The sequence below is a fragment of the Rhea pennata genome, chromosome 7, assembly GCF_028389875.1.
Source record: "Rhea pennata isolate bPtePen1 chromosome 7, bPtePen1.pri, whole genome shotgun sequence".
In the NCBI taxonomy this organism is placed as follows: domain Eukaryota; kingdom Metazoa; phylum Chordata; class Aves; order Rheiformes; family Rheidae; genus Rhea; species Rhea pennata.
In genome coordinates this window covers 10,716,102-10,788,190 of record NC_084669.1, presented here as the reverse complement: position 1 = coordinate 10,788,190, position 72,089 = coordinate 10,716,102, and the positions used below count along the sequence as shown (strand labels likewise).

At 39.4% G+C, this 72,089-nt stretch overlaps 1 protein-coding gene across 2 annotated transcripts; it reads right to left on the bottom strand.

Annotated features, from left to right (window-relative positions):
• Positions 1-25,387: 25,387 nt before the first annotated feature.
• GPAM (glycerol-3-phosphate acyltransferase, mitochondrial) lies at positions 25,388-56,812 on the bottom strand. Of its 2 annotated transcripts, none has more exons than XM_062580264.1 (22): positions 56,703-56,812; positions 55,768-55,931; positions 55,464-55,594; positions 53,401-53,523; positions 50,789-50,862; positions 47,238-47,351; positions 46,301-46,450; positions 45,289-45,385; positions 44,013-44,149; positions 43,125-43,224; positions 42,210-42,422; positions 41,732-41,845; positions 39,541-39,626; positions 38,407-38,522; positions 37,446-37,516; positions 36,072-36,336; positions 35,243-35,385; positions 33,624-33,701; positions 31,021-31,161; positions 30,085-30,274; positions 29,916-29,974; positions 25,388-28,760 (listed from the first exon to the last, which is right to left on the bottom strand). In XM_062580264.1, the coding sequence occupies exons 3-22, from the start codon at positions 55,563-55,565 to the stop codon at positions 28,644-28,646; spliced, it is 2,490 nt and encodes an 829-aa protein (XP_062436248.1). In that variant the 5' UTR covers positions 55,566-55,594; positions 55,768-55,931; positions 56,703-56,812; the 3' UTR covers positions 25,388-28,643. The 2 variants fall into 2 exon arrangements, with proteins under 2 accessions (XP_062436248.1, XP_062436249.1); XM_062580265.1 differs by having other exon boundaries at positions 31,021-31,158.
• Positions 56,813-72,089: the final 15,277 nt, after the last annotated feature.

Here is a 72,089-nt window from a genome sequence, read left to right as displayed (position 1 = left end):
GAGCAGATATCCATCAGTGTAACCCAGGATAGCTCCACCAACATAAATATGCTCCCCAAAGCTCAGCTGAAAATGCAATATGCCAAAATATTTGATAAAATTCCACTTGGAATTGGCTTCATCAAAGCCACACTGCTGGGATCAAAGCATCTACATGCCACAGAGGGAAAACATGACCTACCTAGTCACCTGACAAGGGGCTGGTCTGGGGTGATTGCTCCACAGTGCTTTATCAGGACACCCTGGTGGACATCAACGCCAGCAGGGAGTGAGAGGGTCCCTCACCCTCCACCATATTTGCATCAGCTTTGCTTTACACATCTTGCATTTGTGGTCTTTTCCGTCACTACATTTGCTGCTACAAGCTGGCTAGAGCTGTTTAGCAACTGATTTATTTCCCCAGAGCTCTGAAACTTCAAGAATATCTCTTTCTACTGCCCACTTAAACCTGACCCACAGCAGAGACAGTTTCCCATCCAAAATGATGTCATAGCCTGTGTCAGCCTATAACCAGTTCCCAGTTTTGGTAGTGGCTTTTCGTTCCACAGCATTTAGGAGAAATTGTTCCGCAGTATTTTAGCCCATATAAGTGTATTAAAAAAGATAAAAGCAGACAACCTTCCAAAAAAGCATGGAAGGTGTAGACTAGTGGACTTTTCTTGGAGCTAGGATATGGTGATAAATGCCATTTTAGAAAGACAGTGATCCAAAAACCTTAATGTCATGGCAGGATAGTCCTGGCAAAGGTATGATAAGTCTTAATGTAAAGAATTAGTCAAAGCAATCGGGAACTTTGCACTGCAAAATTGCACATGCAATTACCATGATTAGGGTATGTCAGCCTGTCAGCAATTAGCCATTACCAGGTGCTGATTATGGGGATCACGGACAGCCCGAGCAAAGCCAAGCAATGAACCAGGGCCAGGAGCCTTCAAGGGAGTCCAGAGCAGAGCAAAAGAAGATGGGACCAGAGACAGGACTGGAGACAGGGCTACAAATGTATGTCTGAGGGGTCCATCCAGGATCCACTGACAGCATGGGTTCAAGGTCCGTCCAGGAGGACAGAGGACAGAGACAAAGCTAGAGGTTGGCACTCCTATGTGCTGAGCACCCAGAAGATGAGGCCAGGACTGAAGGCCCTAGGCTGAACTGAAATAGAGCGCTGGGGCCCATGAGCAGGGCTGCTGGTGGGGGCCTAGGTGGGCCTGGCCAGGGCCAATAAGGCCCTCAGGCCCCTGATACAGTGTAACACTTCCCTTCATTTGAAAGATGACGTTTTGAGCATGCAAATCCTAGTGGCAATTTAAAAGCTAACAATAAATTACCTTCAACTTTATGATCTCAGAAGCTCTCTGAGATCCTCCTCACATACATGAACACTTGCTGGTCTGAAATTTTCTTCATACTTTGTTTTTTCATGTATATTGGTAAAAAGCTTACCTTTAGGATCAGATTAGATGTTCTAGCTAATAACTCACAAAAGCACAGTCTTCATCTCTTATCATTAGCACTGTTCGTGAGCTGACTGGATTGTTGTTCATAAATACTTGGGTTGATTATCTCTTGCACGGTATTTTCAACTGTTTGAATCAATGCACATTAATTTGGAGATTTTAAATTGTAAGGCATCAGAGTGTTGGGCACCCAGAAATGCTTGATTCTATCATATTTTATACTCTTTGCATCATTTTTTACATGGCTATTTCTGACCCCTAGCTGGAGAGCAAAGCATATTCCAAAGTATCTGAGTCTCATTATACGGTAATTAAGGGACAATTAGATCAATGACACTTTTAAAGTGTTCTTTCAGAACCAAATTATGCTAGTTTTCTTTTCCTTTGTTTTACATTAGTTTTTTGAACCAAACATTTTAAGATTCTTTACGTTCTTTAAAATCTAATTCTTTAAGATTTGCAAAGCATTTTACCTATTCAGCTATGTCAAACAAGTCTGGGGGATATTCATTTTGATTTCCTAGTCTATGTTTGGAAATGAGAAGTCTCTAGTGTGTCAAAATGCAAAATACAGTATCTGCATTTTCAAAATGAAAACTGTGAACAAGGTAACATCCATTCTGATGTCTGGCAAGTATCAGGCATATACAAAGCTGGTGAACTTGTAAGGATCAGGAGCTATTAGCTGGGTTTTTTAACAGTGTATTGTAAAGATGTGGCAATTTTATAGAATATTTTGCAAACCTGGAATAAAATATGCAAAAGAAATATCAAATGTTATTCAATTCTAATTCTCCTATGCTGCTACAAAACACAGAAGATATCAACTGTTGGATTGATTTGTACAGTTCATCACAATGTGCTTACTTATCTCAAAGTTTCCATCATTTTTTTGATGGAGAAAAATCACATCTAATGTTATGGTATGGACACTGTAAGATTCCCAGCAGAGAGCCGTAGTTGTACTAAGTAATATGTTTCAATTCTGTTATGAGCATATACTCAGATTTTCATGAATCAACAACGCATTGTTTGAAAAAAGCCCTATTTAGGGCCTGTCAACTGTAGAGTGATCCATCCAATGCCTGTTGTATATTTCTACTCCCATTAATAATGAACTGGATTTTCTAGAAGTAGCAGAAAGAAACAATTCCATGTTTAGAATCTCAAATGACAGAAGATCAATATGAAATCTGCAGGAAAACAAGTCTCTTTCAAGAATGAGTTCAAAATACACCTTTCAGACCAGCTATTAAAACAAATGTGTTTCAGCCTGGAGATGAAAGCCCATGATTTTTGCAGGAAGTTTTCCCAAGATTTATTCTGGTAATTCTGCTGATTTCCTTGTCTTTACAATGAGTGCTTCTGAATATAATGTTTCTTTTTGCACAGACACTGCCTGCAGCAGTGGGACCCTGGACAAAACTCAGTCTACTCAGTCACATCATCAAAGCAGGCACTATAAATGAATATGCAGTACTACCACTACATGAACAAGCTAGAGTATTTAATATTAACTAGTGCTGCAGGCACTCATCAGATTTCACAAAAGCTAAAAGAAAGCCACAATAAAATACCCAAACATTCCCAGTCTCACTTCTCATTCTAAAGTCTACATGAAATATGTCCAAGGTATTTTAGCCCATAAAATTTGCCTCACTGCTTCTTATGCCAATAATGCCAACTAATGCCTGTTGCTGGGACTAGGCTTCGCAGATCAGTTACTACCACAAACACCATCTTTTTGCTATGTGTAGACACTATCTGCAGTGCAGGCAAGGTGTTCCTGAAATGAATTAGGTTTCTAAGCACTAACAAAGTCAAAAATAGGACAAATTCACTCAGCTCACAACCGAAGGGACATATGCAATTTAAGATGCATAATCTGGAGTAGATGACGGATGGGAAATTTTCTGATGAAAGATAATTATCTAACTATCTGATGTGTTTCATACACATACATGCAGGAGACTTCTTCCTTATTGCCAGCTGCTCATGTTCTCAAATCCCAGGAGGTCCTGCCTGTGCTCATGCTTGAGGCTTTGAGATGAACTTCAGCAGTTTAAATACTAGTCAAGTGGGACTTTCAGGTCCACATTTCATTAATTTTGCAAGGAGCTGAATGACCCAAAACCTGAGGGACCAACAAGTATTTTAGCATCATTTCAACGCCTAAGATTTCTTTTCAAGGAAAGCTGTGGGTGAGAAGTGCCAGGGAAAAGCACTAATTTGCTGCTATTGCTGTTGAGAGCTGATCAGTATAGGTGATGACTTTGTGGTTTCTTGTTAGTCCTGGGGTCTGTTTGTAGAGGTGCCTTTTGTACGATCTCGAGGCTCCCTGTTGTAGGTGACAGACATCCTGCACACCAGGAAAAGCTGCGGGCTTTGAAGGTCAGTGTTAGCCGGACTGGCTCTGTCACCAGAGAAAATCAGAACTGGCCTTTTTATCTTCCCTCAACCTCAGCCAGTGTTTTGATTGACCAAACGCCCGTCTAAATCTTTTGACAGACCCAGTCTTCATGTTTGTGTACGAAAGAGAAAAAATATAGGCATGTTTTCCTAACAGATTGAAGTAGGAAGTAAGGGCCCATTAAAGCACCGTAGAAAACAAAGCCAGGTTTCATTCTCCATAACCTTGTTGTTTCAGATGACATGTGGCCCAGATGCTAGAGCCCTCGCTGTGTCTCACCATTTCTCCAGCTAATACCAGCTGTTTTCTCACCATTGCTTGTGAATGCAAGTAAAGTCAAACTCACTGGCAGATATTTAAAACAAGACAAACGAAAGACGTTTTCACACAAAACAATAATTAAAGTAGGGAACTCACAGCTGCAGGATGTTGTGAATGCCAAAAGCATAGGACCAAAAAGTGATTAAATGATTCATGGAAGAAGAGTCCTTTAAGGCCTGCTAGGCACAAAGACACAGGCACAACTTGGGACCCAGGAAATCTCCAAGCCACAGAATGAGGGAGCCACCAAGCAGGGATCATTTACCCTGCTGTTATAGTCTTCAGGCAGCCAGAGGCAGATTATTATTGGCTTCTGAGTGCAGTTTCATGAACATCCTTTTCTTTCAAAGGAAATAAGTTAATCTGACTCTCAGACAAAGACTTTTTTAGATGGGAAACTGTTGACACTAATCTCCCAAGTCTCCTCTCCTCTCCCTCCTCTCCTTGGCACATAAGTCTATGCTCAGCCGTCTCCAATTTTCTGGCTTGATGGGTGAGAAATGCATCCTTCTGCTGATACAGAAAGCCCTTGATGTCCTTTTCCTTGCATGAATATAGCCCCAGTTCAAAATAGCAGGATTGGGGCTTTGGCCTGGGCAATACATGAGGGAGTCTAGACTAGAGGATCCATTGCAGAGGGTGCCTGAATTTGGAGGAGCAAAGGTTAGTTGGTTGGTTCGAAGGAGCCTGAGATAATGCCGAGTAGCAGGGACTTGGCACAGGGTACTGTTGAAGAATTTATGATTAGGGAGGGGATCTTCTGTTAATTTACAATCTTCTCATGCTTGTTTTTGTGTTGGATTTGTTCCTGAGACAGCTGAGGTGCTTAAAATGGTGTATCATCAAGTATTGTTACTGCAGCATCTGGGCTGCTCATACACTACTCTATCAACAGAAACCAGGATGTTGTAAAGGAAACATGCATGTCCAGGGAAACTGCAACCTTATTACTTTTATTCACATGAATCTCCCCGTTTCAGTAACTCCCAAACTCTTCTACTTGCTGTTTTCCAGGAAAAGAAAATAAGATGAGGATTTAATGAGCTGCATGTCCTTGGGAAATTTCATCCAAGTATAAAACTGCTCCTTGAGACAGTCTCATTAATATTGCAGTTACAGAAACCTCATGGCCACAAGAATAAAACACCTGCCTCGGTCAGAGCTATGCCATTTGCCTTCTGTGTGACTACCTAGCTTTTGTTATTGAAGATCTTACACTAGTGCTCATGGTAGCATACTACTAAATCTGATGGACTTCTAGTCATTCCCACGCAGCATGGATCTGGTCCCTGAACTCTCTGCCTTCTGTTATGCAGAAGTATTGACAATAGATTTAATAATGAAGCTGGAGCCCAGGTAGCCCAGGGAGGAATGTTTTGTTGTACAGTTTCTAGAACCGAGGCTCTGGATCAGGAATAACAGTTTCCATGCTAACGTCCTCCAGCTAACATAACAGGCTTTGGAGAATGATAAAAGATGCTCCAGGAGTAAAACCTGTGTTGAAGCAGGCACACAGAGCTCTGCAGCAAGCCACTGACTGCTGGAAAATATATTCGAACTGACCCTCTGCTTTTGCCAGCTCAGCTGATAGCTAAACCTTTATGATCTGATCCAAAGATCACTGAAGTAAACGGGATTAATAAAGAAGGCTTTTGGCTAGACCCTGCACTTTGCAGCTACTGGAGTTCATCAACACCTTTTCATCAGAAAATATCAACTCTATGGAAACTCTAAGTTTTCCTAGACAGTTACCAAGATGGCCACTTTTACAGCCCTTCTCCACCCCTACCTAGAAGCATCTTTCTCTGACCAGAAACACCATTCTAGATAGAAGTGACCCCATCTCAGGGTGGAGTGGGAAATAGTTCAATAATCCCATGTTTTTCGAACCTAGAAAGACCCAGCCCCTCCAGGATTACTGCAAATCACACTGAACTTCACTGCAGGCGCAGGAGCCTGCTTTAAGAGGATTCTTCAAGGCTAAGTCTGTAATAACCTGGATAGCCTGAGACACACGTGACAGCATTACCTTGACAAGAGTTCTCCTTATAGCAGCAAATTAAATAATAGCCATGTGTAGCAATGGTATTGTGATTCCTCTTTTCAAAACACAGCACAATTTTAATAAATCCTGGTTGCTCTTGCCATGTAGGAGGTAGTTTTAATGATAAACTACAGAGAGAAATTGAGGCATGGACCCTGAGTGATTTCTGCGCATATGCTGACCCAGCAAAACCTGGGATACAGCTTATGGTTTTGTGGTCAGCCTTAACATCAACATACTTAATTGCTTTTTATTTAAAGCCCTTCATTTGCCTTCTGTCTGAGACTCTAGAGTTTTCACTAGCCAGGTTGCCTCTCTGAGCAGATAAGTGCACTTATTCGTAGTTATAACCAATCTGTAAGTGGTCCCTTGGGCTTTCAAGTAGGAAATCCAATTTATTACATCTCAGCTAGCCCTGGCAGGAGGCTTCTTTAAAGACATCCATGAAGCGTCCTATACCTTGCGCTCCCAGGATCTGCTGGTACAAGGCTAGCTATGTCCTAGGCAATCAGGTCCTCCCTGTAGAGTGACATCCTGGTGGAATAGCTTTAAGGGGACAGAAAACTGAAATTCACTTTAATTGAATGGCTTTGTGGGAAGAGCTGTGTGTCAGAGGGTAATTCAGAGATGAAGCACTTGCCTATGACAAGTAGAATTGTGTGGCTAGGGTTCACTGGCTCACAAAAAAAGCAGTTTCAGCCATTACAGAATCACAGCATCACAGAAAGGTTGAGGTTGGAAGGGTCCTCTGGAAATCATCTGGTTCAACCCCCCCCCCCCCCCCCGCTCAAGCAGGGTCACCTGAAACGTGTTGCACAGGATCACGTCCAGGTGGGTTTTGAATATCTCCAGAGAAGAAGACTCCACAACTTCTCTGGGCAACCTGTTCTGGTGCTCTGTCACCCTCTCTACATCTGCTCGGTTTCCCAGGTAAAATAGTTCCTGAAATGAAACAAATGGCAGCAGAAGCACACACAAATGTTCTTAGTACTGGTAGACCCATGACACCACTGCTTTCAGATGTTTATCGCAATGATTCGAAGAGTGTGGGCATCCAAACTTCAGATTTCATTTCAGCATATTCTAGATGTTGCAATTAGCACAATTTTGCCATGATGCTGCCCAGTCAGTCATAAGAAGTTTTATAGGAATTAACTACAATAGTTACACTTTTTTTCAATCCCTTTAGAGATGCAGGGAGGTAATTTCTCCTCTCTTAAGCAATGCAGCTCTTTCCGAGGTGCTGTAAACCTTGCACACCAAAGGGACTCACCAGGATGGCTCCTGTGTCACAGCTCTCTGCTGATAAGCCAGACTCCCCCTACATGCTGTGACTCCCCCGCAGCTCTGTCGTCCTTCTCTGGAGTAACCTTAGTGCTGTGGTCAAGGTTATGCCACCTGGTCAGAGCCAACAATCACAACAGACTTGCCAGAGGGCATGTGCCCTTGACACAGACTTCATATGATTCAGTTAGGTGCCTTTTAATATTCTGTAGAAGCATGAACTTGAGATCTGCTTTGAAGCATTCACTGACCTTAGCAAAAAGACATTTTAAAGGCTCCACAGAAGCAACCTAACCTCCCGCCCTTTTCCTCATTCGAATGACAAGAAATCTGTTCCCACATCTTCCCTCTCACAAGGTCACCGTCTGGTGCTTTCAGATGACTCCCTAAATGAGCAATATTGCAAGAAAAAAAATCTGCTTTCTTTATAAAACTCCTTACCAGGGACTTCTGGAACAAGTAGTAATAAGAAAACTCTTCACTTCTGCAACACAAGCTCCTTATGTTGGGGAAAATTTTGTTATACCTACAATGTCCTGGCATATTTGCAGAGCTCTCCTCATGGGCAATTAGAGTCATTGAATGCATCTGCTCAAAGACCAGCTCAGGAAGGTAACTCAAGTGCATAACTCCAAGCAAGAGGGGAGAAAAAACTTTCTGAGTATTTAGGGGAGTGTTAAAATCAACAGGACAGATGCAGCAACAGTGTGCCATCTGCCAGTGCTATATACATACTGCTAAATTCAAACTTTGATTTTTGAAAGAAGTCCTAAATCCTTCCTAAATCTGGCAGTAGGTAATAATTCCGCCTCATGAAAGCAAAGGTCTTAGAGTGTATCATCACCCGCTGTTAATGGGCCATGATACAGCCTGTCAAAGCTGTCACATTCAGGGCACACCCACACTGCCCAAATCTCAACATCCCTATATGGCTTCCTGTGAGTGAGAGAGGCTCACTTCCTATCATTACATAAAACCCTCCCAATTGAAGAAATAAAGGGTAGTATTGGTGTTTACTTAAAAAACATTCCTGGAGCACACTGTCAAGCTCTATGTGATCCTGAGTCTTTACACAGACTACCAAAAAGCCTACTCCATGCTGAGATGTACGTTTCCCACATACTGATGGGCACCCAGGCATCTAATCCAAAGGACAGCTGCAGAGAAGAAATAACACTGTAGGGGCACGCAAAAGAGAAGGGAGTGAGGTGCGATAGGTAAAAATTGCCCAGTGGCATATGGAAGGGGCAATAGAGCTCTCCCACATACATCCTTATGACAGGAAGGAGAAAATCTAGTTAACATGAAATGGGACCTCCTTCCAAGCCGCTCAGAGGAAATGCACGTTGTTTGTCTGTGGGAAAAGATATTCATGCAGGCTAATCAAACTCTTTGCTTGGGCTCATTCGATGCCACTGTGCTGAAGGATACAGATCACACGCGATAAAAATTTTCCTGTGTTTCAGCCTGTGTTCTCAACTATGAACTTGCACATTTGGGAATAAATTTCCTCTTTGGGCAATGTTTTAATGGGGTTTCCTGGACTTGTGTCTTAGCACATGGTGCTGGCAGCTCTCAGAGGCAGAATGGTACAAGCCAGGTTCTCTTCCAGCAGGAAAAATCCTGCCTTTCTGTACTTCAAAGAAATTACAGAGTTGTGTTAAGAGTTGTATTTTATTAACCTTACAATATCATAGATAATTCACTTCATGTCAATACTCCTGGGCAAATAAAAATCTCAAAGGGATTTTTTCCCTTCTTCTGCAGACATTCTGCAGAGGTATTCTGCAGGCCTGAACGCAACTAAATCCCCCCCAGGGAGATTTTGTAGGTAGAGTAACGTTGCTTAAAGATCTCTGCCAACTAACTAATAGAATTTAAAATCTGTCAGGAAATATTTAAAATAAGCATGCTAGAGAGGCCAAAGTAAGGGAAATGTGAGAGTTGTGCTGGTACACAAGCAGGCACTAGGCTTTTTGAGAGCCCTAGGTTTGTGTCAATAATCTGAGTCAGGAATCAATTTCCAAAGCAACAGAAAGAAAACGGCTTTTTTTATTATTATTTGTAATAAGCATAAACAGAGCTATAAAGAAATTGTGATAAAAATATAATTTGCTTTATATGAGATACCCTAATAAAAGTGTATTAAAAACATATTTAGTAAAGTTTTGTGGTAGAGCTTCAGCTGACTTAATCCAAGAGCTGGAACAGATCCTAACATATTTTTATGAATCCATAAAATATTTTAAAAGATCTGATGTGCAATGACCCTATGTGAATTCTGAAGCAATTTTATTACAGTTCACTTATAAAAACAGAACCACAGGCTTGTAATGAAAATGCTGGCACATCTTTAACTGTGGGGAAACAGAAAAAAATAGAAAACTATTTATTTTAAAAAGAAAATGGAAAAAGAAGAGAAAAAAATCGCTAAGAAATTCTTCTGAGAAAGAATGTGAGTATACATGTTTTCTGTTTTTTTAACCAGATGTAAAGCTGTTTATTAAAACAAAGACACAAGGCTCAAATCACTGCTGAAATCCTGCTTCACGTTGCTGGAAACCGATTCTGCTTTTTGCAAAAAGTCCTTCTGAGGAGGGCCAAATTATAATCTAGCTGAGCCACTCTCATCACTGTGTTTTATTATGAGTGCCGTTTGTTTCTTTGCAACATACTCCCAGACCTCTTTCTTTCTTCCCTGCAGAGGAAAAACAAACATGTAATGTGAGATTGGTGTTTATTCGGTGCTAATTACGTAGTCTTTCTGTATAAAAATGCAACAGCTTCCCAAGACAGATAGATCTTACAGAGGAACACAGAAATCTACCTAATAATTAATTTCATTTTCACTTACTTAGACAGTCTCATTAGTTTTCCTGTATGAATATTGTGTGCAGGAAAACAATTGCTGTAAAATTAAAATACATTAAAATAATGCCAATCTTTACTTCACAGATAATTCATTGATCTGGACCATTTAAAAAATATATATACACCTTTGCCCTTTCCTTCTCCCTTGAATTTCATGTAGTTTATAAATACACACACCTTGCATGAGCTATTAACAGATTCACTTCAGCCATGTTATAGCTGATGGCTATGATTTTGCAATATTTTGTGTATGCTTATTAAGAGGTAGTACTGAGACTCTCAGGAATAACAGGTCCCTGCTTTGAAATGCCTTTCACTTTTATCCAGAGTCCATGCAATTCTTTACAAGGGCTCTTCAAAAGAAGTTCTGCAAGAAACAAAGCCAGCAAATTTGCAGTAGATTAAAACTCAGCAGGGGTGAATTCATATGTGGTGGAGAAGGGAATTAAAATAAGAAAAAACATTCCACTTTCACATTTTCAAAAAGAAAACAATCATGACCTTACAATGATCGTAATTCCTAAATGCATTTTTACAGCACAAATCTAATGCCTTGAAGTCTGTTCATGCCTATTAATTTAAGCATGGCCTACAGAACTAATGGATTCATTAAGACCGTTTCAACTTCCAGTAAGGAACTGAGAATAAACAGAATCAGAGAGTAATTTAAGTTGGAAGGTACCTCTGGGAATCACCTGGTCTGGTTGGGACCCTCATCCCAACTCAATGCAATTCAGACCAGGTTGGTCAGGGCCTTATCAGTCCAATTTCTAGTATCTCCAAGGGCTGAGATTCAACAGCCCTTCAGAGCCTCCTTTCAGTGTTTGACCATCCTCTCAGTGATGTTTCCCTAGGATCTAATTGGAATTTACCTTGTTGCAGCTTGTGTCTGTTGCCTCTCAACCTATCAGTGAACCTTCAAGAAAAGCCTCCCCCTGTCTTCTCTAGACTGTCTCCTGAGGTAGTTGAAAATAGCAACTGGCATGGGGAAGAAATGAGGAGGAACTGGATACAGTATTTCAGAATGACCTCCTAAGTGCATAGAGGGGAATTATCGCTTACATTCTTGTTAATGCAGTTTACCATGCAATTAGCCTTCATGGCCAGGGGAAGCACTGCTGGTTCATGATCCCCTTGTCGTCCAGCAGGCCACGCAGGTCCTTTTCTGTTGAGCTGTTCCCTATCAGTCTGCTCCCAGCCCATATTTCTGCAAGGGGTTATTGCATCTTAGGTGAGACCCTTACATTTGTCTTTGCTGCCAGTCCATTCCTCTAGCCTGTGGATACTGTCGGATACTTATTAGAAATGGGCAATTGTCCTACTATTCTTCAGAAAAATTTTTATCAAGAAGTGCGTCTCGTTATGAGTAACTAGTTTCTATATAAAAAACCAGTCAGTATTAGTGGAGCACAGATAACAGCTCTCCCATGTCTTCTGTACTTGCTGAAGTTTTTGAACATTGCAAGATTGCTTTAGTATATCCAGCATAGTACAAAAAACAACAAAACCCCCTGATGCATAGATGTACTTTAATTTTTTCTGGGCTGCAGTTATCTCGTTAAAAACAATTGATCCAGAGCAACTTTAAAAGACGTATCTGGAGAAGTTCACCTGGAGAGACAATTATTCCAATGTCTTTCCCAGGCTTTTGAAAGAGAAAGTGAGAACAAATTTCTGCAGGAGAGGAGAAATTTGAGTAAATAACTGATGTCTCCCTACACTTACTAAATGCCAGCTCCCACTTTGATTAAACTTTCTTCACCTGGGTGTGGTATGTAGTTTATCTAGCATATAGATGTAGACAGATATCGGTATATAATTGGCATGCACATTGTTCTTAGCTTGTTTCTTTGAGTGAGACTGAGTGACCATAATGTTAGGAATGGTCTTGAAAATCCCTCGGAAACAAACAGCATCCTCGATGCACTGATAAACCGTTGATGGCCCCTAAAATCACTCCGCTCTATTGTCTAATGAGGTGTCTGTTTTGTGCTTGTTTTACAGTCCTGCTTCCAGCTCCAAGCTGCTACATGGAGCTGATTTAGCCAATGCTCTCCTCCGACCCCCCACCCCACCCCTGGGACCTCTGTCCTTTCAGTCCAACCCATCTCTTCCAGCAGTTCTTGGTTTCAGCATGCAGCAGTCTGCTGGCACATGGCCATCCTTCAAAAATGTCTTAGGACATTTTAGGTAGAGGGAGAAGATTTCATTAGCATTTTATCCTTTAGGTTGCTTACTTTTATGAAACCCTAACCCTAATAAAATTTACCCCAGTAGGCAATGTTTTCCCACAGAGTGAACAGAGAGAGAGAGAGAAGGAGAGTGTGGGAGGGGAGGCCCTCGTGATCCTTCATGATCCAGTTTTACTTTTTTGTAAGGGTGGAAAAGTGAGTGCAGGCACTCACTTTTTTTTCCTGCCCAGAAGTTGCACGTGGGTGTTATGTTCTTATTCACTGAGCTGGTGTCATTTGATGCTGTTTCGCATTGCTAAGCAGCTTCTGGATCCTCTCCTCTGATGGATGAGGCAATTCTGTCTTTACGTAATTCAGAAGAGCCACATGAGATTTAATTAATATTTATAAAGCATTTAGGATGCTCAGTTAAAAAGGGTGATGATATACAGGCTCTACAAAAACACTCACAATTTTTCAAGCTCTCTGATATTGCAGGTTGAGCTAAGGATTCATTTTCCCCCTTCGTTTTCCTATAGCGATTCTGTCCCCTATGGGTTGTACAGAAATATTCAAAGCCCAGAAGCCAACAGTATAGGGAATGTAAAGATGAGAGGAGAAACAGTTCACACTGGTAAAGGAAGGCATTCCATGAACAGCAAAACCAACAAAACATCATCTCCTGTGTCCTGAATCTGTGTCCTGTGACCTCTAACCACCACCTCATTGAACCTACATCCCTCACATCGGTGGTGGGCATAGGGCAGTGCAAGTGGCAGCTGATTTGACGCTACGACACGCTGAGGAGCAAGCCAGCCCATGCATGCTGCTTGGCCACCTGACTGCTGCTCTTTGAAGAAGTAAATGGGTTGAATTGTATGGTAATGCTGTTATAACTCTATCTGTGACTATTTTGACTTGTGCCAATTGGTTGAAATAGTCTGGACAAGAAAACAGACATCTCACTTGTCTGAAGAATCCCATTTCTTAAAATTTCCAAGCAAACCCCGGTGCAGAGCAGAGTAGATCAAACTGAGGTTCTCAAGGCCTTTTAATGACATCTGGCTTTTGTATACGTCGCATTATTGCAACATATAGCTGTTGGTGCCAGCGAAGAAAAAAACTGCTTAGCTGACCGTGTAGCAGACTGGCAATCTTCCCACCCTGATGCAGGGAAATAGCAAACAAATGCAACAGGGATCACCTTGACAATGGTGAAGGCACTGGACAGCCAGGGATCTGTTATAGCTGGCAAACAACAGCACTAGTTACAGGAACAGCATAGCCCATAGGAAAACATGCGTACTTGCAAGCTTGTTTATTTTTCAGGTTTCATCTACCATACAGAGCGAAGTTACAGAGAAAGACAGTGTTTGTGTGTGTTTGTATCTCCACTCAACCATGCCAGCAAAGGGAAATCGTCCAGAGCACAGATTTGTCTAATGTGGAAAGATTTAATGGCATATGGTATAACTCAGTGAATAACCCAAGGCAATCTCCTAGCACAGAAGCACAGCAGTGCTTTTTTGTCATCCTTCCTTCCCATTCCCCCAGGCAAGGGTTGGCAAGGATGAGACCTGGCTTTCCCAAGCAGCTGACCTCCTGGTGCTTGATTCAATGGCAGCTTTTGCTCCTGATGGGGAACCAAGGGTGATGAAGCAGCTGTTCATAAGATTGAAACTTAGAAATTGTTTTATTTTGTGAAGTGCAATGCCTAAAAACACTTCCAGAAGACAATTAAAAACGATTGTGGCTTTGTTCTGTATCAAACTGAGGAATGGCAGAGGCGGAACTCCTGAACTATAGTGCCAGGGCACCATGGACTGATCTAACTGCTGGCAGTTGTGGCTCCATCTTTCCTTCCCTTTCTTCTCGCTTATGACAGCTCGAGCACATTTTCGATCTGATGTTGAGCCATTTCTATACTCTGAGCTCACAGAGCAGTATTCGGTGTTTTGTTCTGCCAAGTTTGTTTTCAAATACCATCAAGCTTGTCCTATCGTTTCCCATATGCCTCCCTGAAATATTCCTCTTCCACAACATCTACAAAAACCTTGACAGTGTCTGGGCTGTCTGCAAGCTGAGATCTCTGCCTGCCTTCAGCCAGTATCATCCTACTGTCTCCCAGAATGCTGGATGGAACCAAGGAGAACCTGGTACCAAGGGCAATGCTCTTCCACCTCTTCCCAGGCGTGTATTTGCTCTTCTCCTGCGTACTTATCTCCTACACTTTTTATTTTCAGGAATGAGCTCATAGTCACTCATGGATTCTCCTAAGCATTGAGGAAAGTATAACTAAGTGATAAGGTGATGGACATTTCTTCAAACAAGAACGTACTCTAGCCGATAAAAATTGCAGTCTGCTACATGGGAGGGAGAATTTTATTTTGCCTTCAAACAGGGTGATGCCAGAGCTCTTCCTTGTTCTCTACAATAAGTTATAGTATAGCCCCATCTCACTCTGCCCTCGTCCTAGCTCGTGGGGCACAGCTGAGCTCTGGTGGAACTGCAGCTACAAATCTCCAACTCCCTAACCCTGCCTTGCTTCCTAAGGCCAGTACCCCATACCTACAGCATCTCTGAAGATGTAAGGTCAAGCAGCGTCACTGAGGCTTGCAGCGAGACCTGGACAGGCAGAAGCTACCTGCAGGGCTGGACTCTAGCGCAGTCTGCAACAGAGAATACACAGAACGAGCTTGTATGCCTCATCTGCCCAGCTGGCAGGGCTGGCACTCCCTCAGCCAAAGGTAAGAGCCAGGGGAGCTAGCTACAGATCCTATCGAATTACCTGTGTGGCATGAAAACAGGTGGCAACGCAGTACAGCAGCATCAGTCCTGCCATCAGTAGCTGGTTTGGCTCTGCAAAAGGCTTTTCATCCTGAATACACATATTGCCTGCTGGGCTTAATGCCCTGTTTGGGTTTCAGAGCAAGCACCTGAAGCAGGAGTGGCAGGAAGGCAGCCACCAGCCACGCTGGACTTGGGGCACAAATGAGCAGGTAGATGCTTGCAAACAGGGAATATGATTCATTTGTCAGAGCTGATTGTAAGAGTAATATTAACTGCATTGCTGCTGGCTGGCAGAGGAGCACAGGCGAGAGAGCTGTAGTCCTGGATGCTCCAAAAGCTTCTGGATCTGAGAATAATGGAGTGAGAAGAAAAAAGGAATGTAGGAAATCAAAAGAGAAATGTTTGCTGCAACAATATAAGCCCAAAGAAGTGAATCATCCAGGTAGAAATTAGCTGATATAAGGGCAGTTGCGAATTTTAAAGGTGGCTGCATTCGTACTTATAAATCTCCCCCAGGCTTAATTAGCTAATATTTCAGATATGGGAGGAATCCTTTCAGAGTCCAGCTTGCATCAGAGTGACCATTTCTTCTCCCACAATCAGTACAATGTCAAAGGAATTGATTCTTTGTCATTTCTACTGAAGGAACCAAATTCTGATCCCAAACTGTTTAGCAGCAGAATGAGAAAAACAGTAATAACATGAAAATCATCATTGTGTCAGGTAGCAGCAAACAGGCACAGGAAGTTAAATGCAACTTTTTTCAGTTCAGAGCATACCTGTGCATTAATGATTTCTATGCTGGCAGCCAGTGCCATGAGCTTTTTCATTTTAAAACATCTCTCAGGCAACTCTTGCTCTTTTCTCAGGAGAAGGTCCAGGTGTGAGCTCTGCCCTGCACATGATCTAAGTGGGACTGAGGGGTCCTATGGCTCCTATCGCTGGTGCTTTGCTCTCCACACCTTTTTTTGTGCTAGATGGAAATTGCTTGAATCATCGCAGAAACCTGAAGCCGTATGGTTAAGGGTTCCTTCAAAATACTGGTGTTAAGTTATTCCTGCCCTCCTTTCAACCTTCCTCCATCATTTGGTCCTGTCACCGGCTTGGCTGTCCACCACTGTGCTCACAGAGGGTGGTCACACTGCACAACAAACCAGACTGGGACTTGGATCCAGCTGAAAAATAATCCAGAAAGAAAGGGGGGGGGGGGGGAGAGAAAGCTGAAGAATTTCACTCGGATGAATTCCCAGCAAAGCCTTAAACCAGCTGTCTAGGAACAAGTGGGACACTGAATTGAGCAGGGATGGGAAAGGTCAGGATTTGTCAGCACCAATATTGTTGTCTATGCATGCAATCCACATTTCCCAGGGTCCACAAGGCCATCTGGACCCTGAGATGTTTACCAGAGGCACTCAGCAGGGTGCTGGCTGTGTCCACATGTGCCTCCATAAATGCTGAGCGGTAAACTGAGATAACTCCTCCACCCTGAAGGATTTCTTAATCCTTCAAATCTGCTTTCCACTGATGCATCTGTAGGTTTCCAAGTTAATATCACTATAGGCTGATGAATTAGGACTGTTCACTTGTCTTCCAAAGACTCTTCTTCCCGAGACACTGGAGCTGAGAATGCTATCTTCACATAGAAAGGACTTAAGAACATTTTAAGAGTAAATGAATGCTTTCAGTGTTTTGCAGAATATTTATGAGATGCAGTGGTGCTGTGAGGATACCTCGTACGCCTATTCAGCTACAGTCTTGGTGGTGGTCCTTTCCAGCATCAGAGCAAGGTGTCAGATCCAAAGGGATCAGCTGAGCTGGCAGCCTTGCCAGGCTTTCTGAAACACCTCATGGGTACAGCCTCTCCTCTCCCCCACCTGCAAAAACCACTACCCTCTGCCTTCTGCAGCTGTGAAGCACATCTTGTGAGACCAGAAGGGACTGGGTTTGGGTCAGGAAGACCCCAGGAAGACCTGATATGATTTAGCACCCCAGGAGGCAGATCTTAAACCTCCAACATTTCAGCACTGAGGTGTGCTCGGGCACAGACTTTAAGTGACGGCTTAGTTTCTTTCATGCACCCTGCTCTGAATCTAAGGCTACCAGAAGAAGTCAAGGTGAAGCGCTGATCAGCTCCTCTCTTTCTCTCTCTCTTTGCTCCTAATGCCAATTTTCTGCCTCATGGAGCAGCACGAATACCACCGTGTGCCCACAGGCATTAAAGATGGTGCTTCAAGGTGGTGGTGTTAGTGTCAGGTGCCAAACCCAGCCCAACTCCTGCAACTGTAAAAATCAATCAGTAACAGATAAAATCAGCCCCAAACGAAGTGCTTTCCATGTTAAGCAAATATTGCATCTGGCTGCCAAGGAAACGATGTTTTGTTTCAAATGGACAGCCTGAGGGTTGAGGGATAGGAATGGAGGTGCCTAGTCCTTCAACAGCAATTGCAGCCATAGATGAAACTTCACCACCACCTGCTGGATGCACTGAAGATGGAGCTGGCCTCATCTGTGTTTGTTTACTAACAGCGTGGCAAAATCCTTCAAGAAAAAAGGCAGATTAAAAATTCTGAGGCCAAACTCCTCATGCTGCTATTTTCTAGTCATGGGAAATTCAGCTACCAATGGACTTAAGTGGCTGCTACATATCTCCTGTAAAAGACCATTTTTAACTTCATTTCATTGTAGCTCTGAAACATCTGAGAGGCTGTTCATCTCTCACCAAGTACTATCTGAATGCAAACAGCAGGCAAACAGTGAGGAAAGAGCGCTTTCTCAGGGAAGTTAGACAAACAAATAAGCTTGTAGGGAGCAGTCAGACTTAAGGTTAACTCCCTGTATGAGAACGAGATGGGATGAAGAAAATAGAGCCCAGACAGACAGTGGAAATTGTTAGAGTCGCATAGTGGTAACAGATAGAACTGAATTTTTAAAATTAAGAAATGGAAATTATGTGGGCCTCATTGGCTTGAGAGTCTGCGAGTCTCTCCTCCCCTTTGCGTGCTCACATTGCACATGGCATGGCGCACAGCTGGGCGGTGGGTCCTGCTCAGGCTGGAGGCCCCCAGTGCGTGCTGCACCCAGTCTCGCTGGGTGGCCGTACAGGTGCCGCTCGCCTGGCTTGGGAGCAGGGTCAGGGCAGCGCGGCTCAGGGTGGAGGGGCTTGGGCCATGCTAAGGACCACGGGGCTGCTGGCGTGGCGCGGGACTGGGGCACTCCTGCGCTGTTGGTCCGCCGCCAGCACTACTCCCAGCACCAGGGTACAGCAGGCAAGAGCCACGTTCTCCTGGGAACCAAAGGCTTGCTAAAGGACATGAAGAATTGATTGTCCCTAGGTCTCAAGTGGGTCTGTTACTCAGCCAGGAGCCAGGGCTGGTATCTCCATTTATCAGCGTGCCAGTCACCCCCCGCCCCTGAGCACAGACCTGCCGTCAGCCATCTGGGCTCTTGCTTGCCTCTCTGCTGAACCTAGCACCAGGCACAAACTCTTGCACTCACAGTGTGCAAGAAGCCCACAGCCACTGCACCCTCACTTTTCTAGTAGGCCTGTGACAGTAGCAACCCTGGCCTCGAGGCAGAGATTTACCTCTGTCTTTGCTGAGCACCACATTTTTTCATGCTGTGTGCAATAATAACCATCACATAGGTAACCATTTGGGCAGCTGTCCACTTAACGTGGATTTAAACCCCAGACCAGTCTGTAAAAGCTCCTTTGCTCTGGTGTCAGATGCCCGGGCTATCTCCAGGCAGAGCAGCATATGCAAAATGTTCTGCACCAAACCCACCTCCCAGCTTAACCCAGCTGGTGGTAGGGCACCACGCACCTGGTTACTGGAACAGCAGTGTCTGCATCACTGAGACCTGATCCTTTAATAAATGAAGAGGTGAGGCTTCAGTAAGAGATAAGGGAGCCTCGGACTGCCTTGCTCAGACTAATCTTTTAATGGCTGGAAATGATAGACAAGCTGCTTTAATTTCTTATCTAGTGTTTTGCTCTGAATTATTAATAACCAATTTGCACTTAATTCAGTTTGTTCAGAAAATTAATAATGTGTCATTGGTTCCAGCATTTCTACTGCCTTTGCACCAGCAAAGGGCTAACTGGGATAACTTCATATGCACCTACCAAAAGACAAAACAAACAACCCCCTCCCCGACCCGCATCCTCCCTCCTCAGTCTCCGGAGTATATCCAGAAATACCAGCTTCTAGCACTTCTGTGCTGCTTCACTTCCATTACCTTTAAATTGTAACTTGAGTTAACAATTGCAGCTAGTTAAGGGGTAAAATTCTTCTAATATCTAAACCAGTTTTCCCGGGCTCCGGGACAAGAGAAACAATATTGGGCAACGGGAAACAGCAAGCAGCGATGAGGGGAGCGGGAAGTGGGGGTTGTGTCCAGGGCTGGCAAGGGGGCTCACGGCCCAGTGCTTTGGGAAACACCCGTTCAGAGTGGAGCGAGTAAAAATTACAGCTCCTGTTCTGACAGGAATGCTGATCCCTCTCCATCGTCTTCATTTCAGCCCAGCATTAAAAGGTATTTCCTAGAATTAGAAAACTCCGAAAAAAAAAAAAAAAAGTTAGTCTTTTACAAAATGAAATGTTTCCTTTCGTTATGCCAGAAACTAATACACAGTCCAGGTGAAACAAAACCTAGAACTAGAATTAGTTCGTAGTATAGCTAAATATTACACAAATGACGCAAATGTCTTACCCAAAACATATCTAAGTTTTCTCATCTCTAAGAGACAGGAAACATTCAATTTATTACATTTAATGATTTCTTTATTCAAGAAATATGTGCTGTAGTATAACTAACTCTTGCAAAACAAAATTTCTTTGTATAGAACACGTTTTCCTGAGAACAGCAGCATAATATTAAAATTCATCTTATTTAGTCATTTTGAGCATTTTTGAAAATAACATTAATTCAGGAAAACAAGTTTTCCTGGATTAATCACTCCAGCCTCCAAAAAGAAGAGGAGATGAAAGCCACGTCAATGATAACTGAATGAAACATCAAGAACGTTTCAGATGGAATTGTTTTGTTGAAAGTCTTCATGGCAAACCAGTTTTGCAGTTTTTTTTTTTTTTTTTTTCCTGTCTTATACCAAAGTTTTAGTTTGCAAAAAACAAAACGGACATTTCAGTCTCTCATGACAAACAGAAAGCTTTTTCTGCCTCCACTCTCAAAACCCCAGACAATAAAACTGTGTTCAATACAAAGCCTCTCTTCAAATTTAATTCTCTCACAAATGCCTTGCTGAAATTAGGAAACACAGGCAAAAATACACCCGCATTAATTTTGAAGAAAACAGTATTTTCTGACAGGAAGGAAAAAAAATAGGTCAAAATACTCATTAATTTTAATTAGCTTTTCTGGATTTTAAAGTGACCTTATATTTTGGGGGCTCTGTTTGAATGGGAAAGCTGAGTCACTCGGCAGAAGAGCTGCTGTTAGGAAGGAAGGACGGCGAGAAGGACGAGCGGCTAAACCTGCAGTGCACAGGAAGAGGAAACTGTGGAAACCGGAGGATATAAATGGCCAGTCATCCCGAACGGGAGAGATCTGAGGGCAGAGGTGCTGAATCATGATAATCGAGTTTAATTAAGAGGAAACATCAACACTGAAAAAGGGCTTTTAAAGCTTTCCGACTGGCAGTTTAATTGGCCTTCTCCATCCTGCATAGACAAGAGGGAGTCTGATTCAAGCTAGCACCAGGCTACTAAATTTAAGCTTCAGCTAAATTTAGGGAACATACGTATTAATATAGCGATAAGGTGAGACCGTGAAATTTTCCACAGCCTTGATAACATGCAAAATGTTTAACTGGGAAATAAAACTGATCGATCAGCCCTTCCTGAGCCACATGTGAAAGAAGAGGATAGATCAAAGGTGAGACGTTGGCTTTACGGACAGAGCCCAGCCAGCTGTTAGGCCATTTTGGGTGCTGATAGTCACCACACAGCGCAGAGCCTGCACGAAGAGCTGCTCAAATAGTTATTCAACGTCCTGGGAAGCCTCCCAAAGAAAATGCATTATGCTAAAATAGTGACTCTGCTAATTCTGTGGCATTTATAAATCTTGTTGTCTTTAGGTAGATACAGTTACTGGGGCCTGAACTCTTGAGGTAAAACATTAGTCAAGGCAGGGGTAAACTAAGAAAATATTACTTGGTTTTCAGCATTTCCAGCCCAGGGCCAAAGTTGAAATTGGTTTACAGATTACGGAGTTAATTTGTTGTCTGTTCTTGCAGTCGGTCAGGACCAGGCTGGGAGGTAACGCCTGCAGCTGGATTCCTCGCCCGCAGCTCGCTCCCCCGGGGTTTGCTGCCAACGAGCGCAGGTGGCTCGGCGCCCTTCGGTGGAGGCGTTCGCACCGTGTGCGGGATGCAGCCTGTCTGGCTTGTTCTCTGTGCCTGTCCCAGTCCTTCCTGGTGGTCCATTTGCTTTTGGACCACTGCAGACACTATGCTAACATTTTTACAGATCTAACTTACTAAAGCCCTCACGTATTTTATTCTCGAATGATAATGGGAACCAGATGTATAATTTATAGTAGATTCGCCTGATCTCAGGACTCTGGGCTGAGGAACCAGTCAGACCTGTCAAAGCAGCCTGACGGAGCTGCTCTGCGCACACCCCTTTGCAGCGTGCAAAGGAAAGGGACTGGGACCTGGGAGACAGAGCTGCACCGCTCCGCTTGCCACCACGCAGCACAGCACAGGCAGGGACAGAGAGCCGGGGGCCCGAGATCCAGAACAGAGGACACATCCTCCCCCGACCATCTATTTCAGGGCGTCTCTATGCTTGCAGTTAAAAGATTTTCTGACTGCATTCTTTTCACTGCAAGTGAAGACCAAATTCACTACTTGCATCCAGCCTGGATACTCCTATATCCAGAGAATAATCCAGATTATTCTTCTCTTCTCCATACAGATAGCACTGTTATGCCACCTCCCTTTCCAAGCAACTACAATTCTTTGGGCTTTTCCTCACGAAGCAAGTTTCCTAGCCCTCCCGTCGTGGCGAGGAAAACAAAAGCTAAGAGTTTTTTCCTTCCATATTATTCTTCCTCAAATAGGGTTCCTCAGAGAGAACATGGTATCCCACCTGTTCCCAAACATGGGTTTACATACCATGTAAACCATGGTATCCCAAACCTTACCAGTTTGAGTAGACTTGGAAAGCTGTGGCCTATGTTTGTCACTCGCGCACAGGCTTACAGTATCTGCCTGACACCTGCCTTTCTCGTAACAGCACGCCACTATTGACTCATGTTCAGGTTGTGATCTGCCAGTTTTCTCTGAAGAATTGCTACACAGACAGTTTTTTTCTTCTGTGCTTGTGCAATCAAATTTTCCTCTCTTAATTGCAGTATCTTTTACTCTTCCCTGAACTCCACCCTTCTTTTTGCCTTTGGATCTTTCCAAAATTTATCACCACCAATGGGATCATGAGAACCTTTAGCGCGCTCCTTGGGTCTCCCTGATCTTGCTTTCTACGGCGTGTACCCTCTCTTCCATCCTCCAAGTCACTAATGAAAATACTGAACAGATTAGACTTAGAACAAATGCTAGTGAAACTCAGTAATTCTTCCATTCTGATGGTAAATTATTCCTTAAGGAGAGAAAAAATTTACTTAATACTTGTATACATGCACCCTTCCTTAAGTTTCCATCATTTGCTAATGAAAATACAAGATAGCATCAGAAGAAGTGATATGCAAATTAGGAGCCAAAAGACTAGGTTCGTAGGTGTTAGTGAACCCATCAATGCACGACTTCAGACACGTCATCTGATCTCCAAGTCTAAGTTTCCTTACTTGCAAAAGATTCTTGCTCTGTGAAGCATTTGAGACCTAGAGATTGGAAGTACTATCAGTTTAAGACCAATATTATTACTCTTCCAGAGAACTTCCTTTTTATGAGAATTATTTGTAGCAATTATTCCATGCATACTTACTTGAAATTTTACATTGTATAATTACATACACACATATATATGCATAGTTAACAATTATACATATAATTACATGGCTTTTGTTTCTGTGACTATCATTTCTGTTCCAGGTGCAGATGAAATCTAAGTCTTTTCTGCTCTATAATCATTCAAGTCTGACTTCTAGCATAACAGAGCAATGAACATTTCATACATGTTTCTTCATATGAGTCAGAAAGTTCCTTGTTCTAATCACAGAAACAATGAGAGTTTCTGGATAGTTACACTAATTGATAGGCCAACTTAAAGAAAAATTAAATAGGGATGATACATGCCACCTAGAAGATGCAAACTGTAACAAACATTTACAAAAGTCTGAAAAGAAGACATTCTAAGTAATAATTCAGATCAATGTTGATCTTACCTTGAAATGAGAGGGCTGCTGAAAACTTGGTGTACCAAATGAAAGAACAAGGCAGAGAGCTCAAATCAAGTGATCCTTCTAAATAAGCCTGACAAGCTTTTATTACAAGAAAACTGAATTAAGCAAAAACAGGAGATAAAGTGCTTAACCTGACATTTGGGATTTCAAAAGACTGAGAAATAGGAAGACCTTTCCACAAAGAATAACATGTAAGGTCATCACCAATAAAAATTCGGTTTTATTCAAGCTATTGACATTAATTGAATTTTAGTTTCCTACCTCAGCCTAGAGTTGTCAATTAATTCTGAGCCTCACTTGTATGTGGACATTGCTAGAGGCCTCTCAAACAATCAGTTGATTAAAACTTATCCTTTTCTTGAAGGGTAAAACAGCATCCCTCCTTCTGCATTTAAGTAACGATCACCTATGCAGGCTTTATTATATTAAAGTCCCACTTCAGTTGATTCACATTTGCCAGATGCTATAAGAATAGTTGACAAACACTTATTCCTCTCCAAGTCATCTTGAAATTGCCATGTGAAGGGACAGTCTTGAGAATCAGAGAGCAGTCTCAGACTTATGAGTCTCACCACCTCCCTCAAAAAAAAAAAAAAAAAAAAAAAAAAACTTTAAAACTTTGGAAGCCTTTAAAAGAGGAAGGCATGTACTAGAGCCTTAAGTGGATGGGAAATTAGAGAAGCCAAATAGCATCTCCGCTTTATGAAAAACATAGTGACACATACACCAGGGGAGGAGTTTTGTTCATGACCTGACTCAGCACTACCTAATCATTCCCATTACACCTTTAACATATTGTCATTTTTCCCACCTACAAAATAGGCGGGTTAATACGTTGACAATCACAAACCATAGGAAGACTCAACTATTAGAGGAAGACTTGTATGTTTTGAGGAAACAAATTATTCGTGCTCCAATCTTTACAAGCAAACAGCCTGCATTAAGCAATAAAATAAGAGAGTGCCCTTAAAAACGCGAATCTGTTTACAGATGTAAGTTAACAATTTGTTACTAGAAAATTCTTGGAAGGCACAAGATGTATACAGAATTCAGATGAAAGCATGACAATGACTGGCCTCCAAATCTTCAAACAGCAATAGTTGAAATCTGTTGTCGCCTTTATTCATATTTTATAAGATTCTGAACTTCTTAACGCAGAGGGCTTTGGCTGATTCTGTATAAAGAGTCTTTTAGTTTCTCCCACTAGGGGCATGTTCCCCGCTGTGCTTTAGTCCACACTCATTTATAGTAATAAAGCTCACGAAGTTTCCCTTAATGGTTAACAACAAGAAAAGAGTATGCCTCAATCTCCCCTTTCACTGTACTTTTTCTTAGTGTCTCATTAACTGCTTGTTCCAGTCTAAGTTATTCTCATGCCATAATAGGAATTGCTACCAGAGATCAGAGGGCAGCCTTCCTAAACCAGCTGCCAGCACCTATGCTTCAGCATATGAAACCCTATAGAACATAGACATGAGACCATCAGTCACCAATATTCACTGGACAAATTGGTACAGATATTCTTCTCAGTCTCAAACTTTCATGTGAATCTGTATCTAGAATGACAGCTTTCCATGGTTTAATTTCAGAACTATTTGGAAATGTACAGATACAGAAAGAATTATCTTAACAGGTTATTAAAAAAACTAGAACATATTAAATGTCATATTAGCAAACAGTTTATTAAAATAACTCCAGTACACTTCTGTGCTTCTACAGTAGACATAGCATTACACGTAACAAGTAAAACGTGTTAACATTCTCAGGGAAGATCAGGCTCACAAGCACAGAAACACAACAGCAATAGTATCTTACAAGACTTTCCAGCTCAACCATCTTTTAAATTGTGATTCTGTTATTTCTTTGTGGAGCAGGCAGTTAGCTAAACTCAACAGGATACGCTTCTTAAACAAAGATACACGAATAAAGCCCTATACTGTCAAACAAAAGGCAGGTATGCCACATACCTCATTGTGATTAGGAAGTAAACACATGAACAAGTTTGTTGTCTGGGGGAGTGGGCAGTTGTGGCAGCATGGGATATGGAATTCTACCCTTCAATCGCACCAGAATACAGGATCTATAGGATGCATACAGAAGATTAAGTCTCACATTCATCCTAACCTGAAAGACCCTTGCCCCAGAAGACTTGCACACCTGAGTAACACGCTCATAAGATTTACAAGACTTGTGTAAGTCTCTGTAAGAGGAGAGTCTTAAAATACATTTGTGGTATTAAATTACATTGTGGTAATTCAGAACCAGTAATTTCTTCTTTACTGGTATCAAAGTTAATTCAGCTTGGTGTTTTATCAGCAAAAGGAAACATGAGAGGTTAATAAAAATCAGAAGTCACTGAAGGTGTAAATACAGTGCAAAGTGTTGGTTTTAGTTTTTGACTGTTCCAGTCTGATAGTTTTTATTCTGTGCTTTATTTTCAGGCAAAAGCGCAGCTGTCATGTGTGTCACCATATACATGCTTGCATACATATGTATACATACATACTTGCTGCAGTAAGCAAAGGCTTCCAGAGACAGTAGATCATTCATAGTACATAATTTTTCCACATGCAATTTTTCCATGTAAAAACAACCAATTTTAGAATTGCACCCTCCTTCTGCTTATTATATGGATTAATGTTTTCACATGCATATTACCCTACCCACTTACCGATTTATATTAACCAGATTTGTTAAGGTAATCCGTAAGTTATGTTTAGTTGTAACACCTAGCCAGAACACTCTGGTAACTACGCTATTTCTAGATTTCATGATAGCTAATACGTCAGTCAGTAGAACATTATAAAATGACTCAAGTTTCAATTGCTTCATATTGCTTCATTTTAAAAATTCTTTTTATATACAATCTTCACTGTTAGTACACTTCAGATTTACTGAAGAGCAGTAAACTGTGAGACCTCATTAATAACAAGCACCTAGTCTTTTTTGACATTAAATGGAAGCCATCAGCAACAACTGCTGTATGGAGCATTCATGGGGTTAACAAAGAGCACATAGTAGCTAGAATAGGACAAAATTGCTTTGTAAATAGCTGGTAGACTTTATAAAAACAAATTATATGCAGTGTAGTCACTATCCTGCTGAGATAGCAGAAGTATGTAAAAACAGAAACAATTATATGGTCATTTTCTATCTGTATTAATGTAGCTTTGGTTCAGAAATTCTTAAGTGTTGTAGAGCACCTGGTTTAGTGACAGAACACACACATCTCACAGTGCTTAAGTGTAGAATGCTAACAAACTATACACTGCAAGTTACAAACGTTAATAGCATTTAATAAAAAAAATTTACAGAAATATTCTTGGTAACAAATGTGCAGTACAAATGCAAGCTCCTTGGCCATAAACTCAAATTGTGTGCATCAGTTTTGTGCTGGCATAGCAGTGCAAATGCTGGGATTCAAGTACGCTTTTGCATATTTAAGTTAAGCAACAGAGATTTACATGACTCTGTGATGAATTTGGGGGGGACTTTTCTGCTTGCAAGGATAAGCTGTAAGAATCAAGTGAAATATTACAGTAATTGAAATGTTTAATTTCCCTCATATAGAAGGCAATCTAAATGAGGAGAACACATTTCACAAGCAAACTAGCTTCATGTACCACCAAGTTATTGCTTAAGCTAGATCAGCCGTGCTAAAATACAGCACTACAGCTTGCAACCTAATCTCCACTTACATGGAGACAAAAATGAAATCTACTGAATTCTACACAGTGCAAGTTCTCCAAGTAAATGGATTGAATTGCAAGACTGGAGTCCTGTTTCATAGGACAGAATCATTCAATGCTTTGTTTTTACTTTTCATACATCCAGTTAGATCAGAACCAAAAGTACATTGTTTATGACTTTTTGATTATATTTCTAGAGGCTGTTATTTCATGCCAATTTACATCTGCTCAGCAACAAAATACAACATGAACACACTTTTCCAAAGAGTTGCAAAAGTTATTGCTGAAATTTTTAGGGCCAAAAATAATTTCACCAAATCAAGACTTTACTCTACCTTAAAAAAAAAAAAAAAAAGGAAAGAAAGAAAAAAGAAATCTGACATCCTATTAATTACAAAACTTAATTTTTTTTCAATTAAATAATAATCTAAGATTTTACAAGGTATTCACATTTAAGCAACCGCCTCCTGACTTTTATCTGGCTGAAGGACAGATGCCATAATAAAAACAAAACTGCTACTATCACATTCTTCATGAAAACAGTGATTAGTGCAATTTACCACTGCACTATACAGTTCTAATAGTGCAAGATGTGTCTGCTGACATCAATTCTCACAATCATCTGCTATGTGGTCGTTATCCTCTCGTTATCCTCAGATGTTTGTAACTGTTACTCTCATTAGGATTTTGGCATTTATGTTAACTTTTGTGAAAAGCTATGGCTTTATCCACAAAGTATATATCCTGCCTAAGCAAAATTTTATAAACCATTTATTTAAAACAAGAAAACTTCATTGGAATGAAAGTTGTTTATGCCATAAGCAATTTTGCCACTAAACTCAAGATGCCAGGGTTAGCTACAGAGCATGAATATCTGTATTTGTGCATCTGTTACAGTCTTAAAGTAGATTTATTTAAAACATAACACTGATAAAATGTCACTCTTCATTTTAAACCTAATTCTAATTGTTTATTTTATTTTTTGCAACATGTCTGATCACTTTTATCCAAAGTGTCATCTGAGTACCGCTGCATTACAATAGGATTGGGACTGTAAGAAACCCATAAATGCGTACATAAGAAGGCACTTGTCTTCCAGTGGTTCAAGTCAGAGAAGGCCTTACCCAAACAGTGGCACCTTACACTCTGACGGACTAGCAAACGTCCCCAGGCTTTGACAGAGTCTCAAAACTCATCTTCATGTCCCTGGATGAAGGTGCTATACGTGGTCTACAATACCATGAAGCTCATGATGAATTCCAGTAGTTTTTGCCTGTTGCGTTGAGGTAGGAATGTAGCGCTTAGTTCCAAAATAGTGTCTCTCCTTTGTTTTGTCTGATTGAAAACCTAGAGCACAGAGTGAATATATATAATTATCACCATGTTCAAAGAGTCTCCTCTTCTTCTGTGATTAACAGTTTATGGTCTGTACTAAATTTGCCCTCATTTACTAGAGAGTTTCTTTTCCTTGGAGGTGTAGATGACAATGACTTCCAATATCATTAGAATTCATTCGCTACTGAAACTATTTAAGTGGCATGGAAGAAGAAAAACTAGTGAGTAGCGTGTATGATAAACAGACAGCGACTAACAATAGGGAGAGAACACACACACCAAAAAGTGTCACAATTGAAAGTTTAAGTGCACTGAAAACAAGACTTCAAATTTTATGCTCTGAGCAGATACAAAAGCAGATGCCATCTGGTTCTGCTTTTCTAACAGCAGCATAGACTAGAATTAAGATGATGGATTTGATGAATGCTTTCTTCACAGCTCTTACTGTCTACAGGAATATCTCTTTACTTTGCCTGCTTAACACAACAGAATTCAAGGACAAAGACTTTATATCCCTTATCTAGCAATATTATTTTGCCTAACTGCTGACACTTTCAAAATTGTAACGTTAAATTCAGTCTGGTATTCAGGAAACCACTTCAATCTGAGGAAGGGTGGTCCTTTTTTGCAAACATAGTGGTAAAATGCCAAACTGATCCACTATTTTAAAGTATAGCTTTATCCTCATGGTGGACATTGGAGGTCCATTAGGATGACTCTCCTGGAAAGCCTGTAACTGCCAAGCCAAAATTCAATGACGAATACTTCTTGAAGATTTAAGCAGACCTTCATACTTAGGTACAGCTGTCACTAAGCACAAAGCATGCTGTCAGCTTTCTGACATTTTCAGACCAAATGAAGAATGACCAAAACATGCAATTGAGCACAGGAACTTAAGCTGCTGTGAACGAACATGCCTGGACACCTAGCCACTCTCTAAACAGATTTTCCCAAGCACAAGAAGTTCTCTATTCTACACTGTATGCTCATCTCCTGAATCCCTAAGCCTTAAAGGAAGCAAAATGCTCAAAGCCCACAAGACTTTGGTCTATTCACAGGTCTATTCACAGACTTTAAGCTGATGTTACACAGGATTCATGAATTGTCAAAATTGTGCTTATTCTTAAAATGAAACTTAACAGTCTGACTTTATCACAGAACACTTACTCCAATTTCCTTAAAGACTTTCACGGCGTTTTTCACGTGACTGTAGGTAGCGCTCTCAGCTGCAAGGAAGAGAACAAAGAGATAAACAGCAGTTGAATTTGGGCTACACTGATGCTAGGAGGAACAGAAGGAATAAAACACAGCTCCAGAGACAAACCATTTGACGTACCGTACACAGCAACATTTTTCTCTGTCCTGCTTATTAAGTGCCTGTGTAACTTCTGAAGGTATTCAGACTCCGAAATAGGACCACTAAAATTGTGTACGAAGATGACAGCAGAACTATATGCCTCCAGTAAAGGTCCCAACAACCTCTGTAGGAAAGTGATGTACTGCTGATGTTCTTGAGACTGACTCACCTAAGAAAGGGCAACACAGCCTAAGTGATAGAGATCAGTGGAAATGAGAAGTAACTTGCAATACAGTATATGGCAAACCAGCAACCAAAATAGTTCTTAGTGCTACAAGGATTAGAGGGGCACAACACATTATGAAAACACAGCAAAAAAGTAGCTCAGTCACAATGAAAAAACACTGGACATCATACATCGACACCGATTTTTTCTCCACCATGGTATTAATAGTTCAACAACTATTTTTCTAAGATAAAACTAAAACTGTTACACTCTTCTTCAGCCAAGAGAAGTGTTACTGTTCATTCAGAGATGGACATATTTTTCCAAGTGTTAACGAGATATCCTAAACAGTCCTTGTGTCAGTTCTGTCTGAAGACTGGTAATACATCTAAAATCAACATGAGCAACCTGTGAAGGAAAACTGAGTCTGAAGATAAGCAATATATGCCCCTTTTTAGAATATGTGTTGTTAGTAAAGAATAAAAGATTTAGGACATCATAAAATACTGAAGCCTTTAGCAGTTTTCATGATGCTGACCTTTCACCTCCCTAGAAGACTGTGTGATGTTTCTTCGCATTTTTTTCCCCATGTGAAGCAGAGAAAGGTGTTTTACTGATCGTAGCAACAGACTAATGCCGAGAACGAGCACACAGGAAGAGGCTGTTTTTTAGTACCCCTACTGAACTAGTGAGCCAGTTCACATCTTTCATAATAGGCTTCCATATTATTGGTCTTAAGATAACATTACCTTCAGGTAGCAATCTCTCTGCTCTTCTCCAAAATCACTATCTTCATCTTCCTCATCGCTTCTCCAAGATAAAGGTTCAGGGAGTTTTTTATCCCACTGCTGCTCTGTAAGACTGGGGCTAACATCTTCCTGATCATCCTGCTTAAATTTGAGAGACAAAGGGGCAAATAGGTAAAAAGTCATATCCAGGCAACAAACAGCTTTATTTTATAAATATCTGACTTGATCAATCCATTGGTTTAACAGCGTTTAATGAAAGCAAGTAAGACTCAATTCTGGACAGAGAGAAGAGACATTTGGTGAGAAGACAGCAAGAATGCCAGAGGTGGAATTTCTTAACTTGAATATTGTGAGGGAATAAGATCCACTGTTTGCTTTTTGTATATTTGGTAAAACCATTAATAAAGTGCTTGAGGAAAGTGAAAAAAAGCAAAAAGCACACACATGCTAAACAGACCTCAGACAAAACCGAAGTGTACAGATAAGACAACTATGACAGCATCTGTCAACTTTTGCTGACTTTTTGGGGCTGCCTTTAAAAATTCTTTGAGGTAATTGCTGGAGACCATGGGTACAAGTGACAAATATATACACATTAGATCTAGTTGTGTAGTGATTTAATTCTACTGTTCAATAATGCAGGCATGTCAGAAGTCCAGGTGTAGAGTAATTCAGATGTAACAGAAATATTCCAGATATGGAATGATCAAAATCTGTTGCACCAGTTAATTTCAACAGTGCAATTTCAGCAAAAGTTTCAGAGATAGCAAATACATGCTCTAAAGAAAAGAGGAAACCTTATTGTCATTCACTGATTAAAATACTAGAATAGAAAGATTTTAAAATGCCATGAATGCTGTGTTGCTAAGAAAAAAAACCCTACAATTATTCTATTTAGAAATATGAAGCTGGCAAGAAAAAAAAATAACAAGTAAGAGACTTCATATAGGTAATTACCTTCAAAGAGAAAGGCCTTTAGCAAATGAAGCATAACATCTTTCCAAATTTACAGTACGATCAAGTTTTTTATTTTGAATGAAGCAAAGGCCATAAAATAAGTTAAAAAAATACTTAAAAAAAACACTCCACTGCATTAGGATTGTTTCTTAGTTTTAGGAGCAGACACTAGACTCACAGGAAAACCAAACATTAAAACACAAGCCTGGAACAATCTAGCTGACTTTAAAAGGAAGTTTATCAATGTGCTAATGTCAGTAGTAAACTGAAACAATTAAAAGATGTAGAAGCTAGCTACCTTTCTTAGAGAACAGGTTGTAAAAACCCCACAAACATTTCCAAATTGTTCCAAGTCATGAAACAACCACTGCTTATAGTGTTTGCTGCTGATTATGCAAAATCTAAAGATGTTTTATAAAAGCAGTGAGCAGGTACAGAGGGTTTTTTTCGAACTTCAGAAATTTACTGGTGGGATATCCCTTTTCTTAAGCATTCAGGTGTTGCATTAGTGGTGTACATCAGACAACATAGACAAGTTTTTATATGCAGCCTAACAGCTGCCTATCTCCCAGGTATGAACAACAAAGGACCAGACTCAGTACTGAAACTCATAGAGGAACCTGCAAGACAGGTTACATGCTTGAGGAGAGAGATGTGCGTTTGCTATTGTTCACACATTTTTCTCCTCCTGTCCTCAGGCATATAGCATAAAGGGTTTTTTTTGCCTGAATCCTTTGAATGGTACTCATTTTTTGATTTTTTTTTAAACAATGATTTGCACTTTAATTCATGACAGCATGTCAATACTTAAGATAAAAACCAAGCAGTAATATCTGCAAAAGAGAAAGTTGTCTAGGAACATTTGTAAGATGCCTAGGAACATCAAATGAATAGTACTTTTAACTGCATATATATATAAAAATGAAAGTATGTAACACAAAGTATGCATTAAGATTAGATTAAACCAGTGGCCACTAACAAATGCACCAGATGCAGATCTAGCCTCCTTTGAAACTGGATTGCTGCAGAAAGAAAGCAGCCAAATACGTAAGTATTTTCCACATGCACTTTTGTATTTTTACAATTCATTTAGTGTGTACAAAAACGTTTGGGAAACAAAAGTATGCCGACTCAGCTGACCCTTAGTCCCTATGTTTCTTTAGCACTGTATACCCCTGACGGTTAGACTGCACCACAAGGCTATTCCAATACAGCAGTGAAACCTCAAACCGTGCCAACAGAGGTGGTTTAAAACAACTCCTAGACTAATGTAAGGGGATCAAAAAACAACTAAAGATCTGGACTACAGACTCTTGAAGAGCAGAAATTAAACATCCATGCAGCTACTACAGTTTGAAAGTCCTCTAACAATAAAATTATTACTCATTTCAAAAAATGTGCCTTGTTCAGTAAGTTTAATGGTGCAGTGAAATTGCACACAGTCATTCATAGCATTACAGTATGTTCATGCCCAAATGTCTCATGCTTATAAAAAAAATGTAGTAGTATCTGCTCTGGACTTGTTAAGATGTTACAAGCTTTAAGCAATAACATATATTTAAAGAAAACTGCATAACTAACAAGCATGATCTACATATACGTAGAGTCAAGTACAAAAAGCAAACCAGGCGTTTCTATCACCTTACCTCTGCCACCAGAAGAATACCATACTGTATTAGCCTTTCCACCGATTCGTGGCAAACTTGATATATCATCTGGCAAGGCTACACAAAATAAAAAGAAATGTACCAAAAGTCACACACATTACAGGATCTCTGGTTTCCTATTAAGTACAAATGTTTTAGCTATATCAATATTATTCCTTTTAAGCAAATTATAAATCTTTCACCAGCATAATCCCTATGCATCACTCTTATCTCTATCCTCCTTTGGCAGACAGACAAATATTTAAAAAATTAGAGTTAAATAGGTTATTTAAAATTTGTCTGAGTTTTTGGAAGAAAGACATTACTACACTGGTAGAAAAGCACACTAAGTATTTCCTCCTTCCAATTGTCTCTAAATGGATTTTAGTTCTGGAATAAAACTTTCATAAAACTAAAACTGGTGATACTTATACCAGCAATTTCTTTAGAATTTAAAGAAAATTATACCTTAATCCTCCCCCCATGTGTTTTGAAACTGTAAATAAATACCAACCTCTTACATTGTTTTATAATCATGTAGGTTATTTTTCTCTAAATTAAAAAAAAAAATCAATTATTAACTGAAGGCAGAGGATGAGATTACTGATCAACTCTACCATATAAGCTGCACTGCTGCCCAGACAAAAAAATATTAAATTTGGCTTATGCTTCATTAAAAAAAAAGTGTCAGAGAAAAGTGTACAAATTTAATACACATTCAAAAAGAGTGATCACAATTTCTAGAATTCTACGCAAGTTCTATGTATAAGAAGAAAAAAGTCTAGCACTTAAAAGTATGCAGAGTGTCTTTAAAACTGAGATACCATCAGTTCTTCTCAGCATTTTGTAAAAAGAACAAAAGGCAAAGTCAGGCCATTTGTAAAATTGCTACTAAGTATTAGGTGTGGCACACTGAGACTACTGCACTATTAAATTGAGAATATCTTTAGGATCTGAAGCCTTAGCTCCCAGCTTAATTTCAATTAAATATGCAATGAGTTTGGTAGTCTCAAAGACTCAAAGATCATTAAATAGCTTTCGGGGAATGCAAATACAGTTGTGATGGTCTAAAGACATAAGTGAGGTGAAGCATGTTATTACAAGTCCAACCTCAGCTTGTGGGAACCTGATCAAGATTGGCCACCTTCTCTCAGGAAGAGGCCTATTGCCAGCATAGTAGAAATGCTGAAGGCTCACCTCAAAACTATCCATCCATCACTTGCATGAGCAGCAGGAATGTATTACGTATGTACCACCTAAACCAGATCGATTGTTTTTGCTATTCCTTGCTAAAGAAACAAGGTGGTAACACAGATGGCACAGATGTGGCAAGGTAATTCACATTAAGATCTTAAACTGGAGATCGCTTGGACAAACTGTTCTAATGCAGCCACACTCACTGAAACATTCAAATATTTCCTTGAAGAGAACAAGAACACCACTGCTTTTTCAAATAATGTTCAATCTCCTACTACCCATATCATCAAATTATATTTACAGTAAACATATCAGTACCAAGATAGCTAAAGAAAGCATCAATGCTCTTAGAAGTAACAAAGGCAGTTCCAAACAGAGTAAAGTTTGAAATGTGGACAATTAATGCAATTAATTTCACTTACCAAAGATACAGTAAATTCATTAGAAAGCAAGTAACACAAGCTAGCAGCTTTGCGGACTAAGTGTTCTTGACTAATTAAACTGGGAGAAGCACTGTTGGTACCGTTTCTGTACCTCTTACTCTGAACCGCAAGAAGACTGCAAGCTAGAGTAGAAACAAACATAAACAAAGTTTATTTTATAAAGATTTTTCTAGCAAAGGAAATTTAACCTTTTATCTTGCCTATTTCCAGGCTTTTAAAAGCATTCAAACCATAGCACATGCAATGAAAAATCTAGCCTACGTAATTATCCTAAAAAAGTGAATTACAGTAATGTCTAAACCAAGAAGAAAGGATTAAAGATAGATTATGTCACAGTGTGTAAGAGTTGCAAAAAAATCAAACACCAAGCTGAGATCCTTATCCAATCATCAAGTACTACCAAAAGCCAACATCGGTAACATCAATAAGGACAGAAATCATCGCTATTTCATTTGTGTTCAATTGATGTCAGATTGAAACAAAATCTCATTAAAACATTGCTGATCAAAGCACAGATTCTGCATGTTGGCTGAAAATTCTGATAGTGTGGCACCTTGCCTATGGCAGTGACTAATACAACCAATACTTCCAAGAAAGCTAAAAGATGTCAGGAAAAACAAATGGAAACATCCCACAGAACAACAACAAAAAAAAATATAGCCTGAAGGGATGGGGGCAGGGGATTTTGAATGTTTATATAAGTAAACTATATGTAAAACTGTTTATTTTTGTGCAGATACTTTTGACTCCATGTATCGATGTAAATGTGTCAGAAACTAGTCTCTCCTTGGTAAGCGCCAACACATACCAATAACGGCCTCTTTAATGAATACATGAAGTACTCCGTTGCTGTAGAAGTTGAGTTCAAAGACAGCAGGTATTGCTGTGCTGGGAGTGATGAAGAACTCATTGTTTCGGCTAGTGTTTGTGATATTTACACAATTTCCCAACAAGTGGACAGCGTGCATGACAACATCATCTGAGTTTCCTGAAAATCCCAAGTCAAAGTCACGGGCCAAGACCTCTTCTTTCATGGAAAAGAAGTCTTCCACCAGCCTGGAAAGATCAGTTCCCTAGAAATAAAAACAGAATGACACAATAATTTTTTTGCACAGCAAATTCATCTCTACTGTTATCTTATCTATAAGCCACATAACCATGTATCTAGCAAACACATAAATGAATTTTCAATAACCCAAAGCAAAACCTATCGTACTAGGAAAATCTTGTGTTCGTGGAGGTTTCCCTGAAATAGCCCACAGGTTTTGAATTAGTTTAAAACCATGCAGCCAGTTGAGAATGCCGATTTCTGTTTGCTTCCTAGTTTATTTCACAACCTGCAGACACCTGAATGGTTCTTTAGGAGAATATATTAGAGAACTCGTATTTCCATTACCTCCACTATAAACTAAATGATTGATTACCTAAGAATACAGCAATTAACATAACTTTTTTTCAATTAGGTGAGGACACGTGGAAGAACTTTTCCTCAAGCACTTGCTTTCCTTGATTTTTTGTTTTGTTTTATTTTGTTTTGTTTCAAACAAAGATGACTTCAGATCACATTGTGAAATTCATCTTTCCCCTGGTCATTTCATGAAACTGGAAGTATGAACTGAGAGGAATGGTTGAGAATGTCCTAGACTATGACGGTTACACATTTGATCAATACTTTTTAATTCATTCTTAGTTTACAGGCAATAAAAGCACTTCAGATCAGAAGAAAGAATTTCAGTCAAAAATCTCCAAAAAATAAAACTGTAGGAGCAAAACCCACTCCATTAAGAGCCATACGCAGAAATTCAATTAAATGTTAGTATCATTCTGCTGTCATGGAGTAATAGTCCAGTATTAAAGAATAATAAAACTCATTTGAAAATTAATGGAAGTTGCTAATATATTCAAAGATGTATGTTTAAGTAACTAGGATCCAAAATAAATCATATTACAATGAACTAAGACCACGTAGTCTTAATTTTAAGTAAAATGTATTTCCATATGAATATGTATTCTTATCTCACCAGTAATGCTGTATCTTCAAGCATCCACTACCAACCAAAATATTAGCACTCAGTACTTTCAGTACTCTCATCAGTATCATGAGAAAGAAAAATGAGTAGTTTTTAATTAGTAAGACTATACAAAGCGCTGCTCAGCTATGTAAGCAGCATGGAAGCCTTACCTCTCTATGTCTGTAGAGCAACAAGCAGGCAACTATGTGGGTAGACATCACAGCACAGGACTTGTTAGCAGCTAGAGATAAATAAAATAAAGTTATACTGGAACTTGTTTTGTGTCTGAGAAGTTCAGAACATCATTAAAAGTGAAACTGTAGCCATTACTAAAAAAAAAAAGTGATTCTTGCAGAGGGGCTGTGCCTTCTGAATGAGATAATAAAGTGTATTAAGTCTACATAACAATAATAAAAAGGTACGAAGTCTAGAATTTCAACTGCACCCGAATGCTACTGCATTAAGAAGCCTCTGGCAAGTCATCCAGCCCTGACTGCTTCAGTTCCTTCTAGCAATATATGATGATCATATTCACCTTGCAGAAGGATAGTAATGACCAAATAGAACTCTAGAGTATTGCAGGCATGTAATATATTAAAGTAATAAAAACTAAAATAACTTTAATGAATAAACCTAAGTAAAGCTCAAGCGCTTGCTAGAATAAACAACTAAGTAAAATTTTGTACACATCTTTTATACCACAAATCATAGACCTAATGATTAAAAACATACCACATAACCTACAAAATCTGACAACAGTGGTCAATGCAGCTGGATGAATATGTGAAATAGTGCCTGTAAGACACTTTAGGAATTCCTTACATGGAGTGATATGAAATCAGTGTATCAGTGTGACAATGAGCTCAAACACTTCAGTGTGCAATAAACTGGCATTTCAGTATACAAGTCCAAGGAATACAAAGTTATTAAAACAAACAAAATAAATACTTTGTAATTAATCATAAAAATAATTTAATAAATATTGAAGAGAAGGGACAGAGAAAGGCAGAAGAAGTGAAACTGTCAAGAAAGCATCTGAAGTCATGAAATAACAGGGGGAATCGCGAAGTACAACACTATCAAGCAGCAATCCGCAAGACAAGGGAAATAGCTGAGTGACATGGCACTTACTGAACAAAATATGCTCAGCCAAGTTGGCTATCAACTCTCTTCTGAAGGGCTCACTGGTTATATCCCTGGTGTTAGGCAGTGACACTTCTGCACCTTCATCCACAGTATCATTCGGTCTGAAACAGAACAAAAATTTGTGAAATGATATTTAGGTTTTCATCAAAACTTAGAATAACCTAGCTTGATGTATTTTATACACATTAGTTGAACTATATAGCACCGAAAACACTACATATTCTAGTTAAGGGCATAAAAATGTTATGCATAACAAGGTCCACAAAGATTTGAGTATCTATATATCTTTCTAGACACTTTCCTCATACTAAACAACAATGAAAGATAAGACTCCTTAGAAGAAAAACAGTAATACAGAACATTTACCTTTTTCTACAGTTATTCATGAGTTTGCCTTTACATCATTTACACCCCACAAATCTTTTCCTTTCAATGAATATGGACGACAAAAGCACATTATGTAAATCCCAAGAAGGTGGTTTTCAGCCCAGCCACTCTATATACTAGAAAGTCGTCTGTATGTAGCTACAACTTTCTGAAGATAAATGACAGATTTTGTCTCTGATAGGACCACAAAAGCTTATATAAGTCAAGCAAACAGCTCTACTAAAATGTAAATCTGTTTAACAAATGCAGCCTTAGCCATAAAGTGCAGTTTTGCATTTCCGAGCAACAGTCATCTCCTTGGACAAAGGGGCATTTGTGCACAAGCCCTCAATAAGAAGAGTTGTTTTCTTTGAAATTAGACTACAAAAGCACCTGAATATTCGTGGAATTTAAAAACTGAATTCTTCATATTTCATTGTGTCATTTTTATTCTCTGACAAAACTATTCCATAAAATTTAAAATTAAGCCAGCAGAGGTCACTAACATTAAGCTCTAGAAATTGTTTGCTTTCTTGATTATTTAAACAAAATTTCCTATAAAAAAATGCAACTCTTGTGACAAACTACACAGTTACAAGTGTCTAAAATTTCTATTTGTCTGTGTGCAATTAGATTATCTTTGGAGAGTTGCTTGAAATGTAATCTAATGCAGAACAACAACATACAAACAAATAAAAAGAAAAAAAACCATCCAATCTGTCCTCCTCCTCCCCAATCCCTCGAAACCTCTACCTTGATGGAAGTATAGCTGGTAACAAAGCTTGTTCCAAAGAAAGAGGAGCAGGCACAGGTTTTTGACTTTGGCTGTTTACATATTCCTGTTAAGAGAAGACTTGTTATTTTTTGTACTTTTTCACCTTTTTCTTGTATTCAACTGCTAATGTTATTTATAAGAAAAAGGCAACCATTCAAAAACGCAACTGTAATTAAAAATAGCCCATACTACAAAAGGTGAAATAAGATAACAAAAATAAAAAATTTGCAGTAGTTTATTCACTGGTGGTTCTATTTTATGAAAAGACAACCCTTCCACATTATTGAATCTGTACTTCAGGAAAAACACTGCAACAGAAACAATACATTATCTCTGTCAGTACCCTGCTGGCAACAACTTTCTCAAGATTAGATTCTCCATGATTAAAATTAATGAGAACTGCCTTCATTAACATGAATGAGAGCAAAGTCTAGTATGACAAAAATCAGTAAGGTTGGAAGGGACTTCTGGAGACCATCTAGTACCCATTCAGATCAACATAAAATTGTAACAACTGCCTGTTGCTTCTCTCCTCATAAACCCCAGAATAGAAAGCAACTCCACAGAAAAACACTACAGAAATTGTAGCTATAAGACATGGCACAGTGCTATAAGCTAAAGCATTCAGGAAGCAGGTAGTGTACCACGTGCTTGGAATTCTCTCTCATAAGTAAAACATCTTTCCTTATAGTTTTACCATTTGCATTATTCTATTTTCAGGACACTGTGTTCTTCCAGTTCCTATAAAGACTGCTGTAGGAAACTAGAGAGCCACTTAGCCTGCTGGTCAGGAATACACTTCCCTCCCAAGAAAGCTGCTTAAAAGACCTTTACAGCCAACTCTCTCTTCTGCTTCTAATTCTGTACTCACAGAACTGCTAATGCTCAAAATTAACCCCCAAAGGTTACTTACCTTAGAAATGAAACTGCAGCAGCAATATAACTACATAAATTTAAGAATTATATAGATGCACTTCCGCAAATCTTTATCAAGGCATACTTAAGCAATTTATCTCATTCTTATACCTTCTAGAGTACTACAAGAATGAATATCCATACAAGTGAGACATGAGAGAGGTCACAAGGAAGGCACAGAGCGATCAGCGTTTCACTAGATTAAGAGGGCAGATATCCTTATTTTCCTTATACTGATCCAAGATCAATTGTTAACTCTGCACCAAGAATAGCCTGGAAGTGACCCAAGCCTTCTTATTTGGGAGTGAATTACTATCTTTCCAAGCTATGCTAATTATAATGCAGCACGGACAGTCACAATAATTTCATGCAGTGGTAACTGAACTCTCCAAAGCTCTCCAACCTACTGCTCTTCTGAGAGAAGTAGGGCAGAAAGAAGAATACCTAATTAATTTGAATAATGTTCTAGTAGACGAACATTACAGTAGGTAATCTTATTAATGTCACATTACAAATAAAGTAATACAGCAGCAGAACACAGATTAGTGATATGCAGATAAATTAGGTACAATACTGGCAGATCCTGCAAAGAGATCAGAGAAAATTTAATAGTGAAGGGAGCTAGCTGTACTACCTCTTCCCCAAGAACCTACAGAAAACTATTTAATAAAGTAATATAGGTAATAACTGCAAATTAATAAGGAACGATGTCATTCAGGGGATATGCAGATTTTACATGTAGATAATGTATGATCTATAACATTTTTATAATTACTAATTTGCTTAGCAAATTAAAAAAAAAAAAAATCCAGTGAGATAAAATGCCTTTCACTGGCATTTTATACCTACACTGGTATAACACATTCAATTACTCAAATGCAAGAACACTATTCCTTTTCTTTCGACTCCAAATGTCTCTAAAACTTACAAAAATTACTACATGGTACATGAATCATTTTAAACATGGTTTGTTAAGAAAAACACCAAAAAACAACTCAATAAGAACACTTGTATTTCAAAAATAATATAAACCTTAATATCAATGTTAAGACTATTTCAGTTTATTGCAAATACGTCCCAAGCCTGATGTCTTCAGCAAAATAGAGAAGCTGTATGCTTTTGTTCCACTTGAAATAGACTTCCACATGTAATTCTAATGATAAAACACAATGAGAATTTCCAAATAAATGCGTCTCACTTTAGATACTTCACAACATCAAACCATCAAAAGAAGGTTCAAAATATCAAACTTACTTTTAAGGAAAATGGTTGCGCAAAATCTACTCTGACACACCCATAATTCTTTCGCAGCATTCTGAAGACTCCTCTAGCTATACTCCAAAGGCTTTCATTCTTCTTAGGCTTCCCCTGGAAGACATGTCATTGGTGGGTTCCCCCCCCCCCCAAATTAAAATTAAAAAGCTTTTTTAAAAATTAAAACGCAAACAACAGCAGACTAACAACAAAGTTTGACACATCTTAGAGCTTCAAATAAATCTAGAGAACCATTTCTTCCCCATATATAATAATTTGAATGCATTTAGAAATGTATCACCCATACTTAGTCACTCCCTCCTAGAGAGGCTTTATGATTCATGGTTCTACACACTTCAACGCTAACACAAAGTACATGTGACAGAGGACTACTAGCACATAAATTAACTATATAATATGTTCTCCTGCACATAAACGAAAATACCCTAGGCAAAACAAGTTGTTCAATTACTCTTACCAGCTGTTCACTGTTATAGTGACCTTCAATTATGCGATCATAGGAGATTCCCACAGGTATAATTAGGACGTCAGGAGTAGCATTTGAAAAGAGAGCATCCACAACCACAGATAAAAGACCTGCTCTAGCACTGGATGTCTTTCCACTCCGAGACCGTGTGCCTTCCAAGAATATTTCTAAAAACTGCTGCTGTCTCAACAATTCTTCTACATGCTGAACATAAAGAGATTGAAAAAGAAAACTCAGATACCTAATCATACGGACAAATTCATATTTGAAATATTGCTTCTTATCAGCAACGGTTTCCTTTTAAAAACACTGAAAGATAATGAGTTGACCTGAATACTTGCAGAAAATAAAAACAATCAATGCTTTACACAAAACCAGACCAACCTGCAATTTAATTTGCATGAATATATAAGCAGTATAATGCTGTTTATTCAAGAATGGCATCTCTAACAGAAGAGAGATTTGCAACTCTCTCTTCTTTTCGTTCCCTAGTACATCCTATCTTCCACATTGCAAATACAGCTGGTGTACCGAATGGCACAAAGGATTACATCAACACATCATAAACAGAGATTTCCATTAGGTTAATATAACCAGCGTAGATAAGCCCCAGCGCAAAGGAAATCAGAGAACAAGACTTAAGTTTAACATTAATTCACAGATTGTTAATTCCACTTTAATAAGGATTTCCCAAGGTGAAAATCTTCTTATCCTCAAGGGTGCTAGGCATTAAGTTCTCATTTATTTCATACAGTCAAAACATAACACAAAAATGTACCCTGGTTTTGCAGCATGATCCTCAAGAAAAATTCAAACCAAAAACAAACATCCTCAGTCAGCTGGAACTCTCCCCCCTGGCAGCCAACTGAAATGCTACCTAGGGAAACAAAGACAAGAAATACGTACCACATAGAGTAAAGCTCTGTAAAGGAAGTCCTTACGACCATCTGGACTCTGATCTAACTTTCGACGAATGAAAAATCCTCCTAGTTTGCGGATCAATGTGCTACATAATAAAGAAGAATTATGCTCATTAATTTTAATTTGCAGGAAACCACTACACAGCCAGGACAAAATTTCTAACAGGAACTGAAATTACTGAAGCTTGAAATTACTAAAATTCTCTCAAACTAGAATGTATTATACTCTTCATACATGGTGTGATCCACACAAATATTACTCATCTTAATCAACAGGTTTTCCTACACTTCTACATTTCACTACTTTAATAAACCACTCTACCCTCTCGGTCAAGATAGCCTCCTCCTTTCCTCATTGCCTGCCACAATATCCAGATTGCCAAATTTGGATTCACTGGCAAAGCATTAGCTAAAAGACTTTCTGATGTTCTTCAGCCACCAGAAATATAATTTAAACACGAGCCAAATTAGAGTACTCTCCCTATAAAGCATTACTTACTCTCTACAGCTGCCTACCAATAGTCAGCCCTTCATAAAAAAGAATGGCTGACAAAACTTCTTCCATATATTCATCTTTCCTTAGTCACCTACCCACTTCCTTTGAGTCTCCTAGAAGGAAGGAATGTCATTTCTTCTGCTTAGGTTAGGCCAGATTTTTTCAAAGGGGTTTTGTTATTCTGTCTCTGTTAGCATGCAAGAGGAACCAAATGAATTCAGAGAATAACCTTATAGTATCCTGCTTATCTTATATTGGGACCACACCACCAGCTACTGTGCAGCTATAAAAACATTGGTCACCTGAAGATTCCCCTCCCCTCCACCTTTTTTTCCCCTCCCCTCAGAGAAGTGGTTCCACTTAATTTATTATCTTTACCTGAAGATGGGAATGTTGAGATTGTTCCCTGCAGCAATGTAGGGTGCTTTGATGTTATGGCAGAAAAGAATGAATGTGAGGAGTAGATAGTCAATGTGAGATTTGTGAACAGGCAAAAAGATAAGAGGCAAATTCATCTACGGAGGGGAGAGAAGAAAAAAGATAGAGCAAAGTTAATAAGAAATGTGGAATAATGTTCTTTTTCTCTGTCATTGAGATTGCTAGCATCATATTATCAGAATTGATGATATTTTCCAGTTACTGCCTTTCAGTTTGTTTACTTCTGGTTTTCACTCATCCGTAAAAATGAGAACATTTTAGTCAACTGTACTTTTTAATTTTCATGGACTAGTAGTTTTTAGCTGCAGGTGTTACGAGAAAGCAACGACTGATATTCGCAATTTTTTCAGACTTACAGTACTGAGATAATCATCAAACAGTTTATGGGGATATAGTGAAACCAGCGTCAAAGTGATACTATTTCTCTCTGTCACAAATCAACAAGGACCTGTGAACAGTGGTGTTCCCAAACACTGTAACAGAAAATATTAAGAACCAATTTAAAAATTTTATTATTATTACTATTATTACTACACCCTATCTATCGATCAAGTATTGCACATATCTGCCCTCAGCAATGTTTCTTGTTAATCATTGTTGTAGATACACAGTATTAATGCAATTATTTGTTTGCTATTGGTATATTTATCTAATGCATCTTTCTTAAGTGAACTCTGCACAAGAGTTTAAAGCTGTAGTTAGATAAACATTTCTGACTACAAATTCCTTTGAGTGTAAACAAAATGGTAGATTTTAAGGGCTGTTTTAATCACTTTCAATAAATAGTGAAGGATTGGCAGCAGACTGCTAACAAGTAAGAAAACAAGTTTATTTCTTAAAGATTTTTATTCTAAATTAAGAGAAGAGTGATTCTGAAAACCCTGAATAGACCTGCTAAGTTATTACTGGCTGCCTCAGCACAGAGAAAGAAATAACACTGCATGCAGCTTAGGTGAGATAATCATTCAACCTTATAGTTAAAATTTGATCCCAAAACAAAGACAAAACTGGAAGCTGACTTAGTATTTCAGGTTACACAACTCAAAGAGCATTATATTTAATTAAGAATGCTATTTCACAGATGAGAGACAGATAGGTCCAGAATCTAGTATTTATACAGACTTTGCAGAACTCCTCAGATTTGAGTAAGTGCTAAAAACATTAATAGAAACTACATCAGCAAAGCTGCCTTACTAGATTCCCCAAACCTGCTTACCTCTGTTGCTGCTTTGACCATTTCTATTTGACCCCTGTGGATCTGAATATTCCAGAAAAAGCTGTTAAACAGCTTCAGTAACACCCAGCCTGTCAACCTGAAGGAAAAAACAAACAAAAGTCAAAGAACTTAATTCATTGCTGCCTTCTTTTATACTGCTTTTACATGATTAAAAATAAAGCCATAGAATCTAATTACTTTGCAATCAAATAAAATTACTATAAAATCAAGTTGTTAAACAAGTTCCTTCTTACCAACTAAACCATGGTTAGTGATCCTATTTTGGCTCCTAGCCTGCTATGGTTATGATACAAAACTTGTTAGAGTCAATCTCTGAATGCTGTTCAAACTGCAAAGACTTTCCTATAAATGAGGAAAGCTAACAGAGACTCTATGATCAACTACACTAACTCAGCTAGTGGATAAACTTGTTAGGTGACAGTGAGCATCTGATCTTGTGTGAAAACTTAATATAGTCACAAAAAGAGGGAGGGTTTGCATCACTAAAAATCAGTGGAGAGAACTAAGCACATGACAGAGACAAATTCACCTTTAGTAGTTAAGGTAGACAGCAAAGTAGAAGATTACATCTAAGATAAGACTTTCTCTAAAATACGTGTAACTATAGATTGTAATATTCAATGGGCTACCGGAAAAAAGATCTTTCTCAGTCTAAGATGCTGCAGTTAGCTGTTCTTGCTAGGATCAGCCTGAAACAACAAAGGATAGAAATATTGGGCCAGTAATTTATCAAGCAGCTTATTGGACCAAGCTTATCAGGAAGGGGGAAAAAAGCAGGGGAGTAGGGGAAGGGTTATTTATTCTTATCATAAAGTTTATTCCTTGAAAAAGCAAAAACTTTTTGCTATACCTGTAAATGAAGGATAACTATCATAACTAGGTAATATTAAAAAGGGGATACTTATGACTAAGAAAGTGTTCTGTTGGTATAAGCTAGAGAGCTCAGCTGCTCTTTTACCCACTGACAATACTGATAACCCGTATTTATTACCTGATCAAAGCAGGTGACACATTTGCTACCATTTCCTGGAGAATTTTCCTAGCCTTTTTCTTCACTTTGTTGACAGCTTTAGGATCCGTCTGAGCAAAACCACCTGCAGCACTTGTTTCAGAAGCTTCATCTACAATGGCTTTCTGTACTCTAGCATTAAAAAGTAAAACTTATGAGACAGTTCTGCAACAAAACAGTTAAAGACACAGACAAGTCCTGCTGCAAAAGAGCTGTATATTACTACAGAAGTAACTTGCAGGCATAAACAAACATACACACTGAAATACTGTGAAATTCAAAGGTATTAAAGTTAATTCAGCCAACTTCCAAGTCTGATTAAATAGGTGAAAGGATGAACACACTCGAAGTTGACCATATAGAATATCCAGATATATAGAAAATCAGAAGAGACAGGAATGCTTAATGCAAACAGTGCATGGCCTCTGACAAAACTAGATTCAGAGAGTGAGCACGTGGTTGAATTTCTTTATGACCAGGGAAAACTGATAGCTTAATATCTGATGGGGGCTCAGCATACCATTTAATATGCAGTATTTGAGACAGAAAATCTACTGCCTTTTTCCAGTTTTGCCTCACACTCTAGGTGCATCATGAACTGTTTCTTTGCAATGCTACTTCCCTATTAGGACAACGACTTAAATAAATTAGATAAACAAAGGTTTGAAGAGTCTCCACATGGCAATTTATTCTTCCATGTACTATCTGCTGTCCACCCACTATAAATCATTCATTACAAATCTCCCCTAATTATTTGAACAGAAATTGCAAATTACAGTTCTAAAAGGCTGTCCTGAAGATACTTTATTTTCTAATACTAAAAATGGTCCAGTTTTCAAAATCTGGTGTTTCCAAATTCTTAAATCATACTGTATGCACTAGTCATACATAAACAATAGTTTATTTTGCAGTATCTTACCGGCTGTTATTCAGCACATTTTCTGTCAGATTCTTGGCAAACATACCCTTATGAACATCCCTTTCTTGCACAAAAAGGACATAACAAAGTCGTCTTGCAAGCCACCCTCTGTACCTACAAAAACACGAAGAATTTTTCAGTGTGACCCTCAAAACAATCCATTGAAAAAAAAATAAAAATATCTACAATTGAGAAGTAAAAAGTTAGTAAAGTTTTTCTGAAAACTGCCTAAAACCTTCTGAATTTCCTAGTAAATTGTTAACATGATAATGTTATGGATGAAATAACTGTTATTTATCAAAAAATAGCTGAGACAACTGAGGTCTGCATTACCGTGATTCAGGGTGATACTGGTCTTAAAGCACCCATTGTGTCATAAAGAAGCAGCTATAAAAACAGCAGACACTTTTTTTTTTGTCTACTGGAACTGACTATTCAGCTTAACGAGGAGGAAGAGATCTATGTAGTGCCCATTTTGTGATGCAGTGACTTTCCACTAAGGAATATAAATGCACGTCTAAGAAGTTTCTCAACTTCTTAAAGAAACACCAAGTCTGATTTGGAAAGTTGCTCAGATTATACATATACAGTAAAATTTCAAAGAAACTTCTGAAAATACGTCTACGTTAGCCATAGTCATTAAACATATTTTGTGTCATCTTTTTTTGTCCTTTCCAGTCGTCTTAAGCACCTTGTCCTATGTGCCTCAGTCCTTCTCCTTGCAAAATTTTAAAACAAGTGTGAGTAAGCAAGCAGTAAGGCTCTCTATACATTCAAGCATTTAAGTAAGACAAGTTCCTCAGCTTATTTAGCAATATTCTCTTCCCTTTAAACTAACTAACCCTGTTCTATATTCTCTGAATCCTTTTCCTGTGCATCTCTTTTCTTTCTACACAAGCTACAATTTTTCTTTCCTAAAAAAACAATCATTTACTTAAATCACATACTAAAAAATCCACACAATATGTGGATAAGACATGATGTTAGCAAAACTGTTCAAAATAAGATGCATGTAACATAGGCAAGGATAAAATCCAGTCTTCCAGCAAACATTTACCATTTTTTTTTCTCCTCAAAGCTTCCTACCTCCCTCACAAGGCCAGGAGCACACAAGCGAGAGTTATGCCATTCTGAGGCAGGGATCTCAGAACTGTGCAATCAGAAGCAATGTGCTCGTAAATCAGAGCTCATGAGGCGGGGCCGAATTAAGAGCTGGAGTAGCATATTAAGGCCTAGCCATTCCTAGGATTTGAAGATCTAGTATTATGAATGTTCTTTCATTACTTTGCATCCTCGGAAATATTTGAAGCTTGCATCTTCACTAGTGAAAGATCTTCATTAACATGGCAGAGAAAGCTGTTAGAGGCGGCTACCCTGAGAAAGACAGGAACAGGTTGCTGTGGCCAGGAAAAATACTGGGGCCTGATTCACAGAACCAAGGCTTCTCTCTCTTCTGTCCACGTGAGAGAGAAAGTGACCTCCACATGAGGCCATCGTGGAGGAATCAGTATGACAAGGGAATACATGCTGGGAAGTCCAGGGAGTATAAGAAACTATGGAAATATACAAAAAGTCTACCTCCATCCCTCTCTAGGAAAAACCTCTGGTTTTAGGACTACCAGAGCAAGCTACTGCTGATGCCCCAGTGGGAGTCCCAAAGCTAACCACAGGTGAAAATGCCCAAGCTAGTTGTCACCTGAATTACTAGCGGCAGTTTTTAAACCTCCCTGCCACATTTCAGTATCTTTATACAAGTGTTGAAACCAACTACAAAAGATTGCAAGAATCTTTTATACTGTAAAATGTCAAACCACCTACAAGCATAGGCCACTCTCACTATTATTAAGGTAAGTACATATGCATAATCAATACAGTCAGGCACATAACAATCATATAAAATACTGTCTTTCCAAGGCCAAAGAATTTTGCTAACCATATTGTCAGGGAAGTAAGCTTAACTGCTTTTCCATTTCCCCCTTCCAATCTGAATTTGAGAGCTTCATGGATTTTTTTGAAAAACAAAGTTAAGATATACTTCTTTCTGACAAATATATTAGTAACTATGAACATATCATCACAACAGCATACAATTATTAAAGGGATCTGGCAGAGTATGAAGGTTTCTATATTCATTTTACAGCTTAGACACAATGTAGAATAATTTGTAACAACAGAAGGAAAAAACAGACTATAGACCCAGTCAAGATACATTATTTGGATCAGAAACTTGCAATCACCTACAAAATTGAAATATTCACAGCTTGGAAAAGCTGCAATTATTTCTTAGCACTGCTACCGCACACTAGCAGTTAAAGAAAATCCTCCTTGCTTTCTGAGGCCAAGAAACAGTAACACCATGTAACCCCATAGGGCCCCAAAACTTCATTAAAAATTGACAGTTTTCTGGCTATAATGACATTCTGAGCTAAAGGCATTTTATTTCAGAATAATTCATTAACCCATATTTTGTTGCCCTTATATTTCCAATTTAAGAAACCTTGAGCATTCAAAACTTTCCAAGGACTAGACCTCTAAAACTAATTAAAAACTTAAAATTAAACAATATTTCAGTTATTTTTCTGAATTCTAAACTATCAGCTCAACTCTTAAAAAAAATAGAATTGAAGAAAGAACAGTCTCTGACATTAGCTTCCTCCCTCTCAAGCACAGCACAATACTGCCTTTCTTCCCTTCGGATCCTTTGGCTCATTTCTTTCAGTCTGCTGGGCTCTCTGTTTGCTCTACCTCCACAACAAACACTGCAGAACCTTCTTACACTAATGATTACTCTAAAGACTTTAGCAAGCAGTACTAGCTTTTCAAGGAACAAAGTAAAGAAAGATTTCTCTGTACCTCCAGTATCTTCATCCCAGAACACAAAATTCATTTCAAATAGTGTAAAAAAGCATCATCATCTTTTTTTTCCCCCCACATACACTATCTTTAAGAATTTGCACTCTGCTACTGAGGTACAGAAGACAGAACAATAGGTCATTTCCGGATTAAATTTTTATTAGAGATAACAACCAAAGCCTAAATTGGGAGCCAGATCTGCTTAACAAAATAACAATGCAGCCTGAAGTTATTCTTAAGCAAAGGGACAAAACAAGGGGAAAGAAAAGGCCCTTCTCAGCCTCATATGATGACAGTTGCTACCATTTGCACTACAGGGGAAAGGCTGCTCTGGTTTCTGTGAAATCAGTATGACCCTTAAACTCCTTGCTTATAAACTCAAAGAACTTTGTCCAGCTCCAAAATATACACAGCTAGAGTTTACAGGTATATTACTTTTCTGAAGTGAGTATCAATTCCTGCATTTCAGAACAGATCGCAGAATCAGTAAGGTTGGAAGGGACTTCTGGAGATCATCTAGTCCAACCTCCCAAAGATTTCCTGATGCTGGTTCCACCGGGGCTCGAACTCAGGACCTTCAGCATGTAAAGTAGATGTAACAGCAATATATCCACTCAGTCTGGCCTATCCAGATTTCCTTGCCATGAGATCAGAACACATGGAATCTTACAACGCAAAAGAAAAACTTGCTACATTACCTTGTATGTGTTTCATTAATATATATGACATTACGCAGGCCCAAAGAAGGAATACTAGCATTGAAGAAATTGTCCTGTAAAAATCAAGGAAAAAAACATTTGTAGGCTTTCTTGGTACAAGAACAGTCATGTCTCTACATTCATAATAACATAAGGGAAGTTAATAACTTGCTTATAAAGTACATATGAGCTGTTCTTAATAAAGATAAAATTCAGAAAGTCACTACTGCCAGTTCTAACACTTTTATCATATTCTCCAGGCTTTACTGTGTACAGGAAAGGGGTCTGTATTTCGGTTGTATTCTTCAAGCCATAATATTTTATTATAACGTTATATTTGAAATTAATATAAACTATGACTTTTCATAATACAGAAGTCACATTTGAGAAAGAAATCTATTAAGTCAGGCTCAGGAACACTATAACAGTTGGTAAATAGTGTCAGGGTATCTACTGTTAATTGACAAATCATCTTCACAATCCCACTCTGCCTGAACAACAAACTCAATCTAGTCTTCTACATCCTTGGTAAAGATGCCACATGCTAGACCATTAGCTGTTCCAGCTAATTAGCTGTTGTATTTATTTTTCTTTAGCATATACAATTTGCCACAAATTCAAACATATGAATGTTTTACATCATTTGTAAGTTAGGTAGCAATTATGCACTACCATGGAAGCAAACACTCTTTTCCCCTGACATTAAAGCCCATCTGTGTAGTAAATGCAATCAATAACTTGCTGCTTCAGGCTATTAAGAGGGTACTTGAAAGTAATACTGGTTTCTTAGATCTACACAAAATTACCATTAATGTTCTCAAAGCTAGGTAAAACATTCAAGCAAAGAGAAATGAAATGACCTGTTTCTTGGTCTCCTAAAAATCAGCAGTAAAGCTGAGAAAGTAACATAGAACTCTGGAGTCCACTCCTGTACTCTAACCTTGGCTATAATCTTGCTTTAAATAGGAAGTTCATCCTCAGGTATAATGCCACGCTTTAGCTTTTCCTTATTTAACTCTTCCCTGATTCTGTGCCAGGCAAAAGATGTGGTTCTGTAAGACGAGGTGAGCTCATGGATCAGTCCTCTGCCACCAAAAGGGAGAAGCCCAGCTTCACCATCATATCCTGCCCTTTCTGACTGAACACTAAGAGTGGGAAGGAGCAGGAGACACTTCCCACTTACAACACTAGCAGTGTGTTAGACTGGCCCAGCAGCTCGTGAAATTAGTCTCATTTATCCATTCTTCTTCCAAAACAGAGTGAACTAAGAGGCACTCAAAAAAGCATAACATCTGGATTCTAGGACTAATGTAAGAGTCTGGTTTGTTAAGAACTGCTGTGAGAATGACATTTCTTCCTTGTAGCAGAAGGCACTAAAAGTGTGTGTGGGGGAGGGGGGGGAGGGGGGAAGGGGGAAGGAGAAAAGGTCACGTCCCTTTCCTAGGCAGGATCGTCCTTCTTAGTTCAGGTAATTATTTTCTTTTTAAATGGACAAAATATAAAATGGCATTTTTCTTCTTACAGTATAATTCCCAGCTTGAGAGAAACAGTCTAATTATTAGTACAGTAATTACAAACCTGTAAAAGCTCAAGCAAGTTTTCCTGCACACCTCTATAGAAGTCAGAATACTTAAGTGTCTGTTAGAAGTAGTCTCAGTTTATCTAATTGTCTTGTTGCCCATATCATACACAGTGTTCACAGCACATATGGATTGCTATCCCATATCTGTGTGTTATTGCTGTAGTTTTTGTATTCTAATATAGGAAAAAAAATGAAGTAGTAACTCTTCCTAGGTCAAAGGGACAACAAAATTATCATTTTAGTCCAGCCAACTACAGATAGAGCTCACTGCAAGTGGTAGCCAAGTGGAATTCAAAGCCTGTGGTACACATACAGTCGAACCACACAATGAACTGGTTGCAAACTGTAAAATGCTGACAAATAGCATAATATATCTGCAGCTTATGGGAAAGCCTGCTCAACGCAGTTCAATAAAGTTAGGAAAAAAAAATTATAAAGTCATTTTGTACAACCTCTCTAGTGCAACCATTTTGACATTGCAGCCAGCAGACAAATATTCCATAATTATAACAAGCACTTCTGGTTGCCAAGTTGGGTGGACAAGCCAGGAATTATCCGAGTGTAGAAAACCAAGCTGTCTTCTCAAGCACAGGACTGATCTCTTCAGATTTGAAGGGGAACATACTACTTACTTTCAAAACTGTATTTATTCTGAGGATATTTTCTGTGGAGAATTAAATGTCCTAAAGGTAAGCCTTTACACTTTAATAAGTACCAAATTTCAATTATTAATCTAGCAGAGCAGATGCATTTTTCATACAATTTTACAATGCTAATTCTGAAAAGATGGCAGTTTTTTGCAAGGAGTAAATACACACTGAAAAGCAGGAGACAAAGTATCATGATATCTGACCCATATGTTCATCCCATCACAAAGAAAATATAACTATAAACAAAAGAGAAAAAATGTGTTCTTTTACAAAGTAAGAACACTGCGACCTTAATTCTGAAAGTAAGAAAACTACTGAAACTTCATTATACTGTAACTATGCATTATCATCAAACATAATCCAGGTCATAATCTTCTTACCCGGCTCTGGGGAGTGCATACGTAGCAACATCGTCCCACAAATGGCCTTTTTCTGCTCAACAGAGTCTCTTTCCATTTTAAAGTAGCTGATCGAAAGAGAGTAGGCCTAGAATTACATTCTCCCTGCGAAACAAAAGACAACCACGTAAATATCCACAAACATAAGCTTTACTGAGCAAGGAGCTGCCATACATTATAAAAACAAGGTACTTAAAACTAATACAAGTTTTCCCCAAATGTTTTCTTATATATATGTGTGTGTATATATATATACATATATATATATATATATATATAATTTCCAGATTATATGATTAAAAATCAATGTTGTACTTAAGTACTACAGCATTTTCTGATAGATGAAATTTTACAATAAATATTAACTCTAGTAAGAAACAGCAAGAAAACTGACAACTGAGAAAAGTAAAAGAAGCAAACAGTAAATTACATGCACAATAATGTAAATATAATACAATATGTACTTTTTGTATATATTAATGTATATTGCATAGATTATATATTATATATAGTATACGTTATATATACTTATATGTAATATACAATATATACTAATATAAATTCATAATACAAGCAAAATGTTTCAAGCTTTTACTGGACAAGGCCCTGTACAATTGCAAGAAAACTGAAGGTACAAAAAACATTAACTCCACTGACACTGTAAGCTCAGTTTCAGCACTTTCATGCAAAAAGCATGAAAAAGGAACCACTATATCTTCTCAAATATTAGGCTGTCTTTTTAAAGGTTACTGAATTGAAAATCATAAGTAACTGCATTCACAGAAAACATTCACTTTGCTAGGATATAAAAAAAAATATATATTCCTATCTAAAGGTTTTACATAGAAAAATGTGTATTGCTCCCATCAGTCTACTGAATTATTGTTTGCCTGAGAACGCATCATCCAGCCCACAAGATTCAGACTTTCTGAATCCTGTACTGTAAGTTTGTAACAGAAGGGAAGGCACAGGAAAAAGAAAAGACAGCAAAATAAATTGAAATCCATTTAAAAATAGCATAGTTAAGGGAGATAGAGGGTAGAATCAGCACCTCAAACCAAAATAAGAGTTAAAAAACACAAATATACATCACCACACACCCAGCTAGAAAGTCAGCCTATTCAGAAACAACCATAAGTGTAATGCAAAGATGACTAAAAACTGAAAAGTATGTGCACTAGATCTGGCAAGTGGCATGAACTGGCAATTATTTAAAGACTAAAGAGTTTTCCATCTGAAATAAGCAACAAGATGCTAAGCCAATCACTTTGCTATCACTGCCAGTAATCCAAAGGTGGTTTATGGGAAATTGGTAACAAAAATGTCTGCTTCCTACTCGCCTCCAGGCCCTAACTAAACTCACTACTACTTTCCTTACAATCTTTTTAGTTTGTCTGCCTTTATCCCACTCTCTTTCATAAATCCTCTTCTTGCTCAATCTCATGGCTCCTACATCGAGGCAGGTAGGAGACACAGCTGCCAAGACATCTGTCCTTTCCTCAACTCTGACCATGTCTCCAACTCTTCCTCCGTATCAAGTTCAACTCCTCCTCTCCAAAGGAGCATCTAATTTTGCACCCAATCTATGCTTCAAAACCGACCAGAACAAGGCTCTTCACACTCCACCCAATCCTCTCTAGTCACTGCTTCTTTTGTCTCCTTCAAATCCTGAGTCTCAAACAAGACACAGGCTTTTAATAGCTCCTCCTTTACATCCATCCAAATTTTCTCTACCTCTTGTATTGCATGAACAGCTCCACCTATAACGATTAAAATCATCATACCAGGACACCATAGGACTACTAACAGGGTTCGATAATGCCTTCATTTCCATTCCAGCAACATTAGTCTTAGGCACAACACTGAACTACTGGTTTCTCCTCACACTTCCAAGTTATATTAAAAAGAAAGCTACATCATATATAAAAAGAGATACAGAGCCTTATCTTGAGCCTCCACAGTAAAAATAAGTAAATAAAGGTCATCTTCAACTTGAAGGAAAAATAAGACAAACATGGCCAGTGGCATTCAAAATTGTTACTTACCCATTCTTCACCGGAGTGCTTACACCTACTGACACTGCACTCCGCGGAGGTGGACAAGTAAGAAACATCTATTGCTCCAAGGGACAGAGCAGTTTCCTCCATGACATGCAACTTGAATTGAAGACCACAAGCTACAAGATCAATCAATAAATAAATAAATAAATAAATGTACATGTGTGTAAATCATATACGGTTTAAACTATTCAGCCAAAAGGACACACACTTCAGCCACTTCCAAAAGTTTACTATTCTCTTGCATTACATGACCTCACTCTTTCATCATCTCCCTCTCAAGGACACCTACCATTTGTAAAACTTTCCTTTAATATTCTCTTCCAATCCTATCTCCCAGAAGATTTCATGTGTCTGATCCCACTGTAGCCAAACTGGTTTTCAAACTCTTTGGAGGAAAGGATGCATTGTACAAAAGCATGCCTAATTCTGAGCACGCTGCTGACTGATGTGACACTGTAGATTAAAAAGCAGTAAAGAAGTCTAAACTTGCATAATTATTTTTAAACTGAAGTTTCACAGTTCATATAATAAACACAGTAACATCCCCTCAGCCAAACAGAAAGGAAAGGAGGCCAAATACACCAAAAGAACTTAGCACTATATTGCACATCTGCAAAAGTCGACACATTAAATGACACTGCTCTGGAGCTCTATGGAAAAGGAATCCTGGCATTTTAATCAAGAGAAACAGAGTGAAGTACCAACACCACCTCTTCAATCTGGTACTGCAATGAAACTGTATTTTACGGTCCCCATGCTATAAGCCTTCCAGGAATAAGCCTGTTCCCATCTTGTATGTTAATACTTTCAAGAGCAAGGCCTGAATTTTTAGCCCAGCGTTCTGCTTTGCTCATGCTCCTCCCCAAGCCCAGAACCGCAGCACCCTCCCGTCACATCTCCGTGCACAAAGTTCCCGCTGCAAACCGGAGCTCGAGCTGGCGCGCACACGCACTCAGCTCGACGCTGCCCAGGCCCCCCGCCTGCCCTTCTCAGTTTTCCCTACACCTTGGGTTTAACTCGCCTTTCATTTTATCGAGGCTCGGGCAAACTAACACGTACTACTCCACAAACGCAGCACCACGCTGACGGGCGCCCGACCGCTGCAGGCGAGGCGCATCCCGCGCTTCGGCTCAAGGTCACCTTCGCGGACCCGCCGTACGTGCAAAACGGGGCTTTTAGCTACTTGCTCTCCGAAGCTCTTTACCCTGGCAGCTGCGTACCTACCTCCAACGCACCCCGCCCGCCCGCCGGCGCTCGGGGCCGCCGGGGCTCGCGCTTTCAGCCCGCGAGGGCCGCCATCCCCGCGCGGCTCCGCTCCGCTCCGCTCCGCTCCGCTCCGCTCGGCTCGGCACCGAGCGCCGCCGCGCCCCCAGCACCGCTACAACTAACAGCGGCGCCGCTGCGCGCCGCCACCGCCTGCAGAGCCCCGGCCCCGCCGCCCCGGGGTCGCTCCGGCCCGGCCCACACCGGGCGGCACCCGGCCCGCACCGCCACCCCCTGCCGGCCCCGCGCGGCCTCACCCGGAGCGGCGGCGCGGCGCTGCCCTGCCCCCGCGCTCCCGCCCGCCCGCGCCGGCCCCGCCAGCGCTCCGCGCCGCAGCCCGCGCGCACATGCCCGGGCGCCGCCGCCGCCGCGCCGCTCCCCGCCCCGCAGCCACCTGAGCGCCGGCGCCCGCCCCGCCGCGCCGCGCCGCCCCTGACGCGACTTCCTGAGCGCCCGCGCCGGCCCCGCGGCCGCAGCGTCCGCGGGCCCTGCGCTGCCAGCCCGAGGGAGCTGCGTGGCCGGGCGCGGCGCGGCCGCGGAGCAGCGGCAGGAGCTCGGCGGCGGCGGCGGCGGGAGGTATCGATCCGCGGCCGGGCCCGGCCTTGCGGCGGGGCCAGCTGGCCTCGCGCTGAGCGCAGAGTACATGTTGACCGAGGTTGCCGCGGTCAGCAGCCGCGGCCCAGCAGCGCCGAGCGCTTCGGCGGGCTTGAGCTCTTCCAGGGGCGCCTTTCTGCGGCTTAGCTGGAGCTGCAGATTCAGGGCAAGACTGAAAGCCGCGTTTCTCTCCAGATACGTGACTCTTCATCGTTACTTCAACGAGTGCAACACGGGTACAAAGCAACAAAACGTAAGATACCATTTTACGCCAATGGAAACGTCATACAAGGAGATTTTTTCTTCTAGCTGACATTTTGAATTTATTACACCTAAGAAGAGTTTTTCACACGTACAAAAGAAAACGCATGAGACTTGCTTCCAAGCAAGCAATCCTCACGGCTGCTTGCATGCACGAGTTGCCTTATCTCCCATAACTTGAGTGCCCGTAGGAGAATGGCACGGAGCTATTACAGTTTATTACTTTATGGAGGGTCTTCCTCAGTTTATGGCTCAGAACTAATTTAGTCTGAATTTCCTTCCATTTAAGGCCCAGCAACACAAGATAATGCATTCTGTTGCAAGGTGGACTTTGGAGTGAAAGACGGCTGCCTTTCACATTACACAAAATACAGCAATAAGGTACCATCTAGAGAAACATACAGTTCTTATAAAAATACTGTTTTTCTGTGTAATACTGAGTGCCTCAGCAAAGCACTGCTTCCTAGGCATCGTATTTTGTATACAGAAAGTACAATATCTAATTGTGTTTCATTCACATACTGAACTTTTCCCCAATTTCTCTCATCTTGGCCAAGGATTTCAAATATGGTTAGTGGTTCTATCTGTTTCAGTTCTCATGAAAGTTCAAATAAATAATTTTTCACTCATTGATCTACTGAATTTCAGCAAAAGACAGTAGAGCCCGGTTTCATGTGTGTGGACTGAAGCTAAATGGATTTGTAACTAATCAGAGCCTAGCCCAAGCAGCCACCTCTATGAAAAGAAAAATTACATAAGGGTTTAATTGCTATAGAGTTACAGTGCTCCCATCAGATTAGTGTCATCTCAGTTATTACATCCTAATCTCAATTTCACTTGCATAACAAACATCTCGTTGATTTAGAAGATTATGGAGAACAGAGAAAGAAATGGCTGTGTGTGCTGCTGTGGACGCAGGCAGTTAACTGGGCCAGGTCCTGCATGCAGGACTGCATAGAGCACATCTTCAGTGGGAAATGTGTACATCAAAAGGGCAAACTATGAAGCCTGCTCATAAAACTGAAATCTAGTGCATTATCACTTAATTCTGGGTTTTTTTGATTTTTTTTTTTTTTTTTGCGTAAAGAGGACATTACAAAAGTAGCCAAGGGACCAGTATAATGGTCCAGCCCCTCACCCTGATCAGTAATTTGCTTCCAGAAAAGGTTCATTTCTGTAAATAGGACTGCATGCAGTAAGGGGAACCCATAACGATGACTTAAAAAACACAACTGATCTCAAAAATCAGATTGGAGAAAACAGTTCAACAAATGGATTACATGAAAATTGAATATAAAGAAACAAGAATCACAATATTTAAAGTTTAGGAAAATGTATGAAATTGAGTTAAAGTTCTTATTAGTATTGTCTAATCATTTCATTGCTCCATCGCATTTATATTTTTACTTGAAAAATATAAACCTGCCTGGGGGCAGGTTTAGTTACATTGGTTAGAGCGTGGTGCTGCTAATGCCAAGGTCGTGGGTTCAATCCCCGTAATGGGGCTATGCTGAGGGTTGGACTAGATGATCTCCAGAGGTCCCTTCCAACCTTACCATCCTATGATTAGTATTTCTTACACGCAGTTTTACCATCGGCTGTGAGAGCTGGGCCTCTTCAGCCTGGGGAAGAGAAGACTGAGGGGCGATCTTATCGATGCATGTAAGTACCTGAAGGGAGGGTGTCAAGGGGACGGGGACAAACTCTTTTCAGTTGTCCCATGTGACAGGGCAAGAGGCAATGGGCAGAAATTGAAGCACAGGAAGTTCCGCCTGACCGTGAGGGGGAATTTCTTCCCTGTGAGAGTGACGGAGCACTGGCACAGGTTGCCCGGAGAGGTTGTGGAGTCTCCTTCTCTGGAGATGTTCAAGGCCTGCCTGGATGCAACCCTGCCTAACATGTTCTAGGGTGACCCTGCTTGAGCAGGGAGGTTGGACTAGATGATCTCCAACCTTACTGATTCTATGAAAGTGTAAGATCTCTTAGATTTTTTCCCCTTTCATAAAGTATTTACTGTCATAATACAGGATCAAACAGTACAGTGGTTCAGCATGCCATGATGTAACTCAGAGCAAAGTGTCAGTCATTGAGTGTAACACAAACTGAAATGCATTGTATCCCTATTTTGAAGATAATCTATTATCTATTCAGAATCTAGTAAGGATTGTTTTACACATTTTTTTTCCCATGCGCACACTTTTTCCACTGGTACATTTTTTCAAGTGGTAAAAAATTATTTCTGTGATATGATATAAGTAATACCAGAACAATTGTCTTAGCCACAATGATGTTTTCATCACTTTGTCCATTCTCTAGAGTCTGACTATAGGATCACTTATGAGAAAAATGCTTAGGCTATTTTCTACACTGTTTTGAAAAGAAGAGTAAATAGATACCATTTTACTCAAAACTTAATCAGTATAATCAAAAAGAATTTTGCTTCTGGTATAATTTTAAAGCAGTTTCCTAGTTTTTTCTAACCTTGCTGAACTGTTGAATTATTATAAAAAAAATCCGGAGATAATTTTGTCGCTCATTTGAAAAGGATGAAGAATTAGTCGAATGGCAATTGCAGCTCAGCAGGGTCTTTTAACAGGACATGCTTGTAGAAATTCTCAGGCTTAGTAGTAAAATCTCATTTCAGTATTCAGAGCTTGGTTATGGTGGTGTGTTGCTATGGAATCAAGCAAACGGGAAAAAGTTTGGAATGTCCTAAAGGAACAGGCTTTCAGAGCTTGCCTATGTTCCAAAAACTCAAATACCACTGGGTCTTGAGTCCAGAAAACAGAGACTCCATCCTGCTTCTATTGAAGTCAATGGGAAGCTTGCCACTGATCTCGGTAGGAGGGGGAGCATGCCCGAGTTTTGCAATACATCTTTTTAAACTTCTTAAGCTGAGGTGTTTACTGTGCCAGTGAGTTCAGTGAGTGAATTTGCATATGATGGCAAATCAACAGATCCCTGGCTTTGTGTGAACTAACTGCGAACCACATTGTGCATACCCGTTTTCAAATGAGAAAAAGCTGCCAAGATTCATCTTTTTAAAATAACGATTAGTCCTTCCTTTGTTTAAATTCCTCTCGAGCTTCCAAAGGAGCGCAACAAAGTATCTCTTTGCTAGACAATGCTGTGGATAGAAGGAGGGAGAAGGGAAGAGGGGGGATTTCTTTTTAAATAGAGTTTATCCCCATTCTGTGCTCCCAGCTAGCTTTTAGCGATTCCCATGATGTCACTTTTAGTAATGGAGACATGTTTACAAACGAGTACACAGCATCCTGTTCAAAAAGAAACTTGCAACCCAGGGAGTGCTACGAAAGTTAGGAAACCAAAAACTGTGCGAGGAGGGAGTAAAGATACATACAAAGATCCTTTGTCTGCAGTGAGCGGACTTGACCTCACATGACTACGAACAATAAAGAATATGCAATTTGGCAGTTACTGAACTCAATGTCAGCATTATTGCTTTTGGTATACAATATATTAAAAACATTTGAGTGTGGCAACAGGCCATGAAATGAACTGATAAAAAGTACAGCCAAACCATTTCTATGTACAATATTATCTCCTTTCAAGACAAATGATTCCGTCTCATCTATTTCATCTCCCTTATCTTGCGAACAAATACAAAATTCATTAAGAGTACAGTTACTCTCTACTATGTAATACAGAACATTATGTTTCTGCAATTTCTTTCCATTCAAATATCATCTTTGTAACTGTAATCTTGAAAAGATAAATGCATTTCAGCCAAAGCTGCTCCTAGCTTTTCCCTTGAATTTGTTACCTGCATTAGTACAAAAAGGCTTTTGTTCTAACAGAAAGCATTAGTGGATTAAAACCAGCATAACTAACTTTTAAACTTGCAAACATAGCACCATTCATCTATTAAGCAATTACACACATACCTGCATTACGTGCAAGTTAGAAAGTCTTAGCTATCCAAATGAATTTGCCAGCTTGTTTATTTGAGGGATGCTGACTGCCAGAATCTGGGACAAAATTCTCCCATACACAGACCTTAATCAATCTTCCAGCATAGCAATGCAAGCTTCCCCATGCCTTCATCTCCTTGAGAGAAGTTCCCTGCAAGGGACAAGGGGTAAGCTTTGTGAAAGTGAATATTTTAGTTCTCCGCTTTTGTTTGTTGAGAAGTTTTGCAAAGTTGATATTTTATTTAAACTGAAAAATAACACAAGAAGGATGAAATAACTAATTTATTGTGTATGGGCCATAGATAATCTTGGATACATAAAAATATTGTTCATATTTAAATCATTAAAAGTTAGTATGCATATGAGACTGGTTATATAAAGGATAAGTCCAGTTTTGTGTTCGCAGATTCAGGTTCTACTAATGACTTTATTTTATGCCAGGGCCAATGGACTTCTTGTTGCCAAATCCCCTTAGAAGGTATTATGAAGATCAGTTTGCTCCAATTTAGTTCCCTCCACCCAGGAACGCAGAGCTGCTTTCTATCCTTCCAAAGATACAACCAAGGAAATTTAAAAATAAAGAAACCAGAGATAAGGGCAGTATGGAACCATTTTGAAAAAAAAAATAATATCTTAAATAAATTATGATCTTATCAGATTTGCTGTGACTCATCTGTGAGGGACTGCAACATTGCTGTAGAATAACACAACCCCTAATTATTATGAAATGCTAGACAAGTCCTTCCTTCCTCAGTGTCTTAAAAAAGGAAAAGGTTTTCACTGCTCAGGCTTGCTCTATTTTGAGTTGTGGGTTTAAAAGGGCTTTTCAGATCTTATAACTCAAAGCACTGTAAAGATTGGAAGTTGGGATCACGGGCAGCTCTTTCAACTCACAGTGCACAGAACTCCTTGCAGCAGATCATATGACACGGGACTTGAATTGCATGGTGCCTCATCCCTCTCCTCTATTATAGGTGTTCAAGAGGGTGCTGTTTCGCAGTATACATTCCGTGACTGTCGCCAGAGACCAGCCCCTCTCCCAGTCCGAGAGCCTCAGTGCCAGACCCAGAGATCACAGATCAGCAGCATCTGGAAACTAAAGTCCTATGGAGCAGGAGAGGTGTTATTACCACACTGACGAGGTCCGAGTTGCAGGTGCTATGGGGTGTGCCACCGAAAGCGTCATAATCCCTTGGATATGAAAGCTGGTGGGAAGTTATGGCAGGATTTTTAGAACATCTTTTGAAAACATCTTGGAAAAGTCAAAAAGTCTGTTACGACCTGATGCAAAAAGTGATCCTTCCTCAGACTGCATATTCCGATGAAGGCACTACAACCCCCAATATTTTGCAGTCTGAGTTGATTATTTTCTCTGCAGACCAAGAGCCATCTCCAAAGGTCAAAAACAGACAAACAAAACAGACTTAAAAAAAAAAACAAACAAAAATCCCTCCAACAGATTTACTTAGGTAAACACAGAATGGGTTCACTGATTTTGGTTTTGCAAAAGGTAAACAGGAATTAAAAGTTCTAGTTGTCTAGATATATTTCTTTGCAAGTCAGTCTCTTATACATACATAGTCTCCTGGCTTCAGTTTGTTGTAAATATCCATAATTAGTTTTATGTAACTGAAATTTTGTCTATGAATGCAATAAAGAAAAGCTAAACTATAAATTTATTTCTGCACTACAAAATTAACTGAGAACCCTGACAAAAGCAATTTTATGCCTTTGGTCTTCTTGCAGTAATGTAGCTACACCAGTTGTTGCATTTTAGTCCTGACATTCAAATCATGTTGAGCAATTTTCCCACAGCATGTTTCCCAAACAAAAGCATTTTTTTTCTTGCTCCCACTTGTGTGTGTCCTGGATCTAGGAACTGCAGAGAAATATTCTTGTTTAAGTCCCAAGACTGAGCCAACAATTGTATTATAGTGTTAGATTTCACAAACTATCAGTGATCATTTGACCAAAATCATACCAATTGATCAGGCAAAAGGATATCTGGTCAGTTATTAGGTAACAGCTATTCAGTTCACAGCAGTATAAATGCTACTTAGGTGTTTTTAGTTTTGGGATGTTGGCAGAGGAGTAACTATCTGAAGCATTACCTGATACTTTCACAAGCTCCTTCCACCTTCATAGAAGCAGCAATCTTTTATGTGTATACCCTGAACTATTAAATTGCTTCATTATTCCATTACTCCAGCAGAGTTGTTGAAAAGGATGCCTTCTCTTGCAAATAACTGATCTCTTTGCAGCTCTATCCTTTCCACTTTCAAAAAGGACAGTGCATATTAGCAGCCCATATTAGCATGCTATGCTAGGGGCCCCATAGGGAGGTTTCATAAAGCTATTTATCAGCTTAGAACTGAGTCAATCCACAGATCTTTTAAAATAATGCAGAAAAGATAGTTCTTCCTAGTTCACTTTCTTTCTCTCTAAACCAGGGTTAGCATAAGTGGTTTGGAGATTTTTGTTTGTTTTACCCTTATATGCAGTGGGAGATTATAATACAGGCTTCCCTGCAGCAGAGGAAAATAACCTAGGCCACAAGACAGAAGTATCCTGAGACAGCTGTTTGAGGGAATGAAGTGAAGTGATTGATATTTCTCATTAGGAGCTAATCAGTCTTACCTGAGATACAGAAGAAGGTTATATCATTTTTTTCCTTTAAAACATCTGTCTTTCAGTAACATAGAACCAAAAAAAAAAAAAAACTATTTTATCTAGCATTAAAAAACTGGCCAAATTTTGAGCATCTCATCCATTGTCACCATTTATTAATAGTTCATAGTAGCTCTGGTAACAATAAATCAGAATTCAGCTTTAGTGGTCAGCCTAGACTGGGCATGCATCTGCCTCAAAGTCTTCCTTGCAAGAACAGTTTCCCCGCTCATTTCCTACCTATATTATTGCAGTGTCATCAAGATCAAACACAGCTGAGTGCTCTTTATTCAGCATTTTTCAGAACACTACTTTCTCCTCATTTTCACCTATCACTTCTCAGATGTTTTTGTGGTTAGTTCTTATTCAGTATTTCTTATATGTCACAAAAGATTAGAATGTGCTAGTTAAGTTCATGAATAATAAAAGTTTGAGAAGCACTGCCCATAAAATAAGAATCAGAATTGGATGTTCTTATGGACCAAAGTAATAGAAATGGGATGAAATGCAAGAGTGCACCCAAGAACTAACAGCATTTTTACTGTAAGTTGCCATTACAGTCAATTAGAAATGGGGGAAAAAATGCTTGGGGTTTAAGTTGATCATAGTGTGAGTATGAGCCATCAGTCAGGTGCCATATGAGAAAGACAAGTATTTCCCACAATATTTACAACAAAACTAAAAGATATACATGCATTATTAGGAAATAGGTATAAATCCTCATCCACAATACTGTGTTCGATGTAGATATTCATCCTCTAAACAGATGATTTTGCACTGTAACAAACACAGAGGAGGACAAGTAGAAAATGCTTAAGACATTTTTGGTGATTAAAGAAACAATGATCAAGAAAGATGCTTCTTTCCAGAAATTCATGAGAGGACACACCATTTGGGGCAGAAAACCTGTGTGAGCTAGGTAGGTAGGTAGTGTTGGCACAACACTGAGAAATTGAATAAGAACTGGCCAGACTGGAAACTGAAGAAGGCTCCTACTCAGTGAAGTAATTTCTGGAACAGCTTCCAACAGGACAATTGGGCAAATATCAGCCTCAGGTCCAATCTACATCATGGGATCATCCAGATATTTCTGTTCATTCCTAGTTCAGTTTTAGCTCCTCTAGTAGACTATTAGTGTGTTTCTGGGCCATGAAGTATCATCAGTGACCAAAGAAGGAGCAAAATTTCAGTTTGTTTACATTAGGAAGACACAACGTAGCTAAAAGTGTCTTTGCTACTATATTTTAACTAGTATTTCAAGCACTAGCATAGATATGTTATCTGCTCATGCTCAGCCCTCAAAGTGAGAGTCAATATATTTTGAAACACAGTTTATTTTCTAATCTAGGCCTTGTTAAATCTCACATAGCCTAGGTCAGGCAGATCTGGAGAAAAAGTCATCCATATCTCTGTACTTGCAAAATCTGGAAGCAGAACAATGCTTGCTACAATCACGATCAAAGAGCCAGGCGCCATTTGGCATCACCATGGTCAGTAGCACAGTCCACTCCCTCCCCATCTCTTCCATCTACCCACTGGTAAAACTATATAACGTGGTTTCTGACCACAGAGGAGCCACATTTTGTATTCAGGGAGTCAGTTGCTATGAAGAATTGGAGACAGTTCCTTGCAAAAGAATATAAGGAACGGCTGCGAGAGCTGGGCCTCTTCAGCCTGGGGAAGAGAAGACTGAGGGGGGATCTGATCAATGTCTATGAGTACCTAAAGGGAGGGTGTCAAGGGGACAGGGCCAAACAGGTTGTGGAGTCTCCTTCTCTGGAGATCTTCAAGGCCCGCCTGGATGCAACGCTGTCTACCATGCTCTAGGTGACCCTGCTTGAGCAGGGAGGTTGGACTAGATGATCTCCAGAGGTCCCTTCCAACCTTACTGATTCTATAATTCTGTGTTCATTTTTAGAGGATCACTGCGAAAAATATGATACTGATGGAGAATATATGGGAGATGGGGAATTCCAGTGAAGAAATGCCTTAAACACAACTTTTGGGTTTTGCTTTGGGAATTCAACATTAATTTAATTTCTTTATAAATGATTAATATTAGAGAAGGAAAGGAGGTAAATGTTACTATAAGTATCTACATTTCGAATTACAACTCTGTCTACAAATCTTCTGGTTTAGATTTACACAAATATTTGTTTTATTTTTGTTACACTAAGATACTCCCTTAATCTCAAATCTCTTCAATATTTTCCCATTTCAGGCTAGATTCTATTTAAAGTAATGTCCAAGACATGTTCAGACTCTCTCCCCAATCCTGATCCTGATCTAGCCTAATTAAAATTTGCTTAAATAGAAGAAAGATATAGATGTTATATAAAATCAAAATACCTTATGACGTTTGACTGTGCAAGGCTTGTTCTGATATCTTTTCTGTCTACACATTATCATATTTTAACCAATTTAGACTGAGACTGTTGTGATTCATTTCTTCACAAAAGTCAGTTGCAAAACTCCCCAGCAACACCAGCAGAGCCATATCACACGCTTACATGCATCCTTATACACTATCTTAAAAGGCAATCACAGCTGCACACTTTCTGGGGCCTAAACTTTCACAGGCCTTCTATATTAATCAAGCTCTGCAACATGTGGTTTACATAGGGAGGATTTTAAATAATGTAAAATTAATTCAACTGAGAGTAACCACTGAAACCATGCTTGCGCCGTCAGCTGTGATTTGTGCAGGGACTGCAATCTATGCACCATTACATAACAGGCATTAAGCATCAGTTACACAACTTAATGCAAACACCACCAACAGCTGAAAACCCATGGCACAGACAGGTTCTTAAGTAATAGTCAAAGCGATGCCAGAAAGCAAATTCTACCTGTGGAAAACTTTTTCCACGTTAAATGTATTTCAAGAGATGCTCTGAATTTTTTGGCTGCTGATAGGCAGATAGTACTTTCGCAAGCCTTAATATGGCCTGCCACAAAACAGCACTTTATTCTAAAGCTTTTATCCTTCAAAGTCTGTTAATATAAACTTTGACCAACACCGACAAAAAAATGTGTGTGCAGTGCAACTCACATATCTTTACTGATTGCAATATGAAACTTCTGGTCTAAAACAAACAGATCATCAGCAAACAGATACACCTGTGCACTGTGGTTACTTAGGCTTCTCTCCTCCTACCATCCCTTACTTCACTCGCTGTTCACATGCTTTGACTTTGATGCGTGAATATGCCTTTGTGGTTCCAGGGCCTTGCAGCTTTCTCAAGTCTAGCATGCATGAAAAACACACTATTTCTCCGTGTGCAAAGATTATGAAAGCATGCATTAATTATATCTGTTAATTCAGGCAATACTTTCATATGAGATATTAACTTAGATAAAAGGGTATGTCTAAACTCAGACAGCCATGCCCATAGATGTGTGTTCTAACTTCAAGAAATGTTACTCAATTATCTTGATACTAATTTCAAAATATTTTTATAAGTTGGTGTAATTTCTTGATAAATAAACCTCATTTCTAACATGCTCTAGGTGACCCTGCTGAGCAGGAATGTTGGACTAGATGATCTCCAGAGATCCCTTCCAACCTTACTGATTCTACGATTTTGTACAAAACAAGCGTTCTCAAAGCTTTTTCAGATAAGTTACATTGCAGTACTCAGACATTGAGCTAACACGTAGACTATTTTATAGAACAGAAAGAAGCAGAAAGAAAATGTACTATTGCTTTGGGGTTTTCTGGTTATAACACACTAACAACAAAATATCTCAGTTGTGATGTTTGCAGCAATGGGGAAAAGGAAAGCAGGCAAGCTGTGATGTTTGATAACGCAAGTATTTCACTTCTTCCCTGTTCTTAGACTGAAGTGAGGAACCAGCGTGACTAGTTTGTTTATTCCCCATCAGAAAACCCAAACAGCTTCACATGCCCCTTTGCTCATGCAGTAATAGACACTGATAAAACAACCGCTCTTAACTCAAAACAGTATTGTGCCTATGGATTGGAAGTCGCACAAAAAGATACCCAGATTAGAGGCAGAACTTGCACATGCATTCATCTTAGTAGCAATGATACTAAATGGTCCCATTCCCCTTCCCTCCATGCCCAAACGCTTGTTCCCACTGTGGGCAAAACCACCCTGCTGGCCCGGCCACAGAGGCAGGGGAGGGGAAGGAGGGGGAAGGAATAGCTGAGGGAGGTGCAGGAGCTGTGCAAAGTGGCACTGCCATTGAAAGAAACATATGTGCGGCTGCGCTCCTGTATCCTACTTGTGAGGAGTAGCAAAGTTTATGTAATTGAATTAGAACACAAACAGGGGGGAGAGAGTGTCCAGGAGGAAAACAGACTTCTTGGAGAATGAGGTCAAATCTGGGCTTTAAGTAGTACATTCTCTACATGATTATCCAGGTTTGACTTGGTTTTGTTTTCTGGGAGGTAAAAAAGGGGAAATAACTTGAATGTTCAGAATAACTAATTTCCCACATTTAAATTCCCAGTTAAAAATGTTTTCCTCAAACCAGGTGTTTTCCTAGATGTGATGTTTTGCTACAAGTTACATCCAATCCAGCTATGCATGAAAAAATATAATTGTCAGCCAGCAGTAGTTTTATTTTTTAATGGAATAGGTGGTTTCTACTGCCTACAGTCTGGAGTCCAATGTACTCTCATACAGATTATTTTTCTTCCTTGCAAAAATCACCTCATCATTGTGGCACAGTCACCAATGGCACAGTGCCATTTTATCTATATATATGCAATTAAAACTTCTGCATATAAACTAAGGATATATGAACATAGAAGAATCTGGGAAATGTGATGGAGCATTTATTTAATATCTGAGTTACTTTTACCTCAATCTCTTAATTTAAATGCTTCTTTGAGTTGTGCTTCTTGCAGAATTGTCTGTCATCTACAGTATTCTAATTGCACTGTTTAACCAACAGGTAGGTGTGAAACCTCATTCAACAGACTTGCTTTTAAATGGCAGTTTTCCTTCCTGATTAAAAAAAAGGAATGTATAAAAAGGGTAACTGGAAAGCAGGTCACAATTTTGCAAGACATTAAGCTGCTCTGCCCCAAACAATTAGTCCACTCTGACCATTGTAAGATACCAGAGAAGCACGCAGTTCCCACCCTTCCCTTTGCCTGCCAGTATCCTGAGCACAGTATGGGTATCTCTAGCTGTATTTGCTTGTCCTTTAATGCAGAAAACTAACAGTGAAATAACATCTTATCACATTCAAGAAGTGCTGCCAAATGCATGGTTAAGAACAAGGACATGAATGAGATCTGCCTGGATGAAGCCTGATTCATATTTAGAGGGGAAGTACCCAGGAGATGAGCCAGAGATGATCTCTGTCCCCTGCTATTTTATCAAGTCTGTCTTGCTAAGGCATTTACAAGGCTCCCATTACTATGATGCCTGGATATACAGGAACATACAGCTATTCTTACAACACCCAAATAGGGGAGGAGACACTAAGGTTTATCTCAGGTCAGAAGTTTGAAACAGAACAGATCATTATACAAGTTTCACAAGCTCTTGATTTCTAGAGGATGTTTACCCACCATTTCTATATAGATAAACACCCTAGCCCCTCTCCCAAAGTATCCAAGTGCCTCTTAGATATTCCTGCTAACAGTAAATGTTCAAGATTTCCCATCTCAGAGCTTTTGTTGAACATGAACCAATGATTGAAATGAACCAATGTCTGACTCAGATCAGCTTCTTCTGGTGAATATCAAATGTTCTTCAGCCATAGATACCAAGAAAAATATATTTCATAACAAGACTTCTAAATTTCTGTTGATCACTTTAGTTACAGTGATTAGTAAGACTGTTTTTTGGCCATTGCATATGCAATCAGAAAAGGGTGTTCATTTCTATTAAATGAAATATTACTAACTCATTCATGCCTTTTATGTTTTCAAAATTAGACTGTTAGAACATGGTGCATGTTCTGTCTATCAGAACATGTAGCAAAGCTACACCTAAAATTAATCGAAAGGGAAAATATATCTGTTTACTTATGTCAAAAAATTATTTCCAGGATATGAATATATTGATATGATCTTGTTAATTTACTGAAGCCAGCTAAGAGAGCTCTGCATAGAACATGTGTTTACATCTACCATGAGTTAAGCAAATTCAGGCTGATGGTTGAATAAATGCAAAAAGTAAGAATGGTACATATTGCCTGGAGCTAGAACACAGTCTAGAGATGCCCATTGCTGGCTGGCTGAATAACTCAGTATGTGTCCCTCAATCACTTTATTGACTGAGGAACATATACCAGCTTTACCAGAGATGAAGAAATAATGCTCTTTTTACAATTCTTTAAGAATCCCACACGATATTCTACAGTCAGAAAGTACCAGCATGTTTACAATTGTTGTCTGTAAAATGGCAAAGTACTTACCTATCTGGTAAGATGTTGGGCAAGATTAACAGCTGTTGTTTGGAGAACCCCTTAGAATTGTTGAATGCTAATCCCTGCAAGAGAGAGAAAGATACAATCCACTAATACTTATTTAACAATCACTCATGATATCACTCCTTTACTAGCAAGACTGGATTGCTCAAAATTAATAATGGGTTTGGACAATGCTTGGCAATGAAAAGTAATGTGTTCAGTATGTTGGCATCTTTTCCTCTAAAACACTTAGTATTCTTATTTAGTATAAAGATTTCTTTTCATCCAGTACCATCCTTGTAACCTAGACAAAATCCTCATCACAAAATATGCAATGAGAAAAGGTACTGAAGGATAGGTATGGAAGAACAAAGAGTCACGAAGTTCCAGATGCCAAAGATGCTTTCTGCAGCAGCACCACTGCAGAAGTGTAATGAAGGATGTTTTCAGCATGCATTTAATAAATTTCTATTTTTAATGCCCATTGGAACTGATGTTAACAATGCTAGACAGTCTGACACACTGCACCAATTCAAATGGCTTTGGGAAGGTGCAGCCTTCACCTTTCATATCCATCGTGATATTTTAGCATGAAGATATTTCAACTGTAACCAATTTGAGTTTTCAGATTATTACATTAGCTTTAACTTGGTGCAGTCAGATCCAAGAGCCAAACAATTCTAAAATGTTAACAACAGATCTTAATGTCTTGCTCTACAGCTGGAAGGTATTTTTGCATGAAAGAATGTATGAAAAGTATATATATAAATTTACTCTTTACGGAAAGTTTTGTAATTCTTTGTTTTTGTTCAGCATGTATATCCATATTGTTCAGTTCTAGTTTCATCTAAAAACATGAAACATTGATCACTAGCTGACAAATGAAGATATTAGCTTAGGAATACTGCAACAGTGCCTTAAGGTGTTGAATCAGCTCACAGCTGGTTGGTACATTATCTGTGACATCCCTGTGTTTCAAGAGAGATGTAATTTGTTTTGTGTCTTCATTCTCCTTGGTGCTAGGATCCTTGGCTAGGTTATATGTTCTGTGACATTTTCCCTGGCATAGTGCATCTTTTGAGATTTCATCTGAGAAGCTGATGTACCCAAAATACAACTTCCCAGATCACTGCAGACATATTTCTGAATGGACAAGCATTCCACTGTTTTCTCTAAGAAATCTTTGGACAAATCTGTGAGCACAGACTAACTTTTCTCTGTTCTCTTTACTGGGTGTTCAGTGCTGTGCATTGTACATGCGCCTGACTATTCCTAGCAAGTTCAGCCATGCAAGGCAGTTTGCTGCAGAAGATCATAAACAGATGATATGCACATCAGTTGAAGTCCGATCAACAGTGCTCTCCTAGGAGAGGAATCTGTGACATACGTATTGTTCATAGGAGACATAATGCAAGACTGGAAATTCATTCTCAGCTAATTATGTAAGTGTGGTTTCGATCAGTTCTTAGTGGCAGGCTTACATAGATACATACACTAACTA

What these genes read in the sequence shown, in the direction of transcription:
- GPAM (XM_062580264.1), bottom strand. Translation starts at nt 55,565, where the DNA reads ATGGAGGAAACTGCTCTGTCCCTTGGAGCAATAGATGTTTCTTACTTG. An exon ending in CATTAAAGAGGCCGTTATTG is followed by an intron (nt 35,386 to 36,071) that starts GTATGTGTTGGC and finishes TTTCTACTCTAG; the next exon opens with CTTGCAGTCTTCTTGCGGTT. An exon ending in ATGAATTTACTGTATCTTTG is followed by an intron (nt 33,702 to 35,242) that starts GTAAGTGAAATT and finishes TATTTTGTGTAG; the next exon opens with CCTTGCCAGATGATATATCA.